Source organism: Porites lutea, chromosome 5 (assembly GCF_958299795.1).
Source record: "Porites lutea chromosome 5, jaPorLute2.1, whole genome shotgun sequence".
NCBI lineage: Eukaryota > Metazoa > Cnidaria > Anthozoa > Scleractinia > Poritidae > Porites > Porites lutea.
Window position 1 is genome coordinate 31,662,650 of NC_133205.1, and position 72,089 is coordinate 31,734,738.

The 72,089-nt window shown below is 38.6% G+C and overlaps 3 protein-coding genes across 5 annotated transcripts in view; 1 reads left to right on the forward strand and 2 right to left on the reverse strand.

Annotated features, from left to right (window-relative positions):
- Positions 1 to 10,386: 10,386 nt before the first annotated feature.
- Positions 10,387 to 27,879, reverse strand: LOC140938860 (uncharacterized). The gene is made up of 5 exons (XM_073388383.1): positions 27,814 to 27,879; positions 27,499 to 27,573; positions 24,034 to 24,802; positions 21,389 to 21,577; positions 10,387 to 11,937 (listed from the first exon to the last, which is right to left on the reverse strand). The coding sequence occupies exons 2-5, from the start codon at positions 27,565 to 27,567 to the stop codon at positions 11,591 to 11,593; spliced, it is 1,374 nt and encodes a 457-aa protein (XP_073244484.1). The 5' UTR covers positions 27,568 to 27,573; positions 27,814 to 27,879; the 3' UTR covers positions 10,387 to 11,590.
- A 9,237-nt stretch (positions 27,880 to 37,116) lies between these two features.
- LOC140938237 (uncharacterized) lies at positions 37,117 to 56,269 on the reverse strand. The gene is made up of 8 exons (XM_073387745.1): positions 56,255 to 56,269; positions 52,371 to 53,541; positions 48,723 to 48,815; positions 48,368 to 48,430; positions 48,204 to 48,266; positions 47,211 to 47,399; positions 45,633 to 45,749; positions 37,117 to 40,807 (listed from the first exon to the last, which is right to left on the reverse strand). Exons 1-8 carry the CDS (start codon positions 56,267 to 56,269, stop codon positions 40,377 to 40,379), a joined length of 2,142 nt encoding a protein of 713 aa, XP_073243846.1. The 3' UTR covers positions 37,117 to 40,376.
- Positions 56,270 to 63,175: 6,906 nt separating this feature from the next.
- Positions 63,176 to 72,089, forward strand: part of LOC140937140 (uncharacterized) — a 21,761-nt gene continuing 12,847 nt past the window's right edge. For all 3 annotated transcript variants that reach the window (XM_073386672.1, XM_073386673.1, XM_073386674.1), the window contains exons 1-10: positions 63,176 to 63,529; positions 65,496 to 65,682; positions 65,947 to 66,077; positions 66,967 to 67,067; positions 67,378 to 67,472; positions 68,283 to 68,479; positions 68,645 to 68,723; positions 69,173 to 69,278; positions 70,842 to 70,925; positions 71,608 to 71,757. In XM_073386672.1, the coding sequence (XP_073242773.1) occupies positions 63,321 to 63,529; positions 65,496 to 65,682; positions 65,947 to 66,077; positions 66,967 to 67,067; positions 67,378 to 67,472; positions 68,283 to 68,479; positions 68,645 to 68,723; positions 69,173 to 69,278; positions 70,842 to 70,925; positions 71,608 to 71,757 (1,339 nt within the window). In that variant the 5' untranslated portion in view covers positions 63,176 to 63,320. The remainder of the gene's footprint in view (positions 63,530 to 65,495; positions 65,683 to 65,946; positions 66,078 to 66,966; positions 67,068 to 67,377; positions 67,473 to 68,282; positions 68,480 to 68,644; positions 68,724 to 69,172; positions 69,279 to 70,841; positions 70,926 to 71,607; positions 71,758 to 72,089) is intronic.

Genomic DNA, 72,089 nt, shown 5'->3' on the forward strand with positions numbered 1-72,089 from the left:
TGCCCGGCAGCAGCATAATACAAAAATAGAAAAGCAAGTAGAGTGTGGAACATTATTGCTTTGTATTGATGAATAGACTACAAAGTTTTGATGTCTATGAAAAATGTTTTCCTTTCAATTTTTTAAATTTTTTTAAAAGAAGCTTACTGCAATGTGACATTATTATTGTAGTAAAGTTAAAGAATTCGTGACACTTTGTACAATGAATCGTGACTTGTTAATCTTGAGTGAACAATAGATCAATTACTAGCTTGATAGGAACCGGAAATATGACCCCTATTGTGTAAGCAAGCGTGCAAAAATGTGCATCGTGTAAAGTAGATAGTTAGATGTGCCTTCCGATCGGAATAGCGTAAAAGCTACAAGCTACACCCTTTAAACTGATAAGATTTTGTGTAGGATGGAATGATTACTCAAACCTAGCCGCTCAGGATTTACGTAAGTAATGTAGGAGTAATAGTGTTTTAAGCTTTCAATCAAATTAGGGTGTTTACTAGAAAGGAAACCACATGCATTCCCTACTATATTTTCCCACATATGATTTAGCTACCAAATAAAAGTACCTTGATTTAGCAATAAACGATGAATGTGAATGTGATCAGGACTTGAGTGTTTGAGTCTCTTAGAATATTGATAGCCCGAAACCGGCCAGGTCTAGAGATATTCAAGCAGTCGACAGTCGACACTTATCTGTTGGCCACGGAATCAACTCCCGTTTACAACATTATTAATTTTCAAGATTCAATCCTATGCAAAAACATACTCTTGTCTAAATCCACTGTCACATTTTACCGCAGGGAGCCGAAAAATGTGACCACTTTTAATTTATTCACATTCTTTCATGCAGACATCAACCAATCAGAAGTCGAGGACAGTTTCCAGCTGGATTCTGATTGGATTAAATCTACATGAAAGAATGTGAATAAATTAAAAGCGGTAACACTTTTGGGCTCTTTGCTGTAAAGTATTTCCTAGCTTAGGCTGATAGTAGTAATTCATAATGTTTGATGCACACATTTGCTTCAAAAATGTTCAAATGATAAAGGAATTGAACTTTTATTAATTTCAATGGGGTGCTTGATTATTTTCTTTCCCCCACTCAAAGCTTATCCATTCATCAATAATAGCAACAATATCATGCCTGTCCATGTCCTCCATAATGTTCTTAAATCTTCCAATGCAACTATTCTTTTGAGATTTAAACTTCTGTAACAATTGCAATGAGTTGGCTGTCCCCTCTGTCCAAGTAATGTGATCTCATCTCTACTGAGGCCAATTTTCTCTCCAAGTAATCGGTAATCATTCAAAAATTGTCGCTCTACATCAAGTTTGGTACAAATGTTACAATAAAATGGCCGTAGCGGGATGGTTTCTATTTTTCTGGTCAACAAATGTTTCTGAAATCCATGGAAGTCTGATGCAGGGTTAACATAAACAGTAAGGTCATCAGGTGGTGGATGGTCTTTGTTGTCAGCAGAAGATAAGCAGAGCTCTCTTGGCTTTTTATTACCTGTATACATAATACATGAAGATCTCTTCAATAATATCACACGTTAGTGCCCTGAATGGTGGACCAAGGCCTTGAGGTTAGGGGAGGGGTACAGTGCAGGCCTTTAAGTTTGGTCTAAAAATAAGTAGGAGGTCGCTCCCTCCCTAGAAATGCCACTGAAGCCCACCCCTGAGTGTCTTATACTGTAGGTCCCAAAACTTGGTGTTATTTAGTTTATTTTGCTAGCAATATTAATAAGCTGTACCAGACGCAGCAAACTGAACATTGTCATTTTAATTGTAAGCAATCAACTTGCAGTGGATGCTTCTATTATTTCTTAAAATTCAGCTACAATTCTTTTGTTAGTGTTTCCCTTCTACCCTGCAAGCAGTGGTTTCTCCAGGTCAGACACTACAGTACAAAGGGAGAGTTCATAGCATTGTGTCTGGCCAGCTGGAGAAACCACTGCTGTATCCTCTCAGAACAACAACTCACATTGTCACTAGACAAATGTAGAATTATTTTTTAAGTACGCTTCCTTCTCCTTCTTTAGTTATGAAATATAATAAAATAATAAACAACTGCAACATACATCATTTTTTAAAATTTTACTGAGAATGAATCAAAAGTTGTTACAGCTATTTGTCACTGGGCCCAATAGCCGTTCACATAACCTCTACACCCAGGTAAATAATTATAACTCTTTGATCCAATTAAAGGATTGCCAAATTAACCCACATAATAGCTGTGTCTTTTGTCCTCAAAACCACTCTCCTGGAATTTCTGTAGTCTCAGGGTATTTATGATAACCCTCCCATGAAACTGTCGAGTTTTTTTGCATTCCTCACCCCCTTGGCCATCAAATTCTTCCATCAGACCTCACTGTTTAATTACCCTCTAGCAAACGTTTTCAACAACCTTCTGTTTGAAGGGGCAGGGATACAGTTGACTCTTCTTAACGGAGTCAATATTATTAAGAAGGACACCTGGGTAAAACAGGCACCTAGAGTCTGCCTTTCTTTACTCCCTTTATCTTACTTACAGACATCACTCTTCGATGGACAATAATGCCGGTCCTAAAGGTGTCTGTCTTGAAGACTTGACTGTATTAAAATATGGAACCACACATTTTTTTTCTTATAAAAAAGGCCTAGGAGTCTTTGTTTTGTACTAACCTGATGTCAAAAGTCCTTTCTTATTAGCCTCTTCCAAATGGCCTGGTCCTCTTCCATTTTTCTGTGAGCAAGGGGCTGATTCTAAGTCAGCGTCGTTATCATTTGGGTTGTAGGAGTAAACGGTCTTTGTTTTTCCCTGATTGAAGCAACAGTAGTCTCTTTTAAGAATATAGTTTTGGCTTGCTGCCAGTCACACCGTTTGCGAATCACAAAGCCAAGAACAGTTATTATCACAACTAATAAAACACAGCTAACCACGATGCCAATAATACTGGAAGAAGAAAGCCGATTTAATTTGTGATCATCAGGCTGAAACAATTTTCCATCAGTTTTGAACGTGCCTGTAGGATGCTGACATTCGACATGGCTTTGCCGACATTGATGTGACACAGGAAGACCAGAATCCTCACACTGCTTCTCATGGTGTGTCAATGGTTGTCTGCAGCAATCACTGCATGGATCACATGAGTCGGTTATATTATTCCAATAAAAATCCTTATCACATATTTTCAAACACCTGGTAGTATCCTCTGTGGTGGTACAATGTCCTGATGACTTTTCATGTGGACTGCACTTTCTACAGCTTTTACACTGAGAATAATCATTTGTCTCAGAGTAATTCGCCCCTTTTACACAGTAGACACACTCAATTGATTCACTGAAGGGAATACTAACACCACAGGGAAAACTCAATCCACTTCCTGGATGACACTCTGAAACTGAGCATTTCCAGATTACGGAATAAGTCTTGTTGATTACTCTCTCAATTTCATCATGTTTTGGCTTTTGTCGTTTGCAGCTTACAAGACTAGACCCATAAACTAGGATGACCTGAGAAAAAAACAGAAATTTAACAGTTATATTATTTAGAAGTGCAGTAGTGAGGACCATTTTGATAGAAGTGAACTGACAGCCCCTCCCCAAAAATCATTCAGATTGCAGAAAAGCATGAGGGAGAGGAGGGGTGGGGTTGGGGGTAACAGTATGCCCTTATTTCCCAATGTCTTTACCAGAATCGGTACCTCTTAGGAGCAAAAATGAATTAAAATCACAATACAATAACTTTTATTTCAACATGATGGTGATGAAAGCGTTGCCGCTTATGGGAATTAAAACTTAAGCAACAAACATGATAAAAAAAATGTCTTAATAATATAAAAAATTATCGTTATAATTGTGAGGCATTGTGGAGATTCAGCCCGAAAATCTAACACTTGAGGTTGTCAGATTTAGAGGCCATTCTAGTTTAATTTTCAACTGTAGATGTCTTTGCAAGGTCAGGAGTAAGAAGATTCCGCACAACAGATGCTCTGTGTGTCAAGGAAAGAACCATCCCTGTCATAAAAAATTAGGGAAGTAATATTCCGGGAATACCACTCAAACTCTAAGAGCATTGTATAAGTGTATTAACGCTAAATCCATAGTTGAGTGAAAGATACTCCTTAACAAACTACTTGGTGATACAACCAGATTTGAAAAATTTAAACCGGTTTGAAAAATTTAAACCAAAGATTAAATTTGAACCACAACAGTTACGTGATTACCAGCTATGTACAACATTGATGGGCTCTTTCTATCTGTTAAGACGTGATTTATGTGGTTTTCAAATTTACCATTTGGAAAACCTACTTCTTCGAATGTCGTTTTCGTCAGAAGCTAACAATATTGTACCACGAGCATAAAGCAGTGACATGATGAAGGAATATAAGCTTATTGATGTACACAAAGTATATCGCAATTCCATTCAATATCGCTATTGAATATTCGATTTTTGTATTGCTTTCTTGTAGTTTAACCCTTACATAATCGTTGTCGTTTTTTACTATCGATTTACTAGATACAAAGACGCAACAAAAAGCTACCTCTGCTTGCAGATCTAATAATACGTGTTAGGTTGTCAATTTCATGTAACTTACTAGTATCCAAATACGTGCCCGGTTTATTGAAGACATTGAACCCATTCTTTCCTCTGGCTCAGCAGCAACCCCTAAAACACACACAAAAAGCAAACAGTTTAAAAAGGAGTTAGGTTACCAAGACATTCAGTAAACGATAACTGAATTAGAATTTGTAGTTCACGCGTCGATCGATACGTCTATATCGGCATGTCAAACGACCCTCTAGGGATATAGCTCACGTTCGGAATATGTGATATGGAATACGATATAATACGCAAGTTTGGAAAACACAAAATATACCTTAGTCTCACACCTCACAAAGATAAACCAATCGGCTCTTTGTAATAAAAGAGTCGAGAGTTAATAAAGCGCCTAGCAAAATAGGCAAGCAACATAAAATTAACTAAAAACCGGTTCGTTGGGCCAGTTAGAGGTTCTTGCACCATTTTCTGCTCGGGGATTCCCCTAAAAAAAATTCTTCCAATGTGATTGCATATAAATGATCACGTGTCTATGATAAGAGCCATACACATGGCGCGCCATACGCGGGAAACTGTCAGGTGACATTCAAAAATTTTTTAAAACCAAGATATGTTTTTAAAAATTTGAAAATTTTCACATTCCTGAAATAATTACACGACTGTTGGGGAATAAAGTGCTTAATCATAACTATAACAAAATTCTCAAATCTGATTGGTTCTCAACTGCCCTGATTTCAGCCTTAATAGGACAGTTTAATAGGACAGTACGCGTCATGCCTAAGTAATTGGACAGTACGCGCCATCACGCGCGCGCTTAAACTGCTTTTTTTTTCATTGCTAGCGAAAAAATCTTGGAATTTCTTGTGTTTTGATTTTAAAAAAGAGCCCTATATATCACAAATTTTGTTAAAGTTATGATTAATTGGTAACAGAACTTCGTGTCGTCCAATTCGATCTGTAATCATACACGTGATGAAACAAATCGGACTCCCGCTACGCGGTCGTCCGATTTTAATCACTCGTATGATTACAGACCGAATTGGACTCCACTCAGTCCTGTTACCATTACTAATCAGGACGTTACATAATGGGCGGGCCAAGGTAGCGTGCATTTTGTCACGCCCGATACGATGATCTAGTTGACTGTCGACCTAGTTTCTATTGCCAAAAAAGTCAAAATAAGGAGAAAATTTGTATAAAAAAATAGCAAAAAATAAAATAATAATAATAATAAATTAAAGTAAAATAATAATAATAATAATAATAAATTTAACGGTCGTCCTCTCTGTTTATGCCATGTGGCTGCATGGTTTTTGCTTTTTCAATATATAATTGTTCGCAATCTCTACGTACAGATTCTCTTTTATTCTTTCTTTATTTCTTAGAAGGTGAAGAAACATTAAAAAATTGTATATTCTCAATTCGTTCTATTTACTCGATTCAGTTTTAAAAAATGGTCTCTTTTAGGGGTAAAAAAAAGGTTAGGCCACGCCCAGATTGGTCTCCTTTTTGGGTTATAATTAAAAGTTTCCGATGAGCATCCCCGCTCCTTTCATATGGGAGTCCCCCCGGGCTCACATCCTAACTCGAAATCAGGAGCCTATCATAGGCTCCTGCCGAAATCCAACTCGATATCCTAACTTGGCAAATAGGTATCCCCCTCCTCAATCTTAACTCTACCCTGGGTTCCAGAGGATTTTTCTCGCTCGGCCTTCGGCCAACAACGAAAATTCCCGCCGCACGCGAGAGAGAAACTTCTGGTACACAGGGTACGATTAAGTGCGGCGGAGGTGTTTCGGGGTTGGCCGCATGCCGATACGTATTCGACCTTTAGGCCCCCGGGGCAGGCTGTAGACCGAAACTGGAAACCGCGCAGAGAAAAGTCTCCGACACCCAGGGGATCCTAACTCGAAATCCAACTTGAAAATCCCCTCTCGAAATCCAACTCGAAATCCTAACTCGGCAAATCGGTATCCTCATCATTTCCAGAGTTTGACATTGATGAAACCTTTACCTGTCTTGCTGGCTTCGCGCGTTGTCTCCTTCAGTTGGTCTTCTGCTGTACGCCCTACGACGCAGGGGCACCCAACGAAAATATAGTTCAAAACCACTTAAACATAGCATTGTTAAACGTATTTTAGTATTTAAACGGTAGATGAAGGGATATTTTTAGCCCCTAAAAATTTTTCTTCTTTTCGGATTTCCTAGCTGAAAGTCTAGTGATCCAAAAATTATAGGGATCAAAACTTAGCTTTAAAAATGGACAATTATACCATTTTTTAGATGTTCGAAAATCCTAGGACAGGCAAGCAAGCAAGAAATTTTACAACAAATGTTCCGAAAATTCGAGATCTCGAATCGTCTTCCGAACAGATATTTAGCCATTTCGTCGAGTTGCGTAGGGAACTGAGGCGAGTTTCAAATTTAAACTAATCGATAAACTGACACCACCTTTATAAAAGGTCATGTTGAAACCAAGTTTGGTGTTCTAAGGGCCTCTTCATATGAGCCCGGTTGACCGGGCTGGCCCGGTTTCCGAGATCTCGCCCCACCTCTAAATCCTTTGTTAAATTTTCGATGTGTTTATGTGAGAGGGCGGGCTGGCTCAGTTCCCGAGATCTCGGTAAGCGGGCTGGAAATTTTGCCATATGAACACTTCATCCTGGGATTCTGGCGGCCCGGATGGCGTCGTTTTGCATTGCCTGCTGTATTTTCCGGGCGTCGATAAAACCAGGAACACGGAACATTCCGGAACATGCCGGAACATCCCGGAACATGAAAAAATAAAAATAATTTTCATGGAAAAAAAATTAAAAATAAAATAATGAGCTACTTACCGACTTGGCTTGACATGAAATACTGCACCGACATTTTAGACCATTGCAGAACCGTAAATTGATAACCGCCAAATGATTAACTCATGGCAAACAATTACAAGAGGTAGCTGAGTGAGGAACGCTTAAAAAAAACCCCTCCTCGCGACCCATTTTAATATATTTTGAATTTAGAAGCAAGCCTTCACTCATTACTGTCATTTGCATGAACCCTCACTTGCCCAACAAATTTTAATCGGTTGCGACAAAATATTGTTTTCTCATACTCAGAGAGGATACTTGTTTCTTTTTCTTGATTATTTCATTATTTTTCGTTATTTTTTGTTATTTTACGCTATTATTAATTTTTACAAAAAATATTTTATTATTGTTATTTCATTATATTTTTTTTATGAAAATTATTTTTATTTTTTCATGTTCCGGGATGTTCCCGGAATGTTCCGTGTTCCGGGTTTTATCGACGGCCTGCTAAGATAGGCCCGAAAGTTAAATTTTTTGTGTTTCGCTATGTTTGCTTTGTTTCCCAAATTTGGCGCCAGAACTCATACCCAGGGTCTTTCACCTTTTCTCCTCTCGGAAACCGGGCTAAAATTTCTCATATGAACCCAAGGCAAAATTCATCCCGGTAACCAAACCAGCCCGGTCTAACCTGAGATCAGGCTCTATTTTCGTTTCGCTTTGAAAATTACCTTCCGGCGGGCAAGGCGAAACGAAATTTTAGCGGTAGCCGTTAGAGAGAATGTATGAGAACCGCTAAAATTGGGCCTGATCTCAGGTTAGCCCGGTCAACCGGGCTCATATGAAGAGGCCCTAAAATTGAACAGGAATCAAGTTATGACTCTTGAAACATGGTTAAAGATCCATACAAACGTCTATAATTTTGTGACAGCGTCCCCCAAAGCCATATAAACTCTTTAAAATTTTTCAGTTTTCCTTTTAAACTGTAAAATCCGTCATGCATCTACTACCTGGAAGAAACTAATTCGATTATTCGAAAATCCCTGTGTTTGCCCATTTTTAGGAATATCACAGAAATCGTGAAAAAAATTTACAGTTTATACGTTTTTACGTTGGGTTCACGGCCCCTGACGACTTTACGGCTATTGAACTTTACCCTGGTCAGGGCCCTGGCCAGGACCTTTGTTCTTGTCCATTTGTACGCTGGTCCTCTCTGCGTTTAAGTTAATATCGCAGGAGTTAGGCTATTGAAAAATACATTTTGAAAACCTAAAACAGCATTTCAGTGTCATTTCGTGCTTCTTAAAAACATAATCTATTACGTGTTCCTTCACATTCCGGGAAACAATGAGGCCTTCGTAGGTTGTAGGTTGTATTTGCGCTTTTCTTTGTCGCTCTTGCAGACCTACCAACCGAGATTGTACAGCAAAGAGTTAACATGTCTGGGACAGTGAACGGAACCCTAGCGTGCCCAGCGATGCATGAAGGATTTAGAACAGCTCCCGCACTTGCTAGTTGTCAGATTACAGATCAGATGACATCAGTGATTTTATTTTATGGTTTCATCTAGATACAGGTATGTTTCCAGTTGGAAACCAGGGGCCCGTTTCTCGAAAGTCCCGGTAACTTAACGGGCCCGGAATCATATTTTTAAATCAAAGTCTCAGGAAAAGTAGGGTGTGTTCTGACCTCTAATGAAGTCCATTTTGTTTCGTTAGCTAATAACTCTACTGTATAATTTTCAAAACTTTTAAAACTCCCTTCTAAAATAGAAAACAAAACAGCTTAACGGGCCCGGTATTTACCGGGAGCTTCGAGAAACGGGCCCCAGAATTCTAAACAAGGCCATTATTTAACACTCATTATTATTCCTTCAAAATATTTCCCCGATTCTGATTGGCTAAAAGCACACGCATTATTCACCATAACCAGCTACTGATGACCAAATTTGAAAGAATTCTGCAATTAATCAACCGATGACGTCAAAAGTGCGGCTTCCTTGCAGGTTAATGCACTGTTAGCCGAGAAGACCTGGCGACAAGGTTGAGTTGCTTTGGTTGTGAAAACAAAAATGGCAGACATTTCACTCGTTTCAAGAGTAAGAACTAGGCGAAACAATAGCTAAAAACATGGCAAGAACAGCAAGTATACAACTAGCAGAGCGAGATCTGCTATTTGGAGAATATTTGAGGAGCTGAACAACCCTAAACGTGCACTCTATGAAAGATGAACTTAACATCGATGGAGGCAAGCATGTTTTAGCTACGTTTTTAAACTAGGATTTATTTTGAATGAATAATAAAGCAATTATTGAATCGGCTTTAGTATCACAAGAAGAATTATGGTGATCAAGGAGGGTGTTATCTGCCTCGGCCGATAACGCCCACCTCAATCTCCATAATTCTTCATAAGATACTCAGCCTCATTCATTAACTGTTAATTAACACCTACTCCTGCAAGTTGAATATATCCATCAGGCACATATTTTTCTTTATTGGACTTTTATTTAATCATTGCATTTCCAAGAATCAAAGACAAATAAAATTAAGCTAACTACGATAGGAAATTGCTTAAACTAGAGTACAAATTTTTATTTGCAAATAATTATAATGTTTAAAAACAGATAAAAACACTTCTAGCAATAAGCTAATAAAATAGTGAAATAACACAATTATTTACAGCGATCATTGTTTAGTCATCTATACAGGAGTGGCTGAATTTAACATTATCTATCAGAACATGAGGCAGCTAGTCCAGAAAAAAAAAACTCGCACACTTTATTATGTTGAATTGAAAAAAATTTTTTTTAAAATAGCAAATGACAACTCTGTATGATATTTTTGAAGCAAAGATACCACAAACATAAGGTGTGGTTACACTAGCCCTTCTTAGCAAAGCTGTCCCCTTAGGGAAATAGCTTTGGTCTGGGTTCTCTTTGGGTTTCGATTGCTTTTATGTTTGTATAAAGTTACACACTGATTTATTTCCCAAAGGGGAAAAAAACACTTGAACCCCAATTCACGATAAACTTCCTTGGCGACCATTTATCACTTGTAATAAAACCTCCTCATTAATAAATTATGTGTGCAACAGTGATTCATGCCCACTTCATTCGCACTTAAAAAAAAGCAACTTGTCGCTCACAAAACAAAGCACAGGTCTTCAAAACTGGTACCAACGACTTCTTGAGGACAGAATAAAATATTGTTGACTTGTGATGTAAAGAAAACTTCCGAGTATCTTGAAGAATAAAACGTTTTGTTTCAGAAATTTCCATACCATTTACAGCTGTAAATGTGAACTCAATACCACATTATAATACAAATACAATACACAAAGAATCTTAACCCCGGGAAATTTGAATTGGGCACAACATTGAGTTATCTGAAGGGGTCTCAGTTTGAGTCTATTAAAAGTAAAAATATCTGTGTTGAAGAACAGAACACGTTTCTCGTACTCACAGGATTTGGCATCAAGATGAACAAAGGACTTGAACAACATGTGATTTCTACTGTTTGGTAGATTGACTGGTTGAGCCGCTTTGGATTCTTATCAGTCCAAAGACATTACGTAGGAAAGTGTCATGGGGAATTCTTTTGTTCTTTTTCATGGATCCATGGAAATCTTCCCGAGGCAATTACACCTTGTGAACAATTGTTGGTCACACACAAAAAGTTGTTTCCCTGTGATAAGAGCCTTTAACCCAAACGTAAGACAGCTAGTATCACTACACCTATTATAATGAGGTTGCCAGTCTTCTTTTACCTACATTTCACAGCAGACATTTTAACAATACATTATAATATTTCACAAAAGTTAATACTGATCTGTAACGATTTCAAAATGGTTCTACCAAACTACAGGATACACATTGATTTGCCATTTTGTAACCTTATCCTTTGATAATAGTCTACTATTCAGTTATTATATTCTCTGCAAATCTAGTTACATCCATTGAAATCTGACATTTATCAGCCTTACACAATTTGTCAAAAAGGGTAACCTATAGTTATTAGTAACTGTTTTATAAATATTTATAGTCCTTAGCTTAAAGATCAGACCAGGTTTTAATGCCAATGGTTTTTACATCTATTTATCTTTTAGTTTCCTGCTCAGCTATACCTTCCCACCTGGCCCAGCCAGGAAAATGCCAGACAACAAGCTATTTGTAACTTCCTCACTGTGCATGTAAATAGGCAAACAAAATTAGCCCCTACCATTAATTTATTAAATCTGCTATGTCCTGTCTCCCCATTTATTTCATTATATTGACAAATTCCCCAACAGTTATTCCAGGAGTCTGTAGTAAAATGATAGAAGTTGTTGTGGTGTTTTGTACTTTAGCAACCTGTTGAAGACGTGCACATTCTGGAACTGTAATGTCCTGGTTACTGGCAAACTCTCTCACATCTTTACCATCAAATCTTGGGATATCAAGCTCGAGACAAACTTTGTGGTAGAGACGAAATGGTACCTCCTGCATTTTAGTACTGTACTTTTCTGCTTGGGACAGGGTTGCCCACTTTTTGGCTACCCTTTGCTTATGCACATCATAAGCATTCTGATGCCGTGAATCAAAAGCCGAGAAAATGTCATGGGAAGCTGTAAATCAAGGAAACATGGAAATCAACTCCGACAAACCTGCAATGTATTTTCTGTATAACACACAGCACATTTTGGATATTTTTCCCATAACAAAGTTGGGATCACAAGGGGTCTCTATCAGGAACACTTTAAGTACACCTCTACTATAACCAGTAGTACAGTTATATTGAAGAGAATTTTGCCCATATTAATTAAGTCTGTGCCTTGTTGTTAGCAAACGTGCCTCGCTCATATAGTCTGAGTTGTGTCATGTTAAAAAAACACTGCACAGAAGAAATCAACATTGAAATGAAGGAACAAAACTTATTATTCATTCAAAATATTTCGGATCTTGTTTACTGTGGGTAATGTCCACCGAGACATAGCGGTCGACATAGCGGTCGATATAGTGATCGATATAATCTTAACCAATAGCTTATCCACGTGTTGTTTGAAATTGAGATTTGCATCTATTAGCACACCAAGGTATTTGTAATGCTGTGCTTGATTTATTGGCTTATCCCTGTGGAATAAGCTAAATGGCCCATCTGAAAGGGTAGCCAAAGCGATTCGTTGTTGAATGCCGAAAAGAACGTATTAGGTCTTCACAGGATGAATGCACAGCTTATTAAGATGGGTCCAGGACTGCAACTCAGTTTTAGATCTTTATTCAAAACGGTATTAATTATGTTTCCGATATTGGTGTCAGCGTAGAAAAGGACAGCATCGTCCGCATAAAGTAGGATCTTTGACTGAAGTAAACAGTTCGGCAAGTCATTGATGTAAATAGAAAACAAAATCGGACCAAGTATGGACCCTTGTGGGACGCCAGATTTTATCTGCTGAGGTGCAGACTGTGCGCTGCCATAGACAACAGATTGACATCGACTCGTAAGATAGTTCTTGAACCACCTCAGTTCATGGTTTTTGATACCATACCCAGGCAGTTTCTTCAAGAGAAGTTGGTGATTTACACTGTCGAAGGCTTTTTGAAAGTCGACAAACACTGCTGCTGAGCATAATCTACCCAGCAGATGAAAACAACTTTATTGGAATAAGCAGCATTTTGGCATGAGGTAAAAGTCATGTAGGCCTACCACCACCTTTTATTGCTATTTCAGTAATCCTGCTCCAATTGCTTCTCCAGGGTTATTGATAATGGACTAAAAACTACACAGACAGACAAAAATCTCGACCAATATATTGATCCACTATCGGCCGACTCTCGACCGATATATCGAACGGCTATCTTCTGACTATCGACCAAGTGTCGACCGAGTGTCAACCAATTACTGACCGATACATCGGTCAAGTATCGACCAACCATCGGCGAAGTGTTGGCGAAGTGTCAGCGAAAAGTCGAGTATCGACCGACTGTCAACCGAGTGTCGACCGACTATCGACTGAGCATCGACCGAGTGTCAACCGCTATATCGACCGATATCTCATCGATATTAACAACAGTAAACAAGATCCAATATTTCTCCCTTTCTGACTGGCTCAAATCCCACAGCTTATCCTTCATAACAAGCTAGCATTAACAAAAGTTGGAAGACATTTGCAGGCTTTGGAAAATGATGTCAATGGTACTAGGGCTATGTGTGTGAAAATCGTGTGAAAAGGGTGTGAAAAGTGTGTGAAAAAAAGGAACCATGTGAAATCAATGTTGGAAAAAATACAAGTTAACCACATCAGCATTTCACATGCATGTGAACTTTTTGATATGCGTGTGAAATTTTGTAATACATGTGAAAAATTTTTGTCATATGTGTGAACTTTTTTTCCATGCATTTTATTACATGTGAAATCTTTTCATACATGTGAAACAATTTTGTGATGCATGTGAACTTCAGATTTCACATGCATAATAGATGCTACGCATGTGAAATTTTTCACATGCATGTGAACACTTTTAGGCATGTTAGAGTGAGCATGTGAATTTTTTTCAGAGCTTGTTAAATGCAACCACTATGAACCATATTTTTTATGAAAATGCCATGAATTTCTAGTGAATACCCCATGAAAGGCATTTCATGGCTCATAAAAGTTGCAAAATTAATTTCATGCCATGCCACATCTAGCATTCTATGGCTCATAGCTGATAAACATCAAACTAAGGGCCTGTTTACATGGCGTGGGGGACCCCGGTCTAGTGGGGTTGGTTTCTTTTGTTTTCACGCTCCACTAGACCGGGGTCCCCCACTCCATGTAAACAGGCCCTAAGTTAACTATGAGGGTCATGAATTTTTGAAGAATAAGATTTGATAAGTTACTAACCTAGAAAATTCACTATACTTTAATATGTCAGACCTTTAAGGCAAGTGATCACAACAAACATGCTGTTACAAATCATCATCATCATCACCATTAAAGGCGAACCCCAATATACCAAGGTGTCAAGCGCCAGAAGGGCCCTCTTGTAAAGCAGCAGACTGGAATTAATGTTCAAAGCTCTTTTCATGATCTAGCTTGCAACCAGATCTCTCAGTCAATAACTGTATTAATTATTAGTAAATACACAGAGGTTTCAAAACAAGCCGGAGACTAGAGTTCTGCCAGCTACTCGACTGTATATTGCTGGCTACGCTGGTCATAACAATTAGCTTGTGACAAATAATCTCGATTGTCACAGCCGCCTGCTTTTCCAGAGTTGGCTCCTACTTCAAAACATTTTGAAACCACTGAATACACTGTACATTCTTCATTATATTTGGCTTGATTAAAACCTTTCCAGTATACGATCCACATGTGCATCTTTACAAATATCATTGTCTTCATTGTTTGCTAGAACATGCTATATAAATTTATGTATTTTATCAAGGGTCTCATCTAAATTTGTGGGTTGTGTATCTTACCACTTTAGTTTCTACCCAGAAAGATGTGTACCATGATTTTTGTTAAGTGGGGAGGGCTAAATCCTGAGAATTAAACCATTCTTTCAACTAAACGGACTTAATTTTATTACTCCATCAGAAAACTAACTTTGCTAACATATACGACATATGCAACTACACTTTATGAATGTTTTGTTTCTTACTGTAACGTTCCTAGTTGTAACGTTGAAAGTCCACTTGACATGCGAACAGTTCCTTGCTTTGCATGCTTTTTTAGTTTTCTTTTGATACCGTTCGTTCAACTAATGACTCCTTGAAGCAAACAACTGGCATGCTCTTGGTTTGCTCAAGTTGTCCTTGGTTCAATCAGCTTTCGGTACCTGAGCTTAACCAACATGAACAACGTCCACAACACGTATTTAGTCGCAACTTAGATTCATGTAGTGAAGGCCAGCATTTCCTTAAATAATAATAATAATAATTTACCAATTTATATAGCGCGTATTTACATTTGCTGATCAATAGCGCTTTACAATCATATGTTAAAAAGAAAACGAAAATACATTACCGTGAGAATAAAATAAACTAAGTTACAAACTATAAAAATACTTTTTAAAAAGATAGGTTTTAAGTCGAGATTTAAAACTGTTAAGTGATGTTGCTTGACGAAGCTCCACAGGTAGCTCATTCCAGAGTTTCGGAGCTGCTGCTGAGAATGATCTTGCTCCCAATGTTGAGAGCATCTTTCCCTTGGGATGGTCCAATAAGAGCTTACCAGTAGACCTAAGATTATATAATGAATTCGATTTTATACTAATAAGATCGCTAAGATAAGTTGGCGCTAGGCCATAAATACATTTGAAAGTCAAAAGTAAAATCTTATAGTCAATACGCAAAGAAACCGGCAGCCAGTGCAGCTCATAAAGCGCCGGTGTAATGTGAGAAAACTTTCCAATGCCAAGAATAAGTCTTGCTGCTGCATTTTGTACACGCTGTAATTTAGCGATCTGCACATTTGGTAAGCCAAACAATAAACCATTATAATAGTCAAGACGGCTGGTTATAAAAGCATGAACCAAAGTAATTAAAGAATCTCTCGACAGGTATTTCTTACTACATCTCAAGTTATGTAAATGATAAAATGCCGCATTACAAGCCTTGTGTTTGTTAAATTCGCAAAGGTTTCCCAACTTGAGGGAACAATGTTAAGTTTTCCTCTTGCTTCTAACACTTCAAATGCGCTGGAATATTCTAATCAATGCTGAAAATAACCACTTTTTCGACTCAAACGAGTGGACTTTCTCCATCGCAAGACTAGCAGCTAAATACAGGAATTGCACCGACCTGTGATTGGAAGATAAAAATAGTATGTCAGTGGCGATGACGTGACAATTCGTTACGTTAGCCGTTTCAAGAGTAATGGTTTTTACACGAAAAAGACAGTCCACAGGAAAATACAATATAATATTAAATATTTCTCAAAGACAAACAGTGCAGTATTCTTTTGAAGTCGGCTGACTCGCTAAGAGTCAATGTCTTATCGAAGTTGAAGTTCAACTGTCGCAAATCGGATAACTTCACTGAGTGATTCTAAGATGAAACCTTTTGTCTGCATCTACATTGATCTTAGATTATACCACTTACATATTGAAGAAAAGCCATAAACAGAGCTTCAATGTCCACGTACACCCGACTGAACCTCGGTGCGATTCCTGCAGATACCGCTGTTCATACTAAATGCAGGAATTGCACCGGACGCGTTCTCGTCCCCAGAGTTTTTTTTTTTTTGAAACCGCGACAAGACATCGATCCCTTTTCAATATAGTCTTGCGACAAAGGTCTGTATTAAAAAAATTAATACTGTTGTTGGAGGGCATGCAATGAATCATGCTCCCTCCACCCCCCCCCCCCCAAAAAAAAATGAATAGAAAATATAAATCAATGTAGAAATGTTATCCACAGGTACACAAAGTGTAAATACAAGAGCTAATTTCAGCAAACTCTCACAGGTGAACCGCCTTTTCCCTAAATTTTGCGAGTAAACATGACATGTAACTCTATTAGCTTAAAACAAGCATTGACTCGTCTTTAGTTTCTTCACAGATTTTTTTCTGCGAAAACTCAACCCTACCCACCCACCCCCTATGGCAGGTCAAATGGTCCTCGCAGCTACCTGCTGAAACGCAATGATTATTCGGTTTGCTGAAAAGGGGATTTTTGTTTCTTCCAAAGGACATGATGGGATTTAACCAGGCTGTTTAGGTGACCATTATTTTTACATTGCTGAGGTATTTCAGATTCGATATACTCACCAAGGAGAGCATGTTACACTTGTAAAGTCAAGCAGTAAAAGAAAAAAAGGCAAAGAACAATCAGCCCGAGGTTTAGATGACCTTTAGTCAGGATCCTATAACTCCTGCTTCAGTATAAATTAACTTCGAATACAAGTGACGTGTTATTTCCAGTGGCCTAAGTCTTGTCCTATCAAGCGAAAATCAAAACGCGAGAAAATCAATTAAAGTTTCCCGCGGCTATTTCATTTATGCCAAGTTGCGCATTCGACCAATGAGCGTCCGGTGTATTCTCGTTCCCAGAGCCCGTCTTTCTTGGTCACGTGCTCTTTTGTTACAACTTAGAGTTGAGTGACTCTGGGGACGAGAACGCGTCCGGTGCAATTCCTGCATTTAGTATGAACAGCGGTATCTGCAGGAATCGCACCGAGGTTCAGTCGGGTGCACGTGGACATTGAAGCTCTGTTTATGGCTTTTCTTCAATATGTAAGTGGTAAAATCTAAGATCAATGTGGATGCAGACAAAAGGTTTCATCTTAGAATCACTCAGTGAAGTTATCCGATTTGCGACAGTTGAACTTCAACTTCATTAGACATTGACTCTTAGCGAGTCAGCCGACTTCAAAAGAATACTGCACTGTTTGTCTTTGAGAAATATTTAATATTATATTGTATTTTCCTGTGGACTGTCTTTTTCGTGTAAAAACCATTACTCTTGAAACGGCTAACGTAACGAATTGTCACGTCATCGCCACTGACATACTATTTTTATCTTCCAATCACAGGTCGGTGCAATTCCTGTATTTAGCTGCTAGTATCGCAAGATTAGCCGCCATGTTTGTTGTTTCCCAGGCTTCCCCATGATTTTAGCACATGCGCGATTTGATTTACAATGTCACGTGCAGCTTTTCAACCAATAGAAAATTGTAAAATGAAGTTCCGTTGAATAGTTCAAATTCACGCGGACTTCACAAGCAACACAGCGATGCAAACAGAATATTTTCGTTACTTTCGGATAGATAGAAAGACTGTCTTTCAATAACACCCATGTTACTTTCGAGAGACAGTGATCAATTGCAAAATTCTTCACAAAAAGCATGTTTCCAAGTCAGCAACTCAGCTGGATTATTGCAGACAGGTATGTTCTTGATATCGTGGTTCGTTAACAGTAACAAGAGCTTACTTTGGTTTTCTAATAACTTTGGGTAAGCTTAAACCTTCAAAGATACATCTTAATTTAAGATGCATGCACAGATATGCCATTGATTGATTCCTTTTTGTTTACTGCAGAAAAAACTGTACTCTTTGTTGCAAATCGTCAATGGAATACTCTGAAAATTTTATGTACTGGCACTAGTAGGCTGTGGCAGACTTGTCAAGACCAATGTTAAATAAAATAGGAGAAGAAATAGCATAAGTTTCCGATATGCATGCAATGTATACTACAAGTTGGAAGCAATTAAGTTTCCAGTTAATTTACAATGACTTGAGAGTTGAACTAAACCTATAAAATTTGAGTAGGTTTGTTTATTTGAGTTTCGATTCATAATATTCATACATCTGCAATAAGTTCAAAAATAAACGGCAGCTCTATCTAGTCTGATGTGTGGACCTTCAGTTCAGAAAGCTGTTCAGCCACTTTGAAAGAAGCAGTCAGTTAGCATTATTTTTTTCCATAAACATGCTTGTATTTTTCAAAGTTGTTTATTTACTTTGTCTTTTTACTGACATTGAGTGCTAGATTGCTTTTCTGTAACTTGGTATTCCTTAATAAGTGGAAATTGCAAATTGGCCACTATGTCATTTACTATCATAATTATTACAATTTATAAGAAATATCTCTAACCAAAAATTAGTATATTATTAGTTATTTTATTGATGTAGGAATTAAAGGTATAAAAACTGAGCATGATAGAAAGTTTTGTTTTTATTATTATCCTTCAGGCAATAAATATTGACAAATAAACAGGATTAGACATTGATGTTTCCATTAGCCTTATGTGCCGTTTTTGAGTAACTTAAATTTACATTTAAGTTCATTTTGGGACATGTGAGTCAGTTGAACTGAGTTTCACCGTGTTGATAATATGAAACCAATTTCCTTTGCCAATCAAAAATCCTATCCAGTTTGCTTTTCACTTTTTGCCAGTTTTATATAAATCAAGTTGCTCTGAAAATACCATAAAATTATAAATAAACCAACAGATCAGGCTATAAACCTGAAGTTGTTTGTGACTATATGAAAACACAACCATGCATGCAGTTGACAGTACTTCAGACAAATTTATTGCAAGCAGAAAGTGCAAATGTAAATTTGTTTGTAAATTGATCTAAGCTAGTTGATTTACTGAATATTTGCTTGTGAAACAACATACCCAATTTGTGTGAAGTGGTATGGGAAATTCTACCCTGCAAGCAGAGTTTTCTCTCTTGCATGGCTTTGAGCGTTAAGGAAGTCGTTTGGGTGGCTTGTCTGTCGTGTAGTTGGTTTGTTTACATGTAAACAAACCTCTGCTCACAGGGTAGTGAAATTCTATTGCCATTCATGATCTCCGATCTCTGAGGATTTACATGTGAAAGCTCATGTGAAACCCCATGTGAAGTGTATGTGAAAATAATGTGTGAATTGGTAGCATGTGAAATTCTAGATGTTTTGCCATTCATTGAGGATTAGGTACATGTGAAAGCCCATGTGAAACCCCATGTGAAGTGTATGAAAATATGTGTGAATTTAAATGAGGATTTACATGTGAAAGCCTGTGTGAAACCCCATGTGAAGTGTATGTGAAAATATGTGTGAAAGGGATGACGTCGCTTCACACCCTTTTCACATATATTTCACTATGCAAAATTTCACATGCACGTGAAATATGTGTGTGAAATGCATGTGAAAAGTGTGTGAAAAACATGTGAAAAATGTGTGAAAGGAGTGTGAAAATAGGACATTTTTCACACGTTTTTCACATGGTGTTTCACATACATACTCCTAGTAGTGGGTACAGATCAATAATCACTAAAAAAAAGGATGGCAAACAAAGCGCTATAACATAAGACATAAGGCATAAGGTAGCGTTGTTTTAGTTAAGAGTGCAACAAAATGGCTGAACATTTCACATGTTTCAAGACAAAGAAATACCCGAACTACTGTCTAAAAACATAGCAAGAACAGCAAGAATACAACTTGATGGATGGCATCTGCTATTTGAAGAATATCTGCTAGACTAAACATCCCTTAACATATCTTGACCTTGCTGAGAAACGGGCAAATAGAGATGGAAACTTGATTAAGGGCCATTCCGTTAATTATTTAATATACAACCTGGCCTTAGCTTAGCTTAGCTGAGACCCTCCAAAAATCCATTTTTTTGTTTACCTATAGAGAAAATCTACTTCATCGAGAGGGGGGATGGGGGAGGGGGATATTAAATTGCAGGCCCCAACATTGATAGAGGTAAAGCATGTTTTGGAGCAATTTCGGAATAGCCAGCCACTTGTTACAACACTTTAAAGAATGAAGCATACGACAGAATGGTTAAAGATGTACAGAAGTGGCCCAGTATTCTGTAATGTAGCCTATGTTTTATCTTGTTTTTAAATTAGGAATTATTTTCAAATTATGAATAACAAAACAGTTATTGGCAAGGCCAAACACCCTTCTTGATCTATTTATTATATAGACAAGAGTGTTTTACTGGAAAATTTACCACTCGTAAAATTCATAAAAACTACATCTGGGACCCGAGTGGTTTATTTTCCATAATCTCAAATGTGAGTTTATCGATGACATAATTTCGGTAATTTCCCTCTATTATTTTATCGATGTCTCAGTTTGGTTTTATAATAAAAAGAACATTACAAGGAGGCTTGAAGATATGAATTTTATTTTCTTGTGGCAAAAACAATATTTTACGAACGAGCGCAGCGAGTGAGGAAAATATTGTTTTGCCACTCCAAATTTTATATTCATATCTTCGCGCCACCATGTAATATCCTCTATGTAATTCTTCAGATCATACTATGCCTTATCCAATAATAATTGTTAATTATTGCAAAGTTAGAATAATAATAATAATAATAATAATAAAACTTTCAAATTGTGTGTAAAGGGAAAATGGCTATTATAACGTACATTTTCACACTTTTGGTGATATAAATTAAACCTCCTGAAACCAGTTTTTTATAGTCAATCGTTAAGTGTTCAGTAGAAAACAGAAAAAGATAACAGGCAGTGCTTTATTACAGTCTGGTACTTAATTGCATATGTAAATGTGGTCAAATGCAGGTTTACAGGGAGTAACCTTAGTATGCATGCAAAGAATTATGAAGGTATGACATAATACTTACCTCCAGGTCCTTGCATGACGTTTATATTCAAATTGGATGTGATACACGTAATTGGACATGGAACACCAGGTTTTAAATTGTTGAACAATGACGAAGGCTTTTCTGGTGAAACCTGTGATGTAGGATCTTGTAATGATCCAGCAACATCTACACCTGTTGAACCCTTACTGGTTGCATCTTGTTGATTATCTGTTGGAATTAAAATCATATTTTATATATTAGAATTACATTAATAATTTCCTCAATAACATTGCCCATTCAAGCCTGTGGCTGTTTAGTTGTTGAACAATTAAATGAAGTACATGAAAAGTTTGGCACTTGATCGTGAGTTAATAACAACAGATATTTCAATTTGGAATGATTCAGCAATCCTGTCTGCCAATGAGCCTTTATTGTAACAGCCTGAAGTACCGGTACTTGAGAATGTAACCTGTGACATTTTCCCCTTAAACTGCCTAGCTACGTACCTCAAATTTACTGTTTACTGATAAGTTAAGAATCTGAATTAGCTGGTATACTGTTAAATTTATTAAGTAATGATCCGGGTAAGGTGGAAAGCAATTCCTATTGTTATGCAGCAATGTGCTTTCCCCACATAGCCTGAATGTTCTCATTTTTACACAGAGAATGCATAAACCTACAGAAAGGCCGTTTATGCAATATGTGTTTAAACTCCACTTTGAAAGGGTGTTTTTTGGTGTTAAAAGATTCTGACCAATCATAAGAGCTGCAAACAATAGCCAAGAAAAGTGTACAATTTTACATGTTCCCCACATAGGATTTCTGTGTTATTCAGACTGAGATGAGATTTTGCTATATGGAAGTTTGCTGGAAAAGTAAGCATGAATATATTATACTGCTTTATTAAGTTTTCTTAACTCTTACTGTTTAAGCCAATCAGAAGTATAGTGCAGAAAATAGCAAAGTTAGCACCTTTTTGCATTCCAACATGTTCATAGCCATTGTTGCTTTACCTCTTATCTGGATCATTACTTTACAAGTATTGACCTGTATTTGAATTTCATTTGGCTAATTAAATGTTCAGCATCAGAAAAAAAATTTTTGTGGCAATAAGTAACCTAACAATTTATTAGGTTCAGGTTTAAAGGGAGGGGGGGCGGGGTTAAAAAAAAAAGTCAAAAAAAAAATAAAAATAAAAAAGAAGTCACTCATGATAAACCACTTTTGACCAAGCCATCCGTGAGAACTTTTTCTCAATTTCCATAACTGACAGCACTTTTTGCAGCAAATGACATTTTTGATATAAGTTTATTGAACACTCAAACTTCATTTCAGACATATTTTTTAACAGTCTATTATTCACAAACTAAGGGCCCATTCTCTTTTCTTTGTTTTGTGTACACTTATAAGCTAGCCAGTATACTGACATTTAGTCACCATAACCCTGAATAATGAAAGAAAAACAACCTCCCCCCTTGTGGATTTTGGAGGCTTTAGTTAAGCCCCAGAGATTCTGGATCCAAATAATTAAGGATAGACTTTAAGAAAAGTAATGATGAGAGGGGGGAAATAATTTTTTTTTTTTTTTTGGGGGGGGGGGGGGGGGGGCACTTGAGGGCAGTTTGGGTGTAGGTGAGCTGCCAAGGCTTTCAAACCCTGACCCTGTTTAAGACAAAATCTGTTCATTTTGCTACCCTGTTTAAGACAAGAGACTGTCTTTCATGACCCTGTTTGAGACTGTCACCCAAAAGCCCTGTTTAAGGAGATATTTTCTTTTTAGATAGTATAAAATACCATACAAAATGGGGAAAAATATATTTATTTCCTTTGTTTTGAAGTCACATAGAAAAATGTTTTTTTGAGATTACTGAAGGAACAAAATTAGATTTTTTTAAAAGACTTTGTTATTCAGGTAGACCCCACACCGCCAAAATTCACACCCTGTTGCAGGCTCCAGGTCTAAAAAGACACCCTGTTGAAGATGCTCAATAGTGAGATTATATACCCACACCCTGTTCAGTGGCACATACCTGTATAGGCCAAATAAGGGAGTGCCCCCCCCCTTGCTAGCCAATAGACGCTCATCGGCAAAGGTCTTGTTGACAGAACCGGACATAGATCACGCTGTGAAAGAAATTTTGGGGGCACGAGTCATCTACGTCTTCGCCTTTCTTCACCTTGCATGTTGAATTAGTGTAAGAAATAACAGCGAGATAAAAGGAAAAAACGTCTCTTTGATCAGCTAGATCGCTGCACATTTTGCCTTCTCAAATTTACGCTCCAAAAAATTCAACTGGCGTGAAAACTTTGGGAGCCGATATCAGTAGTGTGACCTTCCCAGAATTTTTACCTAGGTAAAACAAAACCCAAGATGAATTTACCTCGGGAGATTTTTGATGAATTTGCCCTAGGTAAATCGGTTTTACCTAGGTAAAAGTCTGTAGTGTGACCACAGCTAAATTATTCAGGCTCTCACAGCATGATCTGTGGTTAGTCTTCAATGACACAAAAAGACCTGCTGACTTGAACGTTATCCTGAAAACAATTCATGGATCTCGCCCCAAAATACGCCTGCTTTGCAGGCTATGAAAAGTTGAAGCTACCATCTCTCAGACAGACAAAAACTTTTACAGGCAACCACTCACGGTGTATCAATATGGACAACATAGTAGTAATTACTATACCTTCTCCAAGGCTGCAATCATCTAGAGATAATGGAACAGTAGGTACACCATCATCAGAAAGGGTCTGGCCATCCAGCAAAGGTTGGTTGTCATTTCCTTGACTTGTGGAATCCTGCTGAGCATCCTTGAGCTTTTGGTTTTCAGGAGATAAAAGCACAGAACACGATTCACTGCCCCCAGAACCTGAAGTTAAGTTTGGCCTAGCTTCCTCATTGTTACTACATAGGAAACAAATAGTAGTTGATCCTCTTTTCTTAAAAATATAAACAATAGCCACCACAATGGTGAACATCAAAGCAACACCACAGCCTGATAGGGTAGCTACTTTCACGTATGAATCTTGTCCAATTCCTGAGTCATCACTTTCCTTGGTCTCTACCACAGCAACAGTTATTGAGGGATGTGAACCAGTTGAACTGGTGGCAGAAATACTTGGCTGATTATGGATGTGGCTGATACCTGTCTCAGTGATTGGTCTGGTTCTGGTGGGACTTGATTTCAAAGATATGAGTGATGGGGAAGCCAGAGGGGTAAAAAAAACATCTGTGGCATACGCACTAGCTCTGGAAATTGCCTGCACCATAGGAACACAGTGGATGTCTGTGCCCTCTAAAACAGTTGATGGGCATGGCACTGACAGTCTTTGTCCCTCAGGACATGGTGAGCATCGGAAACATGTCACACACTCCCCTGAAGAGCGGCTGATTACTTTTATGGCTGGGTCTGCACAGTCTTCCTTAATACATGATGATTGTACCCTGATGGACACCTGCCAAAAAATACAAAATAATTATTCTTTTCTGGTTAAATGTTGGATTTTGTAAATCGAGCAACATTTGGACGACATCTCTGATACTTAATGAAAATAACGGCTGACTATTGGTTGAAATGTTGACCAATCTTGGTTGATTATGTTAGTCAACAACTGACAGTCAATTTATTGGCCAATATGTCGATCAATAGTTGTTTGACATGTTGAACGAGCATTGGCTGATATGACAACCAATAGTCAGTAAATAGTGGCAGAAGGTGTGATGACACATAATCAGTGGTCACTAACTGATCAATAAACCACTGACATTGGGTTATTCCAGAAAATATCCATACCCTACCACGGGTGGCATGAGTATTTTAACCCCCCCTTGCCCTCGGAAATTCCAAAATGCTTATCCCCCCCTTGCCCTCCGAATTCCAAAATCGCTAACCCCGCCTCTCCTCCGGAATTTTCCCCTTTGTTTCAGACCCTTTGGAATTCCTGTTCGTCTGCCTAAATCTTCAAACGAACGAGAAACTTGCACTTTTTCCCTCTGCAAAAGAATTCTGTTCACAATTTTTAGTCAGACGATCAAGCAACTCAAGTTTGTTAACGTTAGTACACCGTAGCTATTCCTTCTAAGCATTATCTTTAAGCTGCTTACCACCTAATAGAACTTTTTGTTTTCCATTCAATACCGTCATATTTTCAGGAGTAGATCGTATTGATACCAGTGGACGCTGACAAGAGTAAAGTTTACGATCGATATTCGATATTATAATTTTTTGAGGTAAACCTCTCCCCGACTCGTCCAGTTCTATTGGCAAATATACGTCCGTTTAAGGATATCAGCTCCTGGAATAAATAGTTATTTCGAGGAAAAATAACTATTTAGAACTGAATGATCAAAACACTTGCGCATAAACAGTTTTGAATTAAACAGCGCATAAAAAGGCACGCTGTCGGATTTTACTACCTTCATGTTGGCGTGAAAATCGGCGTGAAATACAAAAATCTGTCAGGCGTTCTATTTGGAAACGAGAGACTGGTGCGAGTTTTCAGCACGCAACAACACATCGTTGATCGACAATCGGCGAGAAACACCGACTTGGTTATATTTTTATTAATCAGTTGACTAATTCATCAACTTTAAGGCCTTTTCGATGTGGAGCTTGCTGCACAACCCATCTGCTTACCCATCTGCATGAACGCATACTTCTTTCGTGGTCGGTTCGTGCTTCATTTACAAAATGGGAATGTTAACAGGTCAGCTATTTCAAGCGGAGCTTTCGCCGTCTTTCCTCTGGAAATTCACTGAATTCAGAGCTGAAACACCCCCCCATGCCTTTGGAATTCCAAACTGCGTTACTCCCCCACGTCTTCGGAATTCCAGTCCAAGAAACCCCCCCCCCTCCCTCGGAATTCCAAGATGCCGCCCGTGGTATGGTATGGATATTTTCTGGAATCACCCATTTTATGGACACTGATCTACCATTATTTTTGCTGACTGTTCTCATGGAGTTTTGTTTCCTCTCTACTTAAATCTCTTCCTTTGTGTTAGCTTGAAAACAATTTTTAAGGGACCTAGGTGACTTGAAACTGTATGCCCGAACTTTTCGTGACTGGTCACTACGCAGTCAACATTCCTGAAATATTTCAGGCATACAAGAGTTTCCGAGTTTCGTAATTTATCATAGAGACCAAGCTGTATACTAAGTAATAATAATTCTAACATCAGTTGTTAATGTAGTAACGATTTGAATTAAAATGAAATAATCTTCCAGCAGTCATGATATCTAATCATAAAACCGAAAATTACTGATAAACAATTTAAAAAAATACGGGAAAAGCTAGCAACAAACGGCAGTAAAAAAACTTGGCAAGCGATTTTTCCCCATGTGCGACTCGAAAGGACGGAAGAAATTGCGGTAAGATATTCCACTGAAGTTAGCGTCGTTGGGATATTTAACTAATGTTAGCCTCAGTACTGCTAAACAAAGTTATTTGTACCTTGATCACGGAAAGGAATCACGTTTGATGATAATAGTAGTTTCAATGTGGACTGTTCGCCAAAATTGTTACCACGAATACGAGGCTAACATGTGACGCATGATCTCGTCTGCCGTCAGAAAACTGCTACAGATCAGATCAAACTTGAATTTTTATTCTGATCAAAACTGAAAATTGAAAACGTCTAAAGCATAACGGATCACCTTAGGTAACCACGTGAAGCAAATTTCTTTAAATTTCATGGACTCGAAACTGACTGATTCGTACTGGGCGTCTGGGTATATTACTTCTCAAACTCATTAATAATTCATAAAGAAAATTCAAAGGAAATTAATGTTTAATGAGTGTTTGGATATCAGATGAAAAACTGCTCATTTTTGCATCCTTAATTTCTCTTTCAAAAATGATTTTGTTTGAGAAGAAATATCAAACATTCGACACAGTGTTTCATCACCAGATGAAACACCTCGAAGTTCGTCAAAAATACTCCGCTGCGCGTCGTATTTTCAACTCTCTTCTCGGTGTTTCATCTGGTGATGAAACACTGCGTCTCATGATTGATATATTACTTCGCAGCCAACAAAGGCTTCGAAATGTATCCTTACCGTGGACAGTTTTATTATACAGTGATTATAAAAAGTGTCCATAGCACATATTGTGTAAAATGAACAATCCATCTGCGTCAACTGAAAAGAACTTACCACAATCAACTGTAGAAGCAAAGCAAAACTTGTTCGTTCTGTTGTGATCGGTGCGAGTGAGCGTTTCATGGATCCCTGATCAACATAGAGAAAAATTAAATGATGCAAAGTTTATGTAATGAAGGAAATACATAAAAATGCGTCTTATCTTTGCAAGTCGCGAAGCTTTGATGCTATTTCTGTGTCAACCATCGCACGCGAGTGGAGGACCTCTAGGCTCAGTGTACTAACTCAGCCAAGTAACAAGAATTTCTCAAGTTTGCAAAGCAAAATACTAGATCAGAAATAAATTTTAAAGCGTTTTTATATACTCACCTACTATCTGAGTACAGACACCTTCAAGAAGGCCAAAAAACACACCCGATTGCGAAAGAAACCTCTACAAGCAGACTCTATCACGTCTGCGTGGGAGGCTATTATAACGTCAAGAATATTCAGTTTTCAAACGCGACTGTTCTGGCATGGGGAATCCCCTAATGGAAATAACACTGTTATGGAATAATAAATTGTATAGGACTGGATGGTGGAACAGCGGAACACAGATGGCAAAAGGTCCGTATGGTTTTCGTCCATTTGAATTTTGATTCCAAATTGAAAATTGAAAATCAAAAATTCACAATCGTGATTTTCAATGTTTGATTCCACAAGAATTGAAAATCACAAATTTAAAATCTCAATTGTCAATTTTTGTTTCTAAGAAACATAAAATTTCAATGTTTAGAAAATCAAAAATTGAAAATTGAAAATGGTCAGTTGGTGGATTTCAAAACTTGTTTTTAAGGAAAAGGAAAACTAAACGATAATCTTCAATTTTGAGATTTTTGCTTGGTACCGAATTTCAATCTCCCATTCCATAGATTCCAGCTTATTAAAAATTCAAACTTGACAAAGCTATTCATGTGTAACGAAACCGCGGGAAAGAGTATCAATGATGATGAAATCCGAAATGTAAATCGTTTTTTGATTTTCGTTGTCGAGAAAAACAAAAATTGAAAACAGACCAAATATCTCAACCAGCAGGTGAAACACATCAACCTGACTCTCTCCCTGTAAAGAACTAAGCGTCACTCATTTAACTTTGTTTTAGTACGCAATATTGACAACGCAATGTAACGAACTTTGTAAGATCGCGCGCGCTTTAAATTCAACGGCGATTTCAAAATATGTAACACTGAAGATGACGGATGTACCGTCGAAACATGTCTGGAAAACTAAAGAAAGTTGTTATGTTTATAAGACCAAATATAACTGTGACGGGTGGGGGAGGGTAAAACCTGAAGTGGCGCGACTGCAAACAAGATGGCGGTCGTCTTGTAGTGAAGGAGTGTTCCATGTCTTCGTCGAGCCCTCTCTGGGGGAAGTGTAACGCCAACAGCAATCTAAAGCTTGCCGAGACGTTTTCAAAGAAATGATCTGAATGTTTTTTCATTGATAAGTATGCTTTTGTTGTAACCTTGCAGCATTATACGTACGCAACGCAGCTGGGCAGAGCGTTCCAGATCGGCTGCGAACTGTAAATCGAGGTCGGACTGCGGACTGCGGACTACGGACTACGGACCACGGACTGCGGATTGGGTATATATGAAATACGGACCAGGTATAAAATGCGAACTACGTGTTATGTTTTTAGTCTGATAATATTGTCACTCGACCCTAACCATGTATAACTCCTTTCACGTTGATGTTAAAGTGTCCCAACTTTTCTCCACGAACTCGCGCGGAAACGCTTGCTACGCAGGCTAGTGTTTCATTAGAATCTTTTTGAGATTCGGAGTTGCAGGATAGAAAGTCGTTACAAACGGCAAAATCTTTTGTTTGGGGTTTATTTTATAAAGCCGCATTGCGCGATTCGAAGCGGAATTCGGCTAGGATTGTTTCCACAAGGTCGTGAGGGTAGCCTCGTTCTGTAAGGCGAGTTAAAAACTCTTTCTTCTTTAACTCCAGTTATCGGGAATTATTCCTTAACCGAGTTCGTTTTGAGTAAGTGCAAGGCTTTTCAATATACGTAGCCCTTCTTAACGATGACAGGGTAAAATGAGGAGAAATTCGCATATTAAAACGTTTTTGTCGGCTTAAATAATGTGTTTGAATTCAGTGGTCAAGGAAAACAATTTGTTTTGATGACAGTTCGTCAGTGTAAATTTTATTGTTGAGTAGAAAGAGTTCGCGAAATCAATAAAGTTGTTGATTTCGGTCTCAGGAAGAGTCCACACTGAGAATATGTCATCAATAAATTTCTTCCAGCCGGAGAAATGGCTGTAAGAGCTCGCATGTAGTAGTTGTTTCTCAACGTGAGCCATGAAAATGACCGGGAAAGCAACCGCCATTTTGGTGGTCATTGTAATGCCGTGAGTCTGTACGTAGTGTTTGTTGGTCAATTTTAATTTGGTTTCTGTTAAGATCACCCGCATTAAGTCTCTCAAATATGAAGTAAGGATAGGTAGCTTTGACTGATAATGTTCTTCGTAATGGTGACAGACGATGTCGATTCACTCTTCCTGGGAAATGCTAGAGCAGAGAGAACACACGTTTAGCGTAGCTTAAATTGCTTCATCTGGAAGAGGCGTGTTTTCAGTGATGTCACTTTTGTGTGCAGTGTCCTCGACGTAAGACTCTTGTTTTTGCGCGATTGGCCTGGTAAAAGCGAGTCCACAAAACTAGAAATGCGTTCTTTGGGACCAGCGCTACGAGAGACGATTGGTCTGCCGGCAGGAATAGTTTTATGTATTTGGTCAGAGTGTAAAACGTGTAAGTCATTTAAGCAATATGCTCGTTTGTGAACAGAGCGTTTATAGTTGATATCTCTTTTGTGGCTGTTTCGGATACAATCGGTTAACGTTCATCTTAGATTTCCAAAACCAGTCCTGCTATTAAAGTTTATTTAAACAGTTCTTATCAAGACTCTGCGGCTACCATTGATTGTTAAAGCCTAAATCCCTTCATTTTAACAACAACAAAGGAGTTTTACACGGTTAGGGTCGAGTGACAAAAGTTAGTTTACGCAACAGCTGGGACGACAGAAAGAAGAGGACGGCAAAAGGCTTGTGTGTGACAAACGTGACCGAGCTATAAATTACGTGTTTTTCGTGACCTTCACTTCACATTAATGTTTTTTGGTCTTTTACAGAAAGACCTGTTTAAAGGAAGGTGATGTTTGGCGGAAAGTTTTTTCAAACAAAATTATTGTCACTCTTATCACACAAGGTTTGACGTCTTCTTTCCTCTCCCTTCCTGTTGCGTAAGTTCACTAATCATCATTACACTAAGACATAGTTCGTAGTTCGCATTTTATACCTGGTCCCTGTTTTACATATACCCAGTCCGCTGTCCGTGGTCCGCAGTCCGCAGTCGGCGGTCCCTCTTCTATACTGCCCGAATGCTGCAAGGTTACAACAAAAGCATATTTATCAGTGGAAAAACATTCAGCTTAATTCTTTGAAAACGTGTCGGCCATGATACAAGCAGGCTTTGACTTCCTGTTGGCGTAACATTTCCGCTAGAGACAGCTTGACGAAGATACGCAACACGTAACACTCCTTCACTACAAGACGACCGCCGTCTTGTTTGCAGTCGCGCCACTTCCGCTTTTACCCTCCCCTCCCGTCACAGGTATTTTTAGTCGGTTGGCAATTTTTTTTTCATAAAAAGGAAAATCAAAAAACGATTTTCATTTTGGATTTCACCAGCATTAATTCTGTTTCCCGCAGTTTCTTTACACATGAAATTGCTTTGTCAAGTTTGAATTTTTAATAAGCTGGAATTTAGGGAATAGGAAATTGAAAATACAATTTTAACTTCGGTACCAAGCAAAAATCTCAAAATTGAAGATTATTGTTTAGTTTTCCTTTTCCTTAAAAACAAGAAATAAAAACCACCAACTGACCATTTTCAATTTTCAATTTTTGATTTTCAAACCGTGGAAAATTGTTTTTCAATTTTATGTTTCTTAAAAACAAAAATTGACAATTGAGATTGTAAATTTGTGATTTTCAATTCTTGTGGAATCAAACATTGAAAATCACAATTGTGAATTTTTGATTTTTAATTTTCAATTTGGAATAAAAATCAAATGGACGAAAACCACGCGGACCGCAAACGCCTTGCCAAAGCTAAGTAACTTAGCCAGTGAAATACCGGATACCGGGAGTAGCACAAGCAAAAACTGTGGCCTGCATCAGTTTTCAGTTATTCCTTCTGCATCTCTTCACTCCTCCGGTGCGCTTACGCGGGGGAAGAGGGTTCTGACAAATAACACATCTCGGCTATTCTAGAAATCAAATAACCTCAGACACCCAGAATTGTATTTTTCCCAGCAACAATTTCCTTTAAAGGACACATCATCACTTCCACATCTTCCAGCCAGCAAAGATTTGCCCGAAGAACAGATATTTTGCGGAACACAGATCCATTTGGGTGCCCCTAAGCAAGCCTCCGAGAACAGGCTACGTTCGCAGCGACAACGATCGCTGAGATATAAAAAGGTCTATCAAAACTACGGACTAGTGATGAGTTTTTTGTAAATAGCTAGATTAGCCTGATACTGGAAATGGACGTCTATGCCGCAGAGTTGGCCCGTGGTCACCCTGGTTACAGGTCAAAGAAAAATATATCGGCCGTCCTTATGTTTGATACGATCCAGTATTCCAATACTTCCAAAGCATGAACGCTTTTGGCTGAGTAATGCCTCATAAAAAACAACAAAACTTGACAGCGTTTAGTTCTTCTAGAAGAAAGAGTTATATATATATTTTTTAATTTCTGGAATTCCATTCTTTCTTGCGTACGTGCCAACCACAGCATCATCGAGTTCCTTAGTTGACCTTGAGTGATCTTCACGACGAAAGGAAGGATCCGGTCCTGATTTCAACCGTAACGAAAAAATCTGCAGAAAATGCCTCACATACTTGTTAGCCCCTATAATGAGCTTTTTGTGGGTACATTCAGGAGTGTGCTAGTCTGCTACACAGACGTTTTTAGTGTTGTTTTTAGCGTTGTGACGACACTAAAAACGGCTGTGTACCAGACTAGGAATGCGCTGACTGCCAAAAATTTGCGTTCGACAAAAGTCACCAATTACGCTGAGACAAGCACCTTTTGGAGTTCTTTGTCACAAAAGAATTAGCACACCATGTCATGCGAAAAATTTAAGGTATGTCGTTGAACTTTACATTCGTTAATTTGCCTGCGTAGCAAGCGTTTCGTCGAGAAGGTAGGGACGAGAGAAAAAATAAAGAGGTATGAAGGGGAAGGGGGAGGGGAGAGAAGGAAATTCTTCCTCTTCCTCCCTCCCCTTCCCACTTCCATTTTTTTTTTTGTTCTCGCTTCAACTTTCGCGCAATAACTCAATGGGAAACGCTTGCTACGCAGGCTGTAAATTACCGAATTTTGGTAAAGATCAGTATAAAAGCGAAGAATGCGGACCAGGGGTCAAATGTAGACTGAGTGTAAAATGCAGACTGCAGACTGAGAGTAAAACGCAGGCTGGGTGCAAAATGCAGGATGAGGACTGCTGACTTTTTAAACATTTGTGCTCCTTCTTCTCCAAATAGCTAGATACAGGAGCCCATATGGGCTCCTACTAGCTGGTATCAGTTGCACACCTCGCTTATAGTCGAAGTACATAGCACATTCGCTAGAGGTTTCTAAGAAGGTATACTAAGAGAAGGAATTTTGATTTCGGGCCAACGCAAGAGAGAGTTTTGGGGAGCTAACTAGAAAACTTAAAACAGTTTATTTCACTTCCCAGCCCGCATATTTTAATTTCTCTTGATTGTAAAGTTATAACCTAGCACGAATTCCAGTTATGTAAAGGTAAAAGAAAAGTAATATCACTTCTTTCTGACTGGTAGCCATTTTCAGTGGATATCCCAGAGGAATTATGTAACCAACCGGGAAGGGGATGGAAAAAAATTGTAAAGAACTCCAAAAGCGATTAAGTTAACAAACAAGACGCTGTGGGAGCGCATATTTGGGCTTCGTTGTACTCTGCGTATGTGATGTCTTTTATGTGTACAGTTGTACAGTCGAAGCTCTCCTCATGACCACTCTCCTAAGCGACCAACTCTAGTTACGACCCACCTGTGAAACCCCGTTTGAACTGTGACTTAAACTGCGTAAGTGACCGCGACCACATTTGGGATAACCCGACTGGACTTTTCTTTTGGTTTTAAGCTCTCGTAAGCGACCACTCAGCGACCACTCAGTCTTTCTCATATAAATCAACACTTAAATCAAACTGCACACTGCGCTAATGGTCTAAAAATATGGACGTAAAGTTTAGCCGTGTCTATATCATATGTCAAGACACTCATTAAACATTGATTAATTTGGAGAAGGGGGTATGAAGATAGATGTTTGGAGGGGGCTGAAATTTTGGGTGTGTGGGTTTGGGAGACTTTGAAAAATCGGTGAGGTCAAGGGGCAGGGCAAAAAATCTTGCTCTGAAACTAACGGCCTGATTACATGAGCCGGACCGGTTTGCTTTGCAGAGATCGCGCCTCAACTTTGCGATTTCATGACAACCGAGCCAGCCCGGTTAGCTGGGCCTTTCCGGTATTGTGATGCCGGGATCCCGGCTGGAAATTTTCCAGGTAATCACGCTTACCGGGCCTGTAAATAAACCAAGTGAGAAACAGAACAGCGGGTAACACACTGCTCGTGCGTGCTGCTTCTAATCTCTATATAAAAATGGCGGCTCCGGGCTAGCCTGGTCCATGTAATACCAGGATAAAAGTCACCTCGGCAGAGCTAGCCACCCGGCTCATGTAATCAGACCCTTACTGTGAATTTCATTATCACGCAATTTGCACGTGGAGGCCTTAGAATTTGGGGCGTTCGTGGTTCGTGTTAGCCTGTACACAGATGTTGTTTTATTTTTCTTTTCGTTCTGTTCAAAAACATCGGCGAGCGCGGAGCTCGAGAAAGAAAAATAAAATTCTTCTTCCCCCACCACTACCACCTTGCGCTGGAGGTCAATAAATCCCCTGCGGTTTATATTTTATCACCCGCGTTCGACTGACTTTGAAGAGAAAATAGAGGGTCTGTGAACAGGCTAGGTTCGCGAAAGGAATACGACTTAATCTAATTAACCCAGGGGTTTGTCACGCATGCAGTTTGCATGTGAAGATGTCGGACTTTGCCATTTTACGGTTCGAACATGAAATAATGCAACTTGTTTACCAGATCATTTTGCTCAATAAGATTTTAAGAAATCACCTCCTTTCCGAACATCTGCAATGAAATTATGTATCATTTCAAGTTAAGACTATAGGCTAACATCAATTAGTTCCAATGAAATTATCAAACTGCCGAACTACTTTATATGTTGCCACTCATCGCATGTGATTCCCCTTATTAAAACAATTCCTTATTTATGTCATGCACGAAAGATAAAAACACTAAGATTTATAAGTTTATCTTTTTTTGATAATTATCCCTGCGTTGCTTTAATATGTTTATCCCTTTTAATTTCACGTCCCCCACTGTTGGGACTTGTGTTTCTTCGTTGCAACGTTTTTTGAGATTGCAAAAGTGGGATCAAGTATCCTGCTAACAGAGCTTTCTTTGCGGCACAGTTTTTACCTTGTACGAGTCGTTGGCATGGCAAACATTCATGTCACTTGGCTTGTTTACGTTCGCACGTATTGCGTGCCTATTGCAACTTTGAATCAAAACAAGCCATCTCGATCACTCCATTTCGGCCACGCCCAAGAATCGCCGAAAAGCGTTTTTAACTGGGCTGCCGAAGCCGATTTTTCCTGGGGGCGGGGGTACTGCACACTCTCAGGCCACCACATAACCTTATTGCTGATACACACATACTCTAGCTACACACGGAGAAAGATTTGCAGTCATGTTTTGGAAGGGAAAAAACTCATTAAAGGTTTAAACTTCAACAAAAAGTAAAGAAAAACCACACAAGGTACTCATCGTGGCATCTTTTGAAGGAGACGATGAAAAAAAAAAATGTCTCACGTATAACAATTTCGAAATATCACTCGTGGTATTTATTCCAAATATCACTACAAATCATGCTATTACCTATACTAATAATTTATAGTGTTTATCACCGTAAGGAAGAAAATTCCGGGGGAATACTCTCTAAAATTTGCCTTATAGGTATTGAGCTAAAATAAGTCTAGGGTCAGGATTTGGAGAGCCGGACAGGACACCCCCACCGAGCGTATTCTCAGGAATACCCTCCGGATTTGTCTATTCATAATTGACAGCCCTCACTTTGTGAACCAAAAATCCCGGAGGGGTACACCCCTTATATTTGCCTAATATGGTATTGGTCTGAAATAGGGTCTAGGGTCGGGATTTGAAGAGCAGGACGAGACACCCCCACCACGAATTGCTAGAAATATCCCCCGGACACCCCCCGGAGAAAAAATTCAGGGTATTTTGTGAACTGGGCCGCCTCCTCTAAAATCGCGTGACCCCAACTTTTTATCAATGAAAGTAAAAAGCCTACTTAGCAAACGATCAATTTTTGGTTTGGGGCAAATGTCGTTTAAACCATTTTGGAGGCAAACGCGTGGATAGGTATCACCTCATGCTGCTGACCACCCAGTTGCGATGATATTTCAAAAAGACGTATAAAGGTCTATAAAGAACGGTAAAGAACAGTTGTTTTATTGCCATTTTGTTCTTTATTTTTAAGCGTCGTCACAATTATCATTGCATTTGTGCCAGTTAACGAGTACACTCTTAAACCTGGGAAGAAAAATAAATTTATTTTTCTAAAAATGTCGATTCAGCGTTTTTCTTCATATTGAAGCGCATTCACCTCTGAAAAAATGCGTGGTTACCCCCAGTTTTCTCTATGGATTTCAATAGCCCTTGGTATAATCTACTTGTCTCACATGGTCATTATCTGAGGAAAAATACTTCCCACTAGTGGGCACCGTCCTTAATACAGGTTTGACAAACCTAAGAGTTTACTCATCAAGGGAATCTAAAAGGAAGTGGAGATGGAAACAAAGCAAAATATCAACGACAAATTGACTTTAAAGTGTTTCTACCTCTTCCTTTGCCAAAAGAGAGGGAGTAAAAGATCTCTAAATGCCAAGTACAGTCTGTAAATTCACTCTTTCTCTACATCTTAGAGGTAAAGACAGAATAGGCTTTTGTACATCATGCTTTTGTTTCCCCGCTTTTAAAATTGCCCCACCTTTATGCTCTATTTTTCCCTCTAATGTTGCCCCCAAAAAGTCATTAAAATGCTCGGAAAATGCTCATCATGGAAAGGCTTTTTATTAATGTTAGACGTGTTAAGGTTTAAGGCTACCAAAAATGCATACGTGATACGGCAACAAAGTATAAAATGATTCTCTAAAAGTCTGTATAAAGGTGAAATTTGATTTTTTTTAAATTTCGGGTTGAGTCGTCCGATACCACTAAAATGCCCAAACAATGTTTGATGCCTTTGCCTTCTTAAAATGCTCGAAAAAATGCTCTAATAATGTACAAAAGCCTATAAAACCTGACTACAAAATAGCTACTTAGCAGGTCGGGAAAGGTTAACGCTTAACCTTAAGGTAACGCGCGCTTTAATAATATACAGGTCAGTTTTATAATAAAAAGGAGAATTATTAAGTGACCTTAAAACAGTTTTTACTGCAGTAACTGACAGTTGTAATTCTGGAAAACGCAACGCACAATGTGAAAAACACTGTTTAGTAATTTATATCAGTGACAATTAACATGTTAATGAACTTCTTAGAGGGAGTCTGTTAATAAATTGGCTTTCCCATTTTCTCATTTGCCATTTCTGTTAACAATGAATTTCTTGCTTTACTTAACACAGTTAATAAGACCGTAGTATTTATTAATTGCACATGACATTTATTTTGTTGATTTGTATGGCAATATACATTGTAGACCTACTATATGCAATATACATGGCACTAATAAATTAGCTAGCACCACTGAAATACCTATTACACAAAATGGATGGTTAAAAATGATGGCTATGCTCATAAAATGGCAAAACCCGTTTTGTACATATAGAAAACATTTCCTTGCTAAAAAATGCCCTCGGTCAAATAAATGCCTCTTGCTGTCTCACACCGAACACCTCCCTATGCTTTTAAGTTTGTATTACATGTCCCTCTCTAAAAGACACCCCCTGTCTAATGGACGCTCCGCATGATGATTGCTCCAAAATCTAGGAAATGGCGAAATAGCAAAATAATCCAATTCATTCGGGTTATAAGAGTACGCACATTGCAACTTGGTCACTGTCAAGTTCAAAGTAAGAATAGTGACATCGAATCAAAAACCTTTATGGATCTCTAATTGGCCTAGAGGTATCAATGGATGGAATGATTTTAGTTATGCCTCCTGTCTTAAAACACTCCTGCTTGACATCCTAAAATGAACTGGAAATAGATTGCCCGGGTGTCTAATAGATCATTTACGGTATAGCAGTAATAGCAGGATACTTAGCTTGGTGGACACTAAAACGGCCAACATCACATGAGCACAGGGGAAAAAAAGCAACTGAAATAAATATAACTCTCCGAAAAAACCCTTTGGGAAAAAAACAGCAAGCTTTACAAAAAGTTAATTTTACATTGTGAAATCAACCACAGGCGTTTTGTCTCCTTCGGAGCTTTGCGTGATAGGACAAAATCGGCTGCGAGAGAGACTCAAAATAGTTAGTTAGAGAGGACAAAAATTTAAGAGTAATTTATTAATCTTGCCGTAAGAGAAAGATGTTATCTCAGCCTAGCCACTAGCTTGTATGAAGCCCTTAGGAGCCACACTGAGCTAACTTAAAAACACTTTACTGGAGGTTCCAGCATCATTATTTACTACGTGCCAAGGGGTGTTTTACTAACTAACAAAATACCCTAAAAACTTAAATTAGTTTCCTACTCCCACGAGTATCCTGTAGCTTAGTGGTAGATCGGAGCATCTGGACTAGTAACCGGGGGCTGACTGGAAAAACATCTTCAAAAATCATCAAAAACCCTACAGTTTTGGAGGGGGGAACCAACTAATTAAGTTGAAACGTCCAAGTAAAAAGAGAGACATAAAGGTGGGTTATTGGTATATTGTTTGCCCAGTGATAAACTTGCAATGGACAATAAAACCAGCCTGCTACAAGTCACTCGCTATTGCACAGACATTAGTCACATCTTACGGTGTTTTCGATACAGTTTTTCGCAGACCATACCAAGATTTTTAAAGTCATTTTATCCTTGTCCGATCGCGACGAAATTTTTACCAAAGATTGGCTATGAATTGAAGTTTGTCACAATGCAGTTTTCAGTAAAATCGATATCACCCCAGGTAGGTGAGGTAACACCTGGCTGGTTACCCTACCTATCATGTAAACGTGATCAAATTAAAATGAGAGATTATATGGACAGGCGGGTTAGCACTTCACCTACCTGGGGTCCCCCACCTCCATGTAAACAGGCCTAAAATAGATAATGGCATCATTTCGTTGCAATGACGACTCTGAAGTCCTTGTATCCCTGATCATAATAAAATTTTCATCTTTATTTAATACAGCTGTGGTAGCCTGCGTAGCTTGCCTGCCAATCTCACCAGCTACGCAGGCTACAGCTGTGGTGATAATTTTTCCAAATCTTTGTTAATGGCGACGTAGTTTATGGTCAAACTTGGGAAGACCCTGAAAAACTCCATCGAGCCACCTTAACACGATTACAACATTTCTTCGCTTGTCTCATCTTTAGAGACATAAACCGCCTTCTCTAAAAATAATCGATGAATAAAAGAGACGAACATTCAAACTGCTTCATTTTTTGAACCACTTTGAATGAGGCGCACTTTTGCAATATGAATTCTCCGAGTTTATAGTAGTTTCTAGATTCGGGTTAAATTTCAAATTGAAAACAGTTGTCACAATTAACTTAATAAATCTTGGTCTAAATCTTGGTACACAAGGACCTAGAAAGAATGTTCAGCTAGTAAATCGGCCTAGTGAAAACACAACCACTCCTACCAATTTTTTTTCTGTAGCATCTTTCAGGTTTGCTCAAGAACAAATAGGATTTCTTTTGTCTTTGCATGTTTGACACAAAAACGGATGACGATCTGTCTATTAAGACACTTGAATGACAGAATAAAAATTCCACTGTTTGGACATCATATTGGAAAGAAATATTCTTCAACACCAACAATTTCTCGAAAGTTACGCAGAGCTTTCGGAAGCCTTCCGGATCCCTTCATCAGTAACGTTTGCTGTTATTCCCAGCCTCGTTTTGATGAAGCTACAAAACTGTTCCATAAATTTGGGGGAAGGTGGTGAACACCAGAAACCAGTACAAGCCTGCGATCAGAAAGTCTGCTGTCGGCGTGTAAAAAGGTGCTAAGAACGCAGGCCACTCCATCGGCTGGGCCAGTGTAGAAATTATTGGCCAGGAAAACCACCTGCTTTCACGCAAGATACGCGAGGCCATAAACATTCATACTCGACGACCGGCAGGGAACCCTGATCAGCGCTACCACCTTCCTCCACTTTATGGAACGATTTTAAGAGATTTGAATGGGTTCGGAAAGCTCTGCTCTACCAGGAAATGTATTTTCATTAGCGTAAAAATATCAGTCGATAAAATAAATGCCTAATCATTGCATAAAAATAAACTAACACCTTAATTTTTAAAGATTTTTACCTAGAGGAGGACATTCAATACGAGGCAATAAAGAAACGTTTGCAGCATCTAAATGTTCGTTAACGTTAATATGTTATCATTATCAACAGAGATTATTAGTGCTGAAAGAAAAGCTCAGTTTCCATATGCTTGCTTAAGTCGGTCCGTATAGAAAAAACTTTGTCCTCACTCTTAAGTACCCGAGCACAGTTTTTTCCTACACGGACCTCCCAGCCGCCATATAACATAAATTTATTCACCTTTATAGTCATCGATTAAATCAATGACATCATTCCTTTCAATGTCTTTCATCATCTCAACAAAATCCTCCACAGTTGCATAAGGTTTCTTAGTTACAAATCCTTCCCGAAGAACAACATAAGTTGTAGAATCTTTGTTTCTAATGGCTGCATGTTCTATTACCTCAAAATCACGAGGCACTGTACACCCAAGCTTATCTGCCAGCATCCTTACATCTTTGCCATCTGTTCTCTTAATATCCAGGTGGCAGCAGATTTTGTTGAGAAGAGGAAATGGTACATCAGAAAACTTGGTATTGTACCGTTCACTCTGTGACAATCTTGACCAGTTGGCAGAGGTTTCTTCGCTCAACCTGCTGTCATTTCGAGCCCAAATATCACGGTACTGATCATAAGGAAGCACAGCATTGTGCTGGTTGATAACTAAAATTAGGAAATAAACTTGTTACACTGGCGGTTATTTAAAGTCGCTGTGCCTCTTTCAAAGATTATACCTTTCCACTTGGAACAAAAGGAAGGACAATTTATTGACTGTGTAGGAGGGCCAAACGAAACAATATGCACGAAACTTTTTAAGAATAAGGTATGTGCAGCAAATAATCATGTTGATAAGTTTCGAACAAAGTCAGCTGGATTTCAAGGTTTTAAAGTTTATGTCAGACTTTTTTGTAATGGGGAAACTACAAACGTATGCATGCATCTCAGAAGGGTGATCATATCCATACCTATGTACATGTCTTGCATTTCTTCACATGGAGGACATGGAAAACTGCTTTGTTGAACGCTATATTTTGTACTCCTGTGTCTGAAAGGGTAGAGCCATATATGGCTGTATGCAGCCACAAACCCGCCCACAATTTGCCCAGGATTTCACTGTTTGAAGAATCAGTAGAGCCCGGCAGCACTCTGAATGACTGCGCAGCACTATTTAGGAATGCACTTCTCACCTCCATACCTATACATCGCCTGCTTCTTTTGACCAACATTGATAGGGATCCTGTCAAGTGGCCTAAAAAACTAGAAACGACTGAGCTCACCAACGGTATAGGGAATGTCCGTACACTTTTTAGGCAATGACAAGGATGGCTTCCTGGTACATGTAGAGAACCAATTGCCACAGAGCTTGCCAAATACAAAATTGACATTGCTGCTCTCCAAAGGAGAATGTTGTACTCTCTCAGAAACAACCAAGACTATCTCAAGAAGGAAGCCTTGCAGAAAAAGCAAAACAGGATATATATTCTTCTGGAGTGGCCGCAAACATGGCAAATGCCGGGAAGCAGGAGTTAGCTTTGCAAATCAAGTCAGTCCTGTTCCCCAAAGCCTTTTACAACATACTCATGGTAATGCAGCTGCCTCTTGCAAACACCAAATAAGTAACAATCATCGCAGTATCCATGCTTCAACTATTACCAATCCGGTTGATGTTAAAAACAAATTGTACGAGGAACTTGTTTCCCTCATCTCAACCGTACCCAAAGGGGACAAATTTCCCATCCTTAGTGACTTCAATGCCAGAGTTGGATGAGACTAGGCAGTATGGGAGGGTATCATTGGCAAACATGGCACCAGCAAATGCAATAGTAATGGTCTTTTACTTCCTTCAACTCACATGACTAAACTACAACCAACACAATGTTCTGTATAGCCAACCGGCACAAGGCAACCTGAATACACGCTAGGCCCAAACAGGGGCACATGCTAGATTATTTGGTCTCTAGAAAAACTGACAGAGTTGATGTCTGTGTGGGAAAAGCCGGTGTATTGCAAAATACTGGACTGATCACAGCCTTGTAACCTCAAAACTCAGACAAGCTCCTCATCACACCGAAACAACGTCCACAAGAGGAAGAAACTTTCCCAGAGTTTGAACACTTGAAACCAGACGATGTAACAGAGAACTACATCAGTTGCCTAAACGAGGTCAGTAGCTTTCCAATCTCTATTTCGTTGACACACGAAGTGAGGAGGAGTGGACATCTCTCAGAGACAAAATCTACACTGCATTACCGCAACAGCTAGTCCCAGTCCCAAGGAGACATATCGGGACCGGTTTGATGAAAACGGCATGGAAATCAACAAACTCTCCCTCTTAAAGAGTCAGCCTTAAGCCTGTCGTAGTAATATTCAAGACCGCCTCGGTAACAAACCTGTTGAAAACCAGCAGTATGCAGAGAAGACGGACTCGAAACGATTCTGCACCTAACTCGTAGTCACGATGACCGTTTGGTTGCCACGGACCTTGCAACCGTTTCCCACTATTTGATTTTGTTTTTACGCTCTATTAGGGCATCGCAAAACCTCAACCCTGTCCAACCAGAGATGCTATTCTCCCAGCGCTCCCTACTGATCTTGACACATGCTCAAACCACTTAACCTTGCGTTTCTTTATCGTCATCATAGGGCCCGGTGGCTTGCCTGATTCTCTCTTTGACTGTATGGTTAGTGATGTGGTCTTTGTATGTGATGCCGAGCAGTTTCCTAAAGTATCTCATCTCAGTGGCCTGCAATTTCTTCTGGATGTCCGCCTGCATTGTCCAGGTTTCGCAGGACACTACAAGAGTACCGAGACAGAAAGTCTGATCTTTGAGCTAAGGAAAATTTTCTTGTCGTTCCAGAGAGTTTCTCTGTCTTCTGTGAAATTCTGGAGAGTACTTACGGGTTGGAACCTTGATCTATGACGACTGCGCCCAGATACTTACAACTGTCAACTTCGTCCGGTTTTTGGACATTGTCCCTGATGTCAATGCTGATGCCATCTTTGTTGGTCATTTATTTGGTCTTCTATGCGCTAATCCACGCCAAAGACAGTAGAGGTCTTGTCCAGGCGATCCACCAGAGGGGTCAAGCCAAGCCGTTAATTTCATTTGCAAAACGTAAGTTGCTGATTGTTCTGCCTCCGATGCGGACTGTTCCTTTGTGATCTACCAGTGCGTCAGTCGTTATTCTCTCCGGAAAGATGTTAAAAAAGAGTAGGTTAGCAGACAGTCTTGTCTGGCCCCGACCGTCGTTCTGAACCAGTCTCCTATGCCGCTATTAAAGTAGACTGCAATGGTGGCCTTGTTGTAGAGGTTCTCCATGACTCGGTTGACGTTAATGTTACAAAGCCTCACAGTACACCAGGGGGCTTCGTACCAGACTCTGTCAAACGCCCTTTTAAAATCAACAAAGACGTGATAGAGGTACCTCTTGTTGATGTTGGAGGTACCTCTCACACACGATCCTGAGGTTGAAGACAGATTCTGTTGTACTGCGTTCTGCTCGGACGCCCAGAGGGGGGGGGGGGGGGGGGGGGGGGGGGAAGGGTACTCCATATTTCAAGTGGCGGGGATGATCTAATGGGGGCAAAAATCAAAACCCCCAAAATCCCTAGGGCTTCTAACAAATCCCTTCCCCCCCAAGAAATCCCTGGACCAAAAGTTAATCCCAAAACATCCCATGCCGATATTTCCGAGCCTTAAAAATTTCCAGAAGGTATTAAATGATGTAAATTGAAAAATAAAAACATTAAAAATTGAATGTTTGTGTTTGTTTCCTCACCATACCATCTGAAATTATCATACATGGGCACTACCACGAATCTTCAGATTGTTTTAACTACCCCAACAAATCTCTACTTGAATCAAGCCAACCAAAAAATATTTGCCAAATTTTCCTACTCAAAAAGGTCCCGGAAAATTTCAAACCCAAAAAAATAGTAACCCCCTGGCTCTGACACTCGCCTGTTATTCCGCCATGACTGCTTCAGCCTGTTAAACAGTACCTTCAGCATGACTTTACTTAAGGGGCGTATCAGGTTAATTTTGCGATAGTTCTTGCACTGTTACAGGTTGCCAACTTTCTTGGGAAGGGTAAAGATCAGAAACTGGGTCCATGGCCAGTTTGGGCCATTTGGCTGCCAAACCCTATAGCAGATTTTATGTAAAGTCCTTAATACGGATTTCCTCGTGCTTGGACCACCTCCCCGAGGATATTGTCTATTCTAAGAGCTTTTCCCTTCTTTAGCGATTTCACAGCTGCTTCGACCTCTTCCTGGCGAGCCAGTGTTACAAATCATCCAGGATCTACTATTTGCAGATGACTGTGCACTGAATGCTAGCTGTAAAGAACAGTTGCAGCATAGCATTGACAAAGTCACTGCAGCCTGTGAGAACTTTGGACTAAACTCCCACCTCTGGGAAAAGCAATACAAGCAAACACTATACCTGGCAGTATGCCGTTCAAATTGTGTTTATATAGATGATGAAGTGGACCGGGAATTGCAAATTAAAAGTAAGCTCGACATATGGTAGACTTCACGCGACTGTATGGCAACGTGGAGGAATCACAACAGCCACAACACTCCAAAGTTTCAAAGTTGTGGTAATGACCACACTTCTGTACACCTGCAAAGCATAGACTGTGTACAGTAGACACCCATGTTAACTTAGTCACTTCCACACAAAAAGCCTTCACAAGATTCTTTATATCAGATGACAAGATAAGGTGCCAGACACTGAGCTTCTTGAAAGGGCAAACCTAGATCCCATCCTTCAGAAGTGTCAGGTACGCTAGGCTGGCCATGTTTGCCTTATGTCAGCACCTACTGGGAAGAGATCTGTAAGTGGATAAGGGAAGAGATTTAAGGATAACTTGAAAGTATCCCTCTTAACCCTGGATGTAGATCCTGACATCTGAAAAGAAAACACTGCTTTAAGTGCCATAGCCACATCAACAAGGGTGCTATGACAGCAGAAGAAAAGCGTATGGAGTCAGCAAAGGTAAAATGTCCAATGCGTAATTATCTAGCTCAGTCAGCACTACATCTCCCTCTGCTGACCTGATGTGTTTCACATGTGGCAGACACTTTTGTGCCCAGATTGGTCTTCAGAAACCTCGGCATTCACAGAACATAATCAACTGCATCAAGAGAGAAGCCATGACCATCATTGGTGTTGATGGATGGACATCATATAGGTATATGTTCTCATTTGGTGAAGAAGTTGCTTTTTCAAGAAATTTTATCTGGGTTAAGGTAAAAGAAGTAAAAATATTGGTTTTGTTACTATTTATGAGTTTCTCCTGGTTGTGAGACTGACAAGCAGCGATGATCTACTTGGCCACATGTCCGGCCTTTAACAAAATGAAAGTTATGGAAACCCCTTGCTTGGTGATATAGCTACTGAGACCAGCCTCTTAATTAGGGTACTAGTATACTTTTAATACCAGAAGCAAATTTTCAAGAAAAAACACCAATGGTGCTACTTACCCATGTTGAACTGTACTTGGGAGTACACTCCAGATATTTGTCTAGTAATACTTGAACTAGTTGCATCCAAGGGATGAGAAACAAAGTTGCAGCTTGAGGAAGGGCTTGGATTTTTAACTGAATGATGAAATGCACCTAACAGTTAGTCATTAGATGCACAAATATGCAAGACATCTGTGAAAGCTAGCCAAACATGACGGCAATGCACATGGCGAGATACAGTCATAGATCACCAATATTGTTTCAAAGAAAACCAAGCTTTCAACAAGACAAAATATCAGGGGCAGGTAGAAAACTAAGAAGAATGGACAGTTATTTCACAGAAAAAAAGTCGTTGGGTGCCCCTGACAGATGGCCATAGACAATCAATATTATACATTTTTACGTTAATGTAATGGATTGCAATCTCTTAAGGCCTGTAAGGTCAAAGGCAACCCAGGCTCTATGGGATTTCATTGGAATTTGAATTTTATAAGAGAATGTATAGGAACAAACACCATTCGTTTTTAAAAGAGGCAAAATATAATGACTCATCTTTTTTTGTGTTGTGTGTTTTACAGTCTGTTCAATTCTAGAGCCATTTCGAAGCCCTTTTGTTGAGTTTTAGATTTCAAGTTTTATTGTAAGTACAAATTGAGACCTCCAGGCTCCTCCACTAGAAGGGGGCTGATCTTTCACTTCCATACACATCCCCACAGGCTAATGCCTTTTGATCTCAACTAATGCTGCCTATTTTTTTTTCTCCTTCTAAAATCTTCTTTAAATTCTCTGGAGAACCATGGACACTTGATTAAGAAAATTAAATTTTGCCTCATCCTAACTGGAGAGCTGAGTTTAGCCTCCCACGCAGACGTTCTTAGGGGGTTCATCACACGTTCCTGCCCCACAAACGTCTGCTGACTTGAGTGAAAAAAACGTAGACCAATCACAGCAGACTTCCAGATCTGGGAAGTGCACTTTGGACCTTGAGAAATTTTACACTTGACTTTATGGCTCCAGAAAAGATCAGAAAGGTCTCATGAAAGGTGAAGACCCTACAGTTTTAGAACAAACTACTCAGTGAACTCACAAACGTTCGAACTAGTGGCTACCCTGACAGAATCTCGTTGAAAAAAATTGCCTCGCAGGTTAAATTTGCTGAATGGAAATCGGCTTTACTACAAAATAATAACGCGTGAAAAAAATTCTACCTTTTGTTCAGTGTCACAAGGTAACCCGGCCGTTATATCACCCAAAGAACAACTTTATGAGCAAATGACATCTTATCCAGCCTTTACAGAGAGAAATATACAAAAACCGAATGCTTATCTGCTATGCTCTCGTCAGGAGCAAAAATCTTTGGTCACGTATCACACTCTACAGAGCTTGTACGTATGTGTTTGGCTTGTCAACAATTGACTTCAACTGCGCCGATTGGATCTCCGATAATCTGAATGTGATCTCCAGCCGATATTTGTGAACAAAGGGAAAGGAATTTATCTCTCAGTTCAGCAGACGTTCGAGGGGCAGGAACGCGTGATGAACCCCTAAGAACGTCTGCGTGGGAGGCTAAGTGTTTGTAAGCTCCAACCTACTTACCCAGGTCATATTGAGTTGGTGAATGTGATCCAGATAATTGTTCAGCATCACTTGGACTAATAGCAACCATGGAGTTGGGAACAGCATTGTACCTTAAAGTGGAACCTGGTAGTGGATGCTCTTTGATGGTTGAATGTATAGTAAGGGATTCATTTTCATAATGATCAGTGCAGGAATGAAGTTGCTGACCTTAAAAGATAACAAGAAGACAATGAAAAAAATCGAATCATTGTTTAATGTAATAAAAATAGATGCAATACTTAATAACATCATTTTTTGTCTTTAAACTGGCTTAATGACAATTTGCAAAGAAAATGTCATCAAGTTCAGTTATTTTTAAAAAAATGTGTATAAAACTGTTTAGTTTCTAAAACATTAGTACTTAAGGTGATCCACTGGAAGGGAGACTGTAAAGCAATAGAAAAAAGACTATTTAATTTGTACTTTCTGAGTGCTAAAGGCCTTATCAGCATAAGGTATCCACACGCATGACAGAAAAACTGAACACTTCAAGTCCATACATTACCACAGTTTGCTTTTTATTTCTCCTTAAGTTAAGATGGCCAGAACACAGAAGTATCTGCAATTCTTTTTCTAGACTCAAGCTTATAGAACAGGTGATCAATAGAGACCTTAAAAAAATTATGCATGAACAAAGCTTTTTTCATTCCGCCCTGTAAACATACACGCGAGATCTAATAAGACTTGACCAAATGAGAAAAAATTTCACTTTCTTCAAAGCAATATTGTTGTAGCTTTGAAAATAAAAATTCCAGACCTTTTACCAATTTTTTCCAGATTTTAACTCTGTTTTGGTCAGGTATTAAAAAAATATTATATTTTGTAGACAGTAATTAGCAAATTATTGAATTTCCAGCAGCACTTTCATAAAATAAGAAACCGTGGCATTCCATCAAAAGGATTTTGTTGTCTTTAACGAACTTATAAAAGTTGTTTACCTACTGCCAAATTTTTGTACTAGACCAGTCTTACCATCTAAAGAAGGTTCCATTTTATCTTCTCCTTCAGAAGGTATTCTTTTTCTTGGTCTGTGACCTATAAAACAAAATTGTATTCATTGACAAATCTTTGTTGCCTTAACGAACTTATAAAAGTTGTTTACCTACTGCCAAATTTTTGTATTAGACCAGTCTTACCATCTACAGAAGGTTCCACTTTATCTTCTCCTTCAGAAGGTATTCTTTTTCTTGGTCTTAGACCTATGAAACAAATTTTTATTCACTAGCAAATTGTTTCACTTTCTCGTAACGCAATATTGTTGTAGCTTAATTTGAAAATAAAAATTCCAGAGTTTTTACCAATTTTTTCCAGACTTTATCTCTGTTTTGGCCAGCATACTGATGACATATTAAAAAAGTATATTTTGTAGACAGTAATTGGCAAATTATTAAATTTCCAGCAGCTCTTTCTTAAAATATGAAAGCGTGGCATTTTATTTCCATCAAAAGGATTTTATTGCCTTCAATGAACTTTAATATAATATTCACCTACCGTCAAATTTTTGTACTAGACCAGTCCCACCATCTGACGAAGGTTCCATTTTATCTTCGCCTTCAGAAGGTATTCTTTTCCTTAGTCTTTGACCTATAAAACAAAGTTTTATTCACAAACCAATTGTTGGAGTATTAATTCATGACACGCGGTTGCTTGTACTACCAAAATTTGATGTTGTTGTTCTGCAGGGTTCTATAACGTTACTCTGCTATTTTATTTATATTTTCATGAAAGGAAGATATTACCATCTTCCCAACGAGCTTTGCATCTATTTGTGTGATTTATTGCCGCTTTAAAAAGTGAGATATGGAGGTAAAGTTGTTCTTTGTTGAAATTTCCCATATTTATAAGGAAGACAGAATGCATGATTTTCTTGATTATCCTGTTTTCTGTAAAATCTGACAGTGTGACCTTTTATCCCTTAATGCGTTTGCACTGCTATTTATCTGCTGTATGCATGGTATTTTTGAATTACTCCTGTTTGTGAATCAAACAAGGAGTTGATTGAGAGTTGAGACAAAAATAATGCTGTTGTACTTCAAACATTCTCAAGAACCCTGAGTCCAATCCAACTGACTCCTTGGGTTCTCATAAAATTTCATCTCATTTGTGGAGAATTGGCCCTAGCTTTGATTATGGTTAGAGATAACAAGTTTCCATACACTGTGGGGGTGCATTAACTAATATTTTCAAGCATTCTCACAGGAAAAATTACAGATTCCCATTTTTGGATATTTTAGGGTATTTAAAGAATACCCACAAAAATCCCAAATTTGGAAGAGTGAGACAAGTCCCAATCAGGGAACTTGGTTGGGAATTCCCTGGTTGGGACTTGTCTCACTTTGCCAAATTTGGGATTTTTATGGGTATTTTTTAAAATACCCTAAAATATCCAAAAATGGGAATCCGTTATTTTTTCCTGTGTCTTTGACTTACTTTTTCTTCAGACGGGAGGTACTTGGGTCAATTTTTGCTGGGCATGTGCCGCTGGCCTCTCAGAGCCCCTACCCCAAGGCCATTATAGTCTATTCTGGGGCCAATTTTAGATCCCATCTTAGTCAATTTTGGGCAAATGTAATTTTCGCGGTCCCAACTTATATAATAGTCATTTTCTATTTATGTATCTTCCTTAACATTATCCTTTAAATTGGTCATCCTAAAATGAATTGACCCGTTTTTTAAATTGAATGAAGAACGCACACTATACTTTTAACCAACAGTAAAAACATTCTGGTACATTTGCTATCCGCAAATATGAAGAACTTTCTTACCCCGAAAATCCGAAAAAGTGTGACCCTATTCTAGTAACTCTATTTTGTGGTTCCCGAAAATATCCAAATGCGACCCCATTATAGTCAATCCAGTCGTAAAAATGCGACCCCATTCAGCAGCACATCCCCATATAAGGAAGTACCTCCCCCCCCCCCCCCCCCCCCCCCGGGGAGGTTATGCTGTAACTGTACAGTTGTAACTGTTTCAGGAAAAAAGTGTTGGCTGCATGAGGACAACAGTGTTTGAGGCTGCAAAAGACACCTACATATATACAAAGGAATTAGCTCTCCTAAGCGGACAGCTCTACTTATGGTCGACTTCACTACAAACTCTGTATTTTACATTCCCGTAAGCAGCTGCAGACACTTTCTGCAAGGTTTACGAGTTAGATTTTGGCTTTACCTTTTTAAAAGCTCCCTTAAACAGAAACCTTTACACCCTGCAATATAGCATGGCGGTTTTGGTTGGGCACGCAAAGTAATAAAGGCGGGCTAGGGCAGAGAAACTGCTAAGAGATTGGAGCTGGAGCATTGATAGGTGATATTATATCAGTTTCAATGTTGGTTTTTTCACATAGACATGCCGTTACACTTCAACAGACCACTTGAATTTTATGCCTATGACTAAATCTTCAGGCCATCCATGGCATGTGACCTTAAACTATACATTATAATTAGTGATTTAGTTAATACTAGTCCTAGGCCTGTTCTGCATATTTACTTTGATCGAATTACACAGCTGTTTCAGAATGTACTAAGGGGTGCATGCTGGCAACTTAAAGCGCTATATCATTTTCCGCTGCTGCCCCTATCCATGAAATTGAATCACTGGGCAGTTTTAAGAGACATGTCAAGTAATGATGGGAATCGGTTGAGATTTTATCATCGATCATCGGAAATAATCGGATTGACTCAACTGATGATCATTGATTATAATCAAAAATTCGTATTGATAAAAATCTATAGATTAAAAAACTAGGCCACCATGTTTTATAAATGCCCAGAAGTGTTAATGAATATATGTTGATTGAAATGCAAAAAATTGTAATTGAATCTGATTTATGTGTAAATGTTTGTTTTTCTGTGCTAATGAATGTACCTTTGCACTGTTAGTCAGCGTTTGACGCAAATGGTTGTGTATTTCCGGTAATGAACATGAGCAAAAGGTGTAGTAGTGGTTACACAAGAGAACCTGATTCTTGAAAGCTGCCAGCACCATGCAGTTACAGACACCTTTTTCACGTCCTGAGGGTCACTGCTTACAAGAGCTTCAGCCGGATAGGCAGCCATCTCAGTAAGACTGGTCATGTAATTCATGCATGTATTTTGCAATGCATACCGTATTTGTCATAGGCACCTCCTATGATGCTTTTTAGCGTTCAATGTTTTTTGCTATTGTTGCTTCTTTCACTGTGGCGATAAAAGGAGGACCTGCATACTTCGAAAAAGACCAATAACTTAGCTAACTTGTGTATTCGCTGCCGTCCTCCAATTGCCTCTGCCATTTTGCTCAGCTCATTCCTTCTCGTACTCACAGTGACTTGTCCCAGACATATTTTTCGCTGCCGTTGCCATCCTGTATCTTGAATTCTTCAACACAAAAGGGTTAAAGCTCTTTCGGCAAAAAAGAGATACAATGTACCTAATACGGAAAAAATTCTTAACTTCCTTATTTTTAAGCTTGTTTACTTTTTCCAACTCAGTGCTCTAATAGTGATGTCCACGTAACAGTTGGCTACTTACTTTACTTGCCAAGCCTTTGAATAAGAGTAAGGCTGAGGGTGACTGGTTATACGAAAGTTAATTGCTACCTTTGATGTGTGGATTATTCTGTCCGTGGTATTTTCCCTCCTCTTTCAATCATAACAAAGTCACCCTGCTGAAAGATTTGGCAACTAAACACACAACTGTCAAATAAACTGAAGGGGCATCGCTATCTGCAATGGATATCGGCATCTTTCTTTGTCGAATTAAGGAGCACTATTTTGTGAAGCCTGGGATGAGTTAATGAACACAATGAGGAATGAGCCGAACATAATGGCAGAGGCAATTAATTGGTGGCAGCGAATGCACAAGGAAAAATGCAAGTTAGCTAAGTTATTGGTCCTCCTCTCTTTGTCACCGTGAAGGAGGCAACAATAACAAAAAACAAAACAAAACAAACGGTAAGTCAAATCTCTAATTATTGTCATTTTCATTATTGTCTTATTATGGGAGGTCCGTGGCGGGAAGATGGTAATTAATATCCTCCTTTATTTTCAAGTTTGCTACAAATCTCGCAAACAATTATTGCATCTAGATGTAGACTGATCTCTTCAACCTTTTGCCTCAACCTAAATTATAAAATCACAAAAAAATTGGCTATATGCCTTACCTTTATTACTTGGTTCATTGTCAAGCGACGTTGGAATTCCTTTCTCTAGCTGTGCACTGACTCCTTCTCTTAATTCCCCCTCTTGTTTGGTATTAGATGACAGTTGTTTGGGAAAATCTGGAGTTTCACTTGTTTTATCATTTTCCAAGGGTACCAATTGTATTTCACATGGGGTTTCAGTGCTGTGCAGCAGTGGGGTAATGGCACTACCACTCACACTAGATTCTCTGCCATCATTTTCTGTGTGTTCTTCCATATCACTTTGGCTTACACTGTCTGACTTGTACTTTTTCAAAAAACACTTAACTACACATCCCACAACCACTGCAAACACAATCCCCACAACAAAAGCAATTATTATCACTAAAATATTCACTGTGACAATTTGATGGGAAATATGAACCTTCAGTGTTTCCTCCATCTTTTTCTTCTTGATTACTGGGCTGTCAGCATTTAAAGATTCAGAAACAATTAAGATGCCTGATTGTCTAGCATGTCCTAAAGTGCTTGATGATGTAGCCATAATCTGCACTGTCTTTGACACCGCTGAAGAAACTACAGTAATCCTCTCCAGTAAAGGAGTGGCAGTCATGTGTAAGAAGGACTCTTTCATCAGTGAGGAAGATGTTGTAACAACCACAGATGAATAGTGTTGTATTGGCTTGGATGTATTACTGATAGTGGGTGACAAAGACAGGGAAAAACATGTCTTGGTCAACAGTTTTTTAAATTTGCATTTCTTCACAATTTCACCTTTATCACCTCTACATCTCGTAGCAATTTTCAAATGATCTGTGCAGCATAAAACACAGGGTAGGCATTCCTTGGTGGTCCTGTTGCGATAATACCCATCTTCACATTCACACTTGACATTGTGTTCAGGACTGCAGTTTTCGAGGACATGTTCATGTTTGCCTGGACAGGTTGCACATGGTTGACACTGCTGACTGCCAGAAGTGTCTGAAAAGTTAACTCCTCTTGTACAGGAAACACAAACAATATCTGCGTCGCGTGACACAGTGGTCCCACATGCTACCGATGAACCATACCCCACATGACATTCAATTAAGTCACATGGCCAGCACACATCACACTTGCCAGGAACTTTTCTGGTGATATGCTCTTCTGTACAATTTGAGCAAAGTTTGTCTTCGCATTTGGCCACTAATAGCTATAATTGATTGAGAAAAAACAACAAGCTCATGAGTATAATATAATGACTGACAACATTAATTTAATTAGCATTACCTTATCAGACTATGTGTAATCAGAGACTGCCATTATGAAACCAGTTTCTTACAACTTTTTTGGTGGATGCTGTTTAGTCTCATAGATGTTCAGCACTGTATTCCTTGTAATGCTGGCAAAGTAAAATGTTTATCTCATGCTTACAGTAAAAATTACCTGAACTTAAAGTAACATAAGAGACTGCCAAAACAGTTCAAATCAGCCTAATAGTCATTGGAATATTCAAAAAATTATTGTACTTTCAAGGTGCCACCTGAGCTAAGCTAATATTAACAAAAGAAATAACCTTTAAAATCTGGAGATTCTATCAAAAAATAGCGAGACTCTATTTTTTTCCTGATCAGGTTAAATGAATCCTTTATCCATTGGTCAATTTCTGTACTTGCTGTACTAAGTAGAAGCCTTTAAACGGTAAACAGAAGTGCAAATCCCACAGTTCGGTAAGAAAAGTGTTTTTTTTGGTTAGGTTATCACTTATGTTTATGCATAACCCATTTAATTGCCATTTTTATTCTAACATTTCATTTTAAAATGATTTTTCACGAAAAACAGTAAGATGTGAAACCTTGAGATAAAATAAAAAATTGTGAGACTAAAGGCAGAATCATAAGAGTTGGCAGGTCTGTAAAAGTATAACAAACTGCAATATTTGCACCACTAAACTAAAATGGTGTCAATCTGAAAAGTCAGGGAGTTTAATAAATTAATATGCTTATGAAGCAAAAACAGTTCATCTTACATATTATTCCTTGCTTTGACAGTCTTGAGGCGTGGTATTTTAGAGGGTTTCCCTTTCACCCAAATCACTTAATTTGTAGATTTATAGGAGATTGCAAATTTGAAGGTGTCCTATGTAGCGAGAGACCTCAATAAATGGAGTTTGGTTTCTGACTGTGACAAATGTCTGATCCAGGGTTGTTAAAAAGATTTCAAGTAGCAGGAGAATAAAAGAAAGTAACTGGCACTGGGCGCCCGAGGCCCCCCACCAGGCGAGGGGTCTGGGGGCTGCCCAGGCCCCCAGTGGGGTACAGGGGCAGCACCTGTGAGGGGTCAAGGGGGAGAAGCCCCCGGGAGCAAAACAGATTTGAGGTTTTCATGCTTGCTGAAATTGGCTCTCCTGAGCCCAGAGCAATGCTAACAAGAGAAGTATTAGCCTGCGTAGCAAGCGTTTCTGTGCGGTTTAGGAGCAAAGAACGGGGAACGAGAGTCAAAATGGCCCAAGCAAAAGCACTCGTTTCATTTCTCACACGGCCAAAGCCGAGAATCCCGTTCTTCGGTCATTCTTTGCTCCAAAACCAAACGGAAACGCTTGCGACGCAGGCTAGAGAAGTATCTGTTTTTGAATGAAAATCATTAATCCATTTTTTTATATCCTAGTACATGCTGGGTCCATATATTTTTGTTTACAATAATAACATTTACTATTTACAGTATGATTTTTTTTATAATGATAACAGATCATTTCTTTAGTTGCATTGAGTTATTGGCACATGCGCAATTCAAACTTTGATGCTGCAAAATGCATCTGAAAATGCTGTTCTTACGGGTGATTGTAGTTTCAGACAACTTTCCGCGTGGGTATATTATAACAAATCCTGTCTGCACATGCAGCATACCCCGTCTCTTTCATCAGCATCAATCCATAAGGAAACTAAAATGATGTTCTACACATCTGAAAAATTTTTATCACGGCAAACTACATTTAACACATCTTAGTTTCAGTTTCGAAAATGCCGTTTCCGCTGCGTATTTATTTTTAACGAATCCTGGATTCGTTTTCGATTCATTGCAACACATAGCAACACATAGTAGTTTCAATGAAGTGATTAAGTAACGTGACGTGTTATCCCGGACATATTTCATGACAAGCTGATGACAACTTTTAACGAATGAGAGAATGGTTGTGTAATAATATTTTAAAACCAATGTTTTCGAATGCGCCATCTACGCATCGCATTACATTTCAGACATTTCATCCGATTTCAAACGCACACGCGTGCCAGATGAGTGCGAAAACCATGACAATATTGTTTTAAAATAGAAAATAGAACGTCAACACAGACAAATTTCTAAAAAACAGACACTCGAAAGCTTTCGTGTGTCTTTCTTTCTTCATTCTCAGCTAGACAATGTAAACAAACCTACGCTATTTTTCTTCGCTTCGTGGTATCATATAGATGGTTTTCATGCAATCTCGGGAGACACAAATAACAATGGTGAAATGAACAAATGCTGGTGGACAAACAAAGCGAGCTGATGAGCGATCTTTTGTTTACCGTCCACCAGCATGGCGGCGATGACGTAACGTGAAATTACGGCTACGGGAACGGATTCGAAAACACGTCAAAAATCACGAAAAAGAACATTCAGGGCATGATTGAAACAATTCCTTTTTCTATTTCTTTTTACAACTTTTTTAATTGTTCATTTTTACGCTTTTCTTCAACAATTTATAGCCGACGAAACCTTCAAAGTAGCACGCATTTTCACAACCCTGCTGATCAAATATGTTATCCGGACTACAACAGCGAGGTTTCCGCAATGCGATAGTTGACCGTTAAGTTTAATCTGTTTACCAGTCATATGCTTTATTAATGGAGGTGTTGATCAATGCAGATGTGAGAAAAAAACCTTACCAGTATCGAAGTCATGATGAATATCCCGCCATAATTAATTGCGAAACAACGAGTCATTGCCTTGTATTATTGAAAAATCCCTGCAAGTAAAAGAGCAAGGTATATATTGATTTTGGCGTAAGAAGATGAAAACGTTTCCACACAAACCTGATAAAGTCGAAGAAATTTCCACAGGCAGCACAAGGACGTACTTCACGCGTCTTGAATTTTTAGAAGGGTGCCAGAAAGTGCATTTATGGTGAGGGGAATCCCCGGCTCGGAGTGGCCGTGCAGGGTTGCATGAAGCGAAAGTCGCTGATCTGCATGTAATCATCACATTTAGATAGATGGAGATTTCACCTTCATCCCTTTTTGTCCAAGGCCAAGGTCGTCAAGGTCAGACCTGCTGAATGGCGATCAGCCGCCCCGCTGTATATGGCAGGCTACATGACGACGGTGAACGAGTTTCGCAGTTCTCACACAGGTAACCCAGGCTCTGTGATAGTACCACAGTACGGTTCCAGTAAAATTACAGTGTTTGTATGGGGTAAAAATATCATCCTAAAATTTCTAGGAAATACTAAATAAAGATCAATGAAACTTACTCTGCAGTTAATTGTTGTTGTCCTTATTGCTCCAACGAAGTTTCGTGATAATTTGCAGTAATTTGTTCAAATTCACTCTATCTACAATAATAATATACAAGGTAGGAAACACGAGGTGCCATTTTCGCCGACATGCTCTCATTCATTACAACTTTTTCCACGAAATTCGAACTCCAACGGAAAATAAACATGCCAGGATCGTAGAAATAGGATAGCAGCAGATATAGAAACCAATGAATCTTTTCCAGATAGAGAAACGAATCCCGCAGACTTTGACAAACTCGAAGAATATAATCCAAACACACCGAGAATACGCTCGCCGAAGCAGCCGGGCCAGATCAACGCGCGGCCAAGAAAATGAGGCCTGGGCACTGTACAAAAAAATTCCATCCCGGGAGTGCTGGGGTGACCTTTCTAGGGACCGATACATCATTTGCCCAAGGCCACCCTCCCCTGCTGGAAAAATACTTGATAGAAGGCAATTCATTGTTCTTCCTAGCCAATCACTATGGCCTGTTATAAAGAGAGAGATTATTTTCCTCTCGAACTATATTCAGCTCCTGGCGCTGGTCCTCAGAAAGTTTATCAAACATCAATAGGGCAAGGTTATAAGGGCAAAGGAAAGAACAACGAAGGACGATTTACAAAACTTAAAACGAGCAAAAGATATAAGTGAATTTTGGCTCTTATCGAGGCATTTGTACAACAGGACCAAATTCAAAGAGAGGTGTATCACGATGATTCACATATTTAACCGATAGAGCGTTCACTTGTATTGACAAGAAGTCGGCGTGTTACTGCCGCATTAATCGCTAAATATGTTAATCGCGCTAGTTCTTTGCTTACTAGTGCACGTGCCTTTCACATTCGTCTCAGTTATCGCAATTCATATTCTGACGCAATTTTCTGTATAATTTTTGACATTAGTTTGTAAGCTTCACCGTTTATTTACGATAGTTTCGCTCGAGAGTTCACAGCAACAGTATCTCAGTCATCATCTACCTTTTGTTCAACCTTGTTTTTAGCCCGCCTTGTAAGCATTTCGCGTTGTTATTTCATTAGTTTCATTACTGTTATTTGCATTCCTTAGTAAAAGAAATGGGACGCCTTGTAACTCCGCAGACTCTCCTGATTATATTACTTTTTTTTTTAGCCATTTAAATTCAGGCGCGTGTGCGGGGTTTGCTCTGACAAATGGTGATTGGCTAGGAAGAACAATTGCCTTCTATCAAGTATTTTTCCAGCAGGGGAGGGTGGCCTTGGGCAAATGATGTATCGGTCCCTAGAAAGGTCACCCCAGCACTCCCGGGATGGAATTTTTTTGTACAGTGCCCAGGCCTCATTTTCTTGGCCGCGCGTTGATCTGGCCCGGCTGCTTCGGCGAGCGTATTCTCGGTGTGTTTGGATTATATTCTTCGAGTTTGTCAAAGTCTGCGGGATTCGTTTCTCTATCTGGAAAAGATTCATTGGTTTCTATATCTGCTGCTATCCTATTTCTACGATCCTGGCATGTTTATTTTCCGTTGGAGTTCGAATTTTGTGGAAAAAGTTGTGTTGAATGAGAGCATGTCGGCGAAAATGGCACCTCGTGTTTCCTACCTTGTATATTATTATTGTATATAGAGTGAATTTGAACAAATTACTGCAAATTATCACGAAACTTCGTTGGAGCAATAAGGACAACAACAATTAACTGCAGAGTAAGTTTCATTGATCTTTATTTAGTATTTCCTAGAAATTTTAGGATGATATTTTTACCCCATACAAACACTGTAATTTTACTAAAACCGTACTGTGGTACTATCACAGAGCCTGGGTTACCTGTGGTTCTCACGGCAAAACTGACATGGTCAATATTTGAGTTTAAAAAATACCGAAATTTTCATAAATTCAGAAACTTCTCTTTTTTGGGTAGTAAAAATTCTTAAATACGTACACTGTAGCTCTTGTAAAAGCTTTAAAGTGGCAAAGAAATGAGTGAAACAGCTCCTCCGATTGAAAATATGGCGACGTAGTTCATTTATGCACGAAAGCGAGGCTTTTCTTCGCAGATGGCTACCGTAAAGTGCCGAATATAGAGTAGCGTACCAAAAAGAGTACGACGCATAAATTATGACAAATTTATTAAAAATTCCTGAGTCGACGCGATGACAAGTCATGACATGATGAGGACGGACACCAGATGATTGTAAACGCCTGAACTCTTTAAAGTAAGATGTTTTGTTTATTCATTTACTTGTTTCAGTTAATACAGTTCATGACTGGTTTCAACGAACATCCATCCTATTCCCCCGATTATTTGTAAAATAAAGCACTAAAATGACATTTGATAACATGTTCACTAGCCTGTGTACAGACGTCCCCCCTCCCTCAGAAAAAATCGGGAGAAGAGACTCTCTTCTTCCGATTTTTTCTGAGGGAGAGGGGACGTCTGTACACAGGCTACATGTTCACCCGCGGTGTGCGTAAGAAGAAATTTAACACGGCATCCAACTAGGCCAAATTTTAACGTCTGCCACACGTTCTCTGTTAAAGGGGGAGGAGGGGGGCACTTGGGTATTTTTTGGGTGGGTATGTGCCGCCCGGAACTCCAAATTGCCACCGCTTTCTAAACAAAAATTCCCCTAAAACTGATACCCCGTTCTAGAAATGGGCCAATTTTTTATACCCCGTTCTAGAATTCGTCCTAAAACTGGTACCCCGTTCTGGAGATGAGCCAATTTTTTATACTCCGTTCTAGAAAGTTTGTAAATTGAAATAGGCCTGTTTTTTTTAAAAGATATTTCTTTATTTCTTCGACTTGTACATCAAATAAATGCTTCTTCATAATCAGCAACAATTTTAAGCAGAAGATAAAGCCGTGATCCCCAATTTTTTTATACTCCGTTCTAGAAAACGCCTCTGAAATGGATACCCCGTTCTAAATCAGGAGCTTCAAAATCACGGCCCCGTTGGGCGGCACATACATGTATAGGTAATGTATGGGAGTACCCCCCGGTCTCTGTTACGCCGCCGTGCCCCGGGGGGGGCACTTGAGTATTTTTTTGGTGGGTATGTACCGCCCGGGACTCCAAATTGGCACCCCGTTCTAGAAAAAATTTCCCCTAAAATTGATACCCCGTTCTAGAAATGGGTACTCCGTTCTAAGGTGCACCAAGAGTACAACGGTTTACTTGTTAACGCATTGAACCGTATTTTTAACAGCAATCTGTCCTTGAACAATTTCAAATAGCTGCTTACAAAAGTAGAACTTTCGACCGTTCGAAATATTATACCCCGTTCTAGAAAACGCCTCTGAAATGGATACCCCGTTCTAAATCAGGAGCTTCAAAATCACGACCCCTTTGGGCGGCACATACCCGTATAGGTAATGTATGAGAGTACCCCCCCCCCCGGGCACCGTGCTTTATGCCAAACAAAATGAAGGCTATATATTTTTTAGCAACTACTATAATTTGCAGTCTGTCCACTTTGAATCTCAGAATGCGTAAAATTTTAATACAAATTAATTTCTACTTTGTCATAAAGACCGGGCATAAAGATATGGCAAATGCGAACGCAATAAATAACCAATCTTGCATTCTGCTTATTTAATAAATAACCAATCTCGCATTTTGGTTATTTAATAAATAACCAATCTCGCATTTTGGTTATTTAATAAATAACCAATCTCGCAATTAAATAACCAATCTCGCATTTGGTTATTTAGAAATAACCACTTTTTAAGTTTTGGTTATTTGCTAAATAACCAAATTTCAGTTTCGGTTATTTGTATATAACCAATTTTATATTTTGGTTATTTAGAAATGATAAAACTGTAATGTGGTTATTTGTAAATATCCAGCCTTGTTTTGGTTCTCTAAATAATAAAAATACATTTGGCGCCCCATATAGAAGCACTATAAATTAAATTGCTCCAAACCTTGCTCTGAGGTCAAATGACTTCGTCCTCGACATTTTTATAATATTCCTTCGTAGTTTTGGCTCAAACTCCTGCTACATACATTTTAATGTATTGCGATCCTCAACAGCTGTACGTTGCTTCCAATTCAGGAAAAGGGTATTGGGACTGTAAGCTACCTTGTATCGAAGCTCAGAAAGAACTGTTCAGCACCTTTGTTTATGACCAGAAAATGAGCACGAGCGGCGGCTCTGTGAGGAATTCGCACCTCAGCCAGGGGCGACGAATGGCAATGATGCCCATGTCTGCGAACCGATCTGTATAAACATGGCTGCCTATAAACATGTATTGCAGAGCAAAACGTAATAATCAAGAAAAAAACTACCCATTCATTGAAGGAAGGAGTGACAAAAATTAAGTTCGGAGTTGTAAATTTATTCACGAGCAGTATTTGTGCGATAATTTATTTTGTACTGTGATGTAATTCGGTTCACAGGCATGGGCATCATTGTCGTTCGTTCCTTCTGGGTGAGGTGCGAATTCTTTGCAGAACTGCCACTCGTGCTCATTTTGTAGTCATAAACAAAGGTGCTGGACAGTTCTATCTGAGCTTTGATACGAGGTAGCCGTAGCGTTCAATCTCAATACCTTTTTCCTGAGTTGGAAGCAACGAACAGCAGTAAAAGTCGTTGAAAATACATTGCAATACATCAAAATGTATGTAGCAGGAGTTTGAGCCAAAACTGCCAAGGGATATTTTAAAAATGTCAAGGAACAAGTGATGCTACTTCAGAGCAAGGTTTGGAGCAATTTATAGTGCTTCTAAAACTAAAAAGTACCTTTTAAAGAATAGCACGATAGGCAATCAGCTTTTGTTTTAAGAATTAGCAAACATTGAATTTACTTGTCCCGAAAATTCAAACTGGTGTCTCCTTCTACCCGATAGTAATCACTGAGTAATTTATTCTTGAAATTCCAAAACAATCACAGCTGACAATTTCACAGTTAAATTTTGAGCGACTTTTAGTTATGGACTTCTGCTCCAACGATTCTTTCTGAAATTCCTCTGGCATATTTATTATATCAATTAAAGCCGATACTAGAAATTTCAGTAAAAAATATCAGCAATTTTTTTTACTAGACGCAATTTTCCTTGAATAGTAGGGTCCTTTTAGGCGCTAATTTAGCAAAATATATTTACCATCAACGAAATCGGAATATTTCGTACCATTGCCGAATGAGATCTGCTGTTCTTTGGAACGTTTCTCAGCCATCGCGTTAAAAACAAAAAGGTTAACTTTTTTGTTATGACGAAAACTTTATCACAGCTAAATGCGCTTGTATTAATGACGGAGCCACCTTAAGTGAGAATATAAGGTATTAACATAGGGTAGGGTAGGGGAGCTCGTCCCTAAAATGCGGTTCACTGGATAGAGATTTCCTAGTATCAACTGGATAGCCGCTATCCATGTACCTTATGAACAACTTGGCCCAAGAGAAAAAATGAAATTGGGAAAATTGAAATCGGGTTACAATAAAATGTAATTTATTGAGGTATATACAAAAATGTGTCAAAGCGGCGCAAATGACTCAAACCCTTGCTGCGAGACACTGCGCTTATCAGAATCACTCCCGTACTCATGAATGCCTTTAATGGCCTATTTGAGGAGGCGCCGTTATAAAAGGAACTTCAGGTACAGGAAAGGGTAGGGAAATCTGTCATTTCGGTCAGTTAGAAAGACCCATGTGGGCTAACAGATTCGTTTAATGGCTGGAAAAAAATTCGGGAAAAAAAATGACTGGAGAAAATTCGGACCTATACGGGGAGGCTCCGCTCGAAAGGGTTATCAGGCTTCAGGTGTATGGAAGGGTAGAGATTTCACTTGTTGAAATATATAAAAGGGTAGGGAAATCTGTCATTTGGGTCTCTGAAAGGGCCCAAAACGGCTAACAGACGAATTTTATGGCTTTATAAAGTCGAGAAAACGTTCTATTTTTGTGATTGATTCCCATTTAAAAGACAGTGTATTTACAGCAGTTATGGATGCAAAGTTCTACATAAGGTATGTGAAAGGGGTACCATTTGTCAATAGAAAGTATACGAAAGGGGTACCTTTCCGCTGAGGTTTTCGTGAAAAATGGTACAAAAGGGCAAGGGGTTCCACCTCGGGGCGGAGCCTCCCCTTATAAACATTTGTTGAGTACCCTCCGGTGGGGTCTGCCTTTTCGAGGTTTGTGGTGTATTTTTTTTCTAGCTAGACACCTGAGGTCAAATGCACGTTTTTTTTTTTTCCATGACTGTAGCATGAGTCTTTTTTTTTTTTTGGCGATGTTCATTTATACTTCTCCAGCCAACTACTCCTCCTCTTGTTGCTTTACCAGCGGTTGTCCTTTTTAATATAGAGGAGGCTTGAGACGAACCAATCAAATGGGGAGCTAGAAATGAGAAACAACTGCACGAAACGGGCTGATCAAATAAAATCTCGATGAAAGTGGGTCATTGCCTGTGACTATGCTTCGACTACATAGCTCACCATCTTGCCATCACATTTATCTGTTCTCAAAGAACCTTGAGGGCTAAATGATGCTGCTGCTAGCAGAAGCCGGACGCTCTCTGAACAAGGATTTAACGAGCCTCTTCAAACACAACCTTCATACACCACGAGTTCTTGAACGGCTTGTGCACGAACTTCACAGCGACAAAGAGCTATGTAGTTATTTATTTCTTAATCATCCCGGCTCGGAGGACATGCTATGGGGTCTCATGAATCTTCTAACAGAAGATTCCCGGTGAGTTTACCATTACAGCTTTTGTTTATGTCTATACATCATGATCAGACAGCTGCCACCCAGGGAATTTATACGGTTGTAAAATTGTCAAGTTATAAGCTTATCGTTTCCAAACAATCGCAGGACAAAACTCGAGGAAAAAAGCGGCGTGTTGCGAAGGTGATGTTAATGAAAAGATAAGTTAGCCTTTGTTGTTGCCGTGTTTTTGTTTTGAATACGAGAAGAAAACAGCTGCGTTAAGTTGTAGGGAAGGTGACAAATTGTTCCTTTGTTCACTCTCCGATCCAGGATAATCGTTTATAACGTTATGGAAAATCAATTTGTCCGACTAGGCGATAAAAAGAGGACATTTCTTCGCAGGAAATATGCTAACCATTTGCTTCGTTTAAATTAACATTAAGCTTAAACAAATAACTTTTCGAGGTAAGGAAATTAATGGAAAGACCAAAATGTATCACAATGAGGTCGTTTTAAGCTTTTTACAAATATGATAATTAAGGAAATGAGATTGTCAGCCAAAACCGGCTATATTACTCCAAATATTGTCCGGCCATTTATAACGACTCTTTTTCCTGTGTCATCCCAAACCTGTTAACTTGAGTTCAGGCTTAATTTTTTCGTATTATCTGTGAAATTTTTCTCGCAGAGGCTAAGACGTCATTGTATTTACTTTTCCTAATCCAATATTTCCGCAAGCTGTAGGGGGAACGCATTTAAGCTTAACATTTGCACAACTAGATTTACATGTCTAGATACCGTCAGTTTGTGAGGAAGCAATTATCGCTTTGGAGCGTTTTAACAAAGTTTGTTGTCATTTCTTGAGTCGTCTCATCTTAGCTAAAAGGTTTTTCTTTCATTTATGTTAAGAGGTGATAATGATTGTTGTCATAAACACCTTGGTTGTAATAAGTGTAACCCATTATGATTTGAACATTTAAGTGACTCTTAAAGTGAAATGGAATAACATTTAGGGAATGAGGGATTCAGGAAATCAAGTATATCTTTTAAGAGCACAGTTTTGTTTCAAGAATTTTTTCTTTTGTTTTTTCCTTTTGTGAATAATAATAATTGAAAGTCATATTCATTTTTCTGCTTGATTTTTGTACCTCTATCTTTACAAACTAATATTAACATCTCACAATGACAAATGTTAAGTTGAGAGGAAGCTTTTATGTGTTAATATTTTTTTCTTTGAGTTTTGATTCTATGATAACAATGTATTTATGTTTGTCACAGAATCAAAATTTGGCCAGTTTGCCTATATGTAATGGGCTTTATGGTAACAGGACTGAGTGGAGTCCAATTTGGTCTCTAATCATACGAGTGATCAACAAAATCGGATAACCGCGTCATGGGAGTCCAATTCGTTTAATGACAAGTATGATTAGAGACCTAATTGGACGACACAAAATTCCGTTACAAATTAATCATAACTTTAACAAAATGTCACTGTGATATATACGGCTCTTTTTAAAATCAAAACGCAAGGAATTCCAAGATTTTCTTGCTAGCAATGAAAAAAAAAAGCCATTTAAGCACGCGTGTGATGGCGCGTACTGTCCAATTACTTAGGCATAGCTCGTACTGGCCTATGAATTTGTCCTATTAAGGCTGAAATCAGGGCAGTTGATAACCTATCAGATTTGAGCATTTTGTTATAGTTTTGATTAAGAACATAACTGATGATATACTTTGGTGAACATCTCATTTTATATCAACTTTTGTGAATTGTTGGAAGCTGACATAATATGACAATGATCAGGCATCCTTCGGGTCAGCATTAATCAGCCTTCGAACTACTGGGCCCAGCAGTGCAACATTCCAAGTGGTAACCCAGATGTTTTTGTGGGTTTGTTGCATTTTAATTTAGGACTCCATCTTTTCCACTTTTCAAGTAAAAGAACTTGACACTTGAGGATTGCCTTTTGAAAGAGTTTTACAATGAGGTATTTTAATGATGTTTCAGCACTGCTGGGAATGCATCCTATGTCATTGGCACACTAGCAGAGACAGATTTGGGTAAGAGAAGGATTGTACAAATATGCACAGACAAAGGTGATCAAGCCAAGAAAATCTTACCAGCGCTGACCAATATGCTGGATATGGTTGACACAGAAACTGTCATGAATGCTGCAGGGACCATGGGTACCTTGGTAGGATTAGAATTCATTCACTCTTATATTTTATGGCAAGATTATATTTTTTGTAATTCTTTATATAAAATCTTTGGACCAAAATATGATGTGTTAGTGTTAAAATGGACCATTTTGGTAGAACTTTTGCTTAGTATAAATATTTACAAATACTGATCAAAAGTTAAAGTTACCAAATCAATAGTTGTGTGGATAGGATCATTAAGAGTATAAACTAAAATTCCTAAAACTAAAGAAACATTTATTGTTATATCTTTGAACAAGGCTGAAGATGGTGAGTGTCGACTATGGATGCTGAAAGAGGACTGTTTAGATGAGGCCATTGTAAAGCTTACGCATCTGCTCTCTTCTAAAGATATGTGTACAGCAAGCAATGCTGCTTTGGTTTTAGCCAGGTGTTTTGCAATTTTTATAGTTAATAGGTTATAACACTGAATATAAGACAGTGAAAAAGATGGTCAACAGAAACAAAAAATAATTCACAGCTACCAATGCAACAGATCATAGTTTTTTCTTGTCATAGAAGTCCACTTTAGTAATGTGTTAGATTTCGATTTTATGGTGAGATACTGAACAGACAATGGGTTTGACTATATGTAGGTTCAAAAAACATTTGGGGCAAATTTCCAGTGGTGAATGGGTTAATAGGTAAAATTTTTCTGGTAGGTGTTTGTAGCAATAAGTAATGTTGCATTAACACAGTAAGATTGTTTTCTGCCTTTACTATCATTCTGCTATTATTGTGCCTGGTGTTAGTGGACAAAACACTGAACCCCAGGCCAAGAAATACCCCCATGAACTACCCAAGTTTGGAGATTAGGGTAAGGAAACTGAGAATCAAGTTTTAGGTCAGTGTTCCCAGCACAGTGACCCTAAATGGAACCTGATTCACTCAGTTTCCTAACCCTAATCACTAAACTTCAGCGTTGTAGTTCAGTTTATTAGGTAGTCCATATGGGTAGCTATAATCCATAGGTGTAGTCCATGTATGGACTACGGGTCAGTGTTTTTTCAACCACCAGGTATTAGTGTTATGTACAGTTGTAGCAAAATATAAAATAAAGTTAATGTAGTAAGACAGTAGCGCTCAGTAGTTTGCAAAGTTTACATAGTTTGTTTAGTAATTAATTTACCCGAGTGTAAGAACCATCGGTAGTGCCTATATCATAATATAGTATGCTGTCTGTTCATGCTTCCAGGATTATACAGTCATGTAGTGAAATAGATGTACCGTTATTTTAATGGGATTAATGGGATTTCTTTTCATAATTTTATACATCACAGGCTTACAATCGCTGAAGAAGGATGTGCTAGAATTTTAAACCATCGAAGTTCCAGTCATATACTGGTGCAACTGACAAGAGCATTAGGCAATGATGAGACAGGTACAGCACAATAATTAGGCAATGAAGCTACTGTGGGTATTTTTAAAGGTTTTTTGTGTGTTCTCAAAAAATTCTTTTTTTAATTTTTATGCTCACAATAATAGTTATATATTTGTCAATTTTTTGGTTATCCTCTCTTTCAGTTAACAATATTATTGTGATATATCTGATGCCAAAAGGGAGTAAAATCAAACTGGATGTTTTCATTAATTTTGAAAAATTACCAGTGTTTTTTAATTCTTAACATAATCATTTTGCTGAAGATTCCATACACTATTGCTCTGTTATTAACCCTGTTAAATTACAACAGGACGGGGCATGAATGCAGCATTTGCCATTGGAAGACTGTGTGATTTTGAAGCTGGCTGTAAGAGAATGTTATTTCTAAAAACATCTGAATTGATGGTAAGTACTTGTTATCAAATGAATGTTTTTGTATGTTGATGTTGTTAAGCAACTGACATTGCTGGTTAGCAGCATTACTTATTTGAATGGGTTCTTTCCAGTGCAAAGAACCCCTTAAAATCGCTAGCTGGTAAATCCTGTAACTTGTCAAAAGTGGAAAAACCGTACTAGAAGGGTCTATTTTAACAAAAAGACTAGAAGGGCCCTCCTGTGCACTTATTCTTACTAAGCCAGCTCCAGAAGCCATGTGAGTATCCTGCTTCTAAAAAAACCTGGGGGAGAGGGGGAATTTGGGAGAACTCAATCTATTTTTGAACACAGTCCTGAGAGCTGCTGGGAGTTTGAAACTCTAATATATTATCCTGTATCATGAAAAGTAACACCTGCAAAATATCTGGTCATGTGCAGGATAACAGCCTCTATTGCAGAACCTTGTTTACGATAAAGGACATTATTCTTTCTTTCATTCTCCCTTGTAACTTTTTAAATAAATGTATCAGTCTTCAGATTCAACTATACCCTGTAGGATGGGTTTGGACAATGATTAGGACAGACTCAATTGAATTATATACCCTGTCCATGGTAGAGGGTCCAACAACCACACCCATTATAGTGGCATGTCCCCATATAGGCCATGAATTGTGAGACTCCCCACACCACCCCTCTCCAAGACCTCTGACTGCCCAGAAACATAGTTTTTATGAATAAGCAGCAAAGTTGAGGAACTGCTAGGTCATTAGTGTTTTCTGTCAAGTAGATTTAAATCTTTGAAGTACTGATCATGAATTTTGTAATATATTTTTTTGACAGATCAACTCTCTTATTGATATGTTACATGCTAGTGATTCTGGCTGTTGCAAGAATGCTTGCTTTGCTCTCAGCTGCATAGCATCCTTAGTTCAAGGTCATCAGCGACTTCTGGAACATATTCGAATTAACAGTGTTGTAGAAATGCTCTGTTCATTGTTAGCTTCCAAGGATGAAGAAAGCATATGGTTTGCATCAATGTGAGTAAATTAATTTCCCTTATTTGCCTTTATTCTTCCTTCACCACCTGTTGACAGGACAGAACAAGAGCACTGGCTGTAGTTTTAAGATTAAATTGTTATAATTAATGCACTCATAGGGTTTCAAGTTATAATTTTCAATTAATTGGCTCTCTTAATTTGTAGGATGTTACATACTCTTGCTTCACAGAAAAGGGGTTGTTTGTATCTTAGGACTCAGCATAATGTTAAAAATTCATTAGAGGTAAGTTAATACTGGGTGTGGTCGTCAGTTCACTTGAGTGATAACATTACTCAGGGTTTCAGTACTGTACAACTTTATTTTGAAATTCACGCATCAATATCGCACCCTATTCTTCACTTCCACATCAGTTTACAGAGAGAGATTTGCTGCAAAAGAAAACCAAATTTTGACATGAAAAATCACTCGGTATTGAAAATCACGAAACACATGTACATACGCTAGTGTGGAATGTTTGTCTCACCTCCATGTGCTCAGTACAGCGTTTTCCTGGTGGCCACTCTCTTCATTTAGCCTTTTGATCATTCTTTTACCCCCATACCATCCCTTCCCCGGCCTATATTCTTCCACTGATAAATCAGTGTTACAGCTGCTTAATCAGGTTGTGAGGATTGCACCTACCACTCATCAATTCAGGCAACATTGATCATTTTGTTGGGTACATGCTGTAGGTACTTTTACAGAGACCACATCTTAAAGAGGATACAAAAGAAGAGGCTAAGGCCACTGCAGCTATACTGGAAAAATTGCTAAAACCAAAACCACCTAATATTAAAGGTACTGGTATAATGGTATAATGAAATCATTTTTATTTTCATGTTTTGAAATACAACTCTCTAGAAAATATCCGCACAAGTTCCGCCATGAAGGGTTTCTTGGTTTGAATGTCCCAGAGTTCTTGAAATTTTAGTGTAGTTTTATATATTTGTTCTTTATTTCCCTCTCCTCTTACACAATTAAGTAACCAATTTCTTGTTTGCATTTTCTCACTGTTGCTAACTGGGTAAGTTTAATACTTAATACAGTCTACAGGTCAAACCTTGTCAATATGGTTACATTGAGTGGCTGTAGAAAGTGTTTGTATTAACGGGGTGTCAGTATTTAACCTGGTTGAATTTAGAGAAAATGTGAGAGCTTTCTTTCCCCGGAGACAAAGCAAACTGCCCGTAATAATGAGGTGTCTGTAAAGCGGGGTTTGATGTACCTGTTCTGCACTGGCTCCCGATTGATCTTTGGATTGAATTTAAAATACTTACTGTTACTTACAAGATTCTCCATGGACTTGCTCCTTTTATATTAAAGATCTTCTTCAAAGTTACCTCTCGGCATGGGATCTTTAGGTCTTCAATGAAAAATTAACTTGCTGTAACTGCTTTTAACATAAACAGTTATGGCCGTCGGGCTTTTTCTGTTGCTATGCCGCTTCTTTGGAACAGTCTTCGTCAGCATATTAAGGGGTGCTGGATCACTGGACATTTTTAAAAGACAGTTGAAAATTGTTCTTTCTAGATTTGCTTTTTTCAACTGATGACTTGACTTTGGTGTTTTTATATCTTTTTTTTTTTTATCTTTAGTTTTTGTAGTATTTTATTGTGGTTTTTAAATTTTTACTTTTACTGTAGTTTTTTTAAACTTGTAAATAGCACCTTTGGACCATGGGAAAGGGCGCTTCATAATTGTTTCATTATTTATTTTTATTTATTTTGTACCAGTATACTGTCAACAGGTCAAAAACATTCTTGTCAACTTATTTTATGTAACTTATTTCATCGAAAACAATAATATGATTAATATAATTTTTTTATAATAAAACAGGATCTGTTGATTTCAGCGATTAAAATAAAATTGCTGGATAGTGTTAGTTCTAGTGCTTTTACCAATTTTACTACAATTGGAGCTAATGAAATGACATCCCAGTGGAGTTAAGTGGAGGGTGGTAAATTTCAGGGAAATTATGATCAATTAAGGGAAAGGAAATTTACTTCGAGTTACTTTGAGTTACAGTCAACTCTCTCTTAATGGACACCTCTGTAAAACGGACACCTAGAGTTGGTCCCTGCCTTTCTTTACTCCCGTTATTTGACTCTCTATGAGACAGACTTCTCTCTAAGACGGACACATAGTACTGGTCCCAAAGGTGTCCATCTTAGGGAGAGTTAACTGTATCTGAGTTTGAGTTAACCGAGTAAAAATGACTGAAAAGTGAGGTGAAATCCAAGGGAAATTGGACTCAGTTTGAGTTAGCAGGGAGTGGAGTTATTCTAGATTGAATTATCGGGGTTCTTCTATACTTTTATTTTAATCTTTTAAAAACAATAATATTTGGTCTTAATTTTGTAGTTGAGAGTGCTTATTGTATTATTGTAACGTGGGATGCTATTCATCCAAAGAGTGGACTTGATGTAACATATCTGCTTTTCAAAGGTAACATAGTCTTAACCTTTGCAACTTAGTCAGTTTAGTGGATAGAATGAATGTTTTTAGATCCTCTAAATCGGGGCTTGAAAAAAATTTGAATTCCAGCTTGTCCTTTAAGCAAGAATAGAAGTTTCACATTTTTCTTGCCTAGAGCCACTTATTGCTCCTTTTAAATAGTTATTAATATTGATTTTGTTAGAGGATGAGTTGTTTCGACCTTTCCCAAAGGGGCAAGTAAGCTTTAAAAGTTACTTGCCCAGCAAGAAAATCCACCTGTTCCAGGTTACTGGACAGAACTTTTTTCAAGCCCTGCCTAAAACTAAATAACTTTGTTATTGAAGTAGTAGTGGTACTATTCTAGGTAATGGTATGATTTAGGCTCCTGGTCCCAGTTATTCAAAAGGTGGATAGTGCTATCCTCTGGATAAATCACTATCCAGCAGACAAGTATTTGGAATTTAAGCAAAAAATTGCATTATCCCCAGGAGAGAGATATATTCATTTAGCGGATATACTATAGTGCTATCCACCTTTTGAACAACTAGGCCTGTATGCTAGCTGCATATTATTTTTTATGTGATTCGTTTTATACTGACAAGGCTTTCACTCCCAAGAGTGGTCTGTGTGTAAAACTCAAGAAAAAAACCTGCTTGCTTATTTACTATTTTTTTGTATTAAAATTTCACAGATGGAGTAACAGTTTACTCAGGGTCAAGAACCAGTTACATAGCAAATGATCTCACACCAGTCACAAGATACAGCTTCTATCTTCAAGCTTCTACGGAGGGTGATGACAGTCCTTTTAGCAATGTTGTATCTGTTGTTACTCCAGAATCAGGTACGTTTTGTGATCAGTAGGGTACACTAGGGTTCGTCTTATGGAGACCATAACTTGCTCTAGATATCTTAACCCTTTAAGCCGCAATATCTACATACAAATTCTCCAAACTGATCTCTATATATTTCCTTAAAGAATGAGTTGAGAGTATTTGACAAAAGATCAAAGCATTTTCTCTTAGGTGATCATTTTATTAATTCTCATAACCTAGTTTCTTGACAATGTACTGATATCATTGGGAGAAAATTGATGTTGGTCACTATTGGGACTTAAAGGGTTAATAGCACCTATAGCAGAGCTCTTTAAAATAATTGCCAAAGTATCCTGGTCAC

Bases quoted from the DNA above. Each gene is read 5' to 3' on its own strand.
- LOC140938237 (XM_073387745.1), bottom strand. The intron at 48,816-52,370 runs GTAAGGCATATA...TTTGTTTTATAG, and splicing joins CAATGAACCAAGTAATAAAG to GTCAAAGACTAAGGAAAAGA. The intron at 48,431-48,722 runs GTAGGTGAATAT...TTTGTTTCATAG, and splicing joins TCTAGTACAAAAATTTGACG to GTCTAAGACCAAGAAAAAGA.
- LOC140938860 (XM_073388383.1), bottom strand. From the start codon at position 27,567: ATGAAACGCTCACTCGCACCGATCACAACAGAACGAACAAGTTTTGCT. The intron at 24,803-27,498 runs GTAAGTTCTTTT...ATTTTTTGGCAG, and splicing joins TGCTTCTACAGTTGATTGTG to GTGTCCATCAGGGTACAATC. The intron at 11,938-21,388 runs GTAAGTATTATG...CTTGATTTACAG, and splicing joins CGTCATGCAAGGACCTGGAG to CTTCCCATGACATTTTCTCG.